Source organism: Pipra filicauda, unplaced genomic scaffold (genome assembly GCF_003945595.2).
Source record: "Pipra filicauda isolate LSUMZ 115617 unplaced genomic scaffold, ASM394559v2 scaffold124_size2119055_pilon, whole genome shotgun sequence".
Lineage (NCBI taxonomy): Eukaryota > Metazoa > Chordata > Aves > Passeriformes > Pipridae > Pipra > Pipra filicauda.
Genome location: NW_024103707.1, coordinates 733,477 through 798,135, shown reverse-complemented (window position 1 = coordinate 798,135; position 64,659 = coordinate 733,477). Strand labels below are relative to the sequence as shown.

Here is a 64,659-nt window from a genome sequence, read left to right as displayed (position 1 = left end):
GGTCAGTCTGTTCCATCTTCTTGCTCTCCCAGGGCAGCATCAACCCTAGCTCCCCGCAAAGCCAGATGACTTTCCAGTGTGGGTGTCTGGGAGGTACAGCACTAGCAGTGCATTGCAAGACCTCAGCTTCATGCATAAAGATGGAAATGTAAGAGTGCAGAACACAACAAATACTATTTTGCCTCGGAGAGATCCTAATGCTGAGTCCATTGAGTTACCATGTAATACCACCTAACCAGTTACAAGACATGGAAAACCAACCATCTGAAGAAAAGCCCAAATGATTCCCAGAGGGGAATCAACAGCTGCAGCACTGGCTCCACTCTGAACAACAGCAGACAGCTTTTATCCTTTGTGCTTCAAAAGAAAAGGGGGGATTTTTATGCTTTAAGTGACTAATCTGTAAGCAATGCTTTAAAAGGTAGTAAAGCCTACCACCAGGCAGTGTACACCCCAAAAAATCCACACACATAAAAGCTCTGCCACTAGGGCTCTCTTAATGTGCCGTGAGCGTTCCCAGTAAGCATTCATACATATGGGCAGCTAGGTCTGATTATTCAAATCCTGTTGCCTAGTATTAACTCTCAAATCTATATTTAAGCACCTAAGTAGGAATTACTACAGCTTTCCAAAGATCGTAAGCATCAAGAGCTCTTGTTAAGAGCTTGCCAGAGGACTGACCTCCTAATGGATCTGTTTAAACAATAACATTCACCTCGCTCCCAGCGCTGGGAAACTCAGTACTTTCATATACAGCTTATGCTCCTGAACCTCTTCCAGCAAGAGCCAAGCTTCTGAGTATCTTGTCTTTCCTATCAAAACACAGACTAGATGCAAATACATAGAGGCTATTTCTAGAATCCTGCACTGACTTCAAAGTTACTGTACCTTATTTTAGCAAAAGCTTGAATACAGCAGAACACAGGCTGTGTGCTATAGTTTGGTAGAAATTTGGGAAGAATGATATTTTTTAAGTAAAACATATCTGGGCATTGAACCAAAATCTATTTGAACCAAACTATCACAGTACCAAATACAGATATTTTGATGTAATTCTTACTCTCTCCATTCCACATCCAGAAAACCTCTAAAAATTTCTGCAGAACTTGAACCTTTCTGTTCTTACAGCCAGAAAGTCAAAAAAGTTGCTTCTCCTTTCCACACTCTGAGTCTTTCCTTTGCCAGACATGCAAACTAATGTCTTGGAGATGAGTGGATCACAGCAACAGTATTCCAACTCATAGAAAAAGGCCGACTCCCTATTTTTCATTCACTTTCTTGTAATTCTTATTTTTAACACAATTTGCATATGAAGCTAGTGATTTACCTTCCTTCTATAATGAATTCTATATACATCTTCCTTCCTGCTTGAGTTAAGAGGAAATGTGAGAAACAGACAGAAGTGCATTTTATAGGGCCAATAGTTGCTAACATGGTTGGAGAGAACAAGGAAGAACACAATATGCAAGACTGGAAATGTTCTGGAAAGTTAAGCAGCAAGATGGTCATTCAGAATCCCGGATTATGAGTGAGTAGCTCTGGATGGACAGAACTGAAGTAAAATATGTTGCAATGGCTTAATAGATGCAAAGGACCATACACATTTAATTAGAAGAAAGTATTATCTAGAAAATATGAAGTTGCTTCACCAGCATCAGAGAACTAGACAGAAACCAGCAGTGGCATCATGAGACAGCAAACTGTAGGCAACAACCCTCCTTGTCAGGAATGCCAAGTTCTCTTCCTAGCCCTGCAGATGCAGGAGATAAGTCTCAGCTCCAAACACTGCAATAATTGGTGAAACAGAATTTTATGTATCACTTGACATCCAGACCCATTTTTAAACAACAAATACCAATGGGAAGTTAGTCAAAAGCTTCGGAGTGGATGTATAGATGGCAAGAGAGATTTCATAGAATCACAGAATCATAGAATGTTTTGGGTTGAAAGGGACCTACCTTTGAGATCACCTAGTTCAAACCCTTCTGCCATGGACAGAGACACCTTCCACTAGACCAGGTTGCTCAAAGCCCCATCCAGTCTGGCCTTGAGCACTTCCAGGGATGGGACATCTCTTCTCTGGGCAAACTGTGACAGTGCCTCACCACCCTCACAGTAAAGAATTTCTTCCTAACATCTAATCTAAACTTGCCCTTTTACAGTTTAAAGCCATTGGCACCAGTCCCAATATCAACCACTCCCTTATTATTTTCTATAACTTACCAGTGTTATGCTGTTCACACATCTCATGAATACAACAGCCTTTCATTGAGCAGATGAATCAACAAGCATATAATTCAAATGACTTGGTCTTTACCAAAAACTTTAAAATGAACCAGTAAAGATAATTAGTGAAAGGAGGAAAGAAAGGATTAATACTATCCAAATATCAGTGTGGTTAATGAATTAGCAAAATGAACCCTTACTATCTCAGTAACAGTTTTTCAAAATTAGAGCTGTATCAGAAGTTTCAAAGACAACAATTTTAATAAACTAAATTTTAAATGCACATTCTACAAAAGCCTTACTTTTCAGTTCCTTCTTTTGTTGTCAGTAGTATCTACATATACATGGACACGCAATTAAGAAAGTATGACCTTTCAGTTTATTATTTAAAATACAACTTTCAGGTCACACGATTACTATGCACTGACGGTATTTCCATTACAACAAATCGTCATTCGCGACACAATGATTCTTCATTTCAAGGGTAAGCACTTTCCCAAGTCTCAAATCTCTTGAAGAAATTCCTTCTTTTCCTCAAAATACTTCTCAAACCACTCAATATGTTCAATCTTCTGCTTAACGCTGAGGTATGGGTTTTTTGAGAGCCCACAGATGACTAGTTCCATGAAGTGGCGAATAGGTCCTTCCTTGGGAAAGCCTTCGAGGTGTTTGTCCAGAAAGATATGTTCATGAAATTCAGCATCATCATCCATCCCTAGTAGAAAACACAAAAAAAGACAAAGTTATTTTCATAACATAACAGAACAAAGTAAAAAAATATATAGTTTGCAAATAATCTTAAATTAGTAAAATTAATGGTTCTGCTCACATTTATAGAATATGTAATATTTAAATCAACTTTCTGGCTGGTAATCTCACTAAAAGCTGACGTCAGAATAGGAGTAGGAATAATTATAGCCATAATCAATCTTCTTGCCAAAATCCGGTTTGTTCAACACCTGAAAATTTTGATTCACCAGTGGTAGGTGGTTGGGGGCACTTTCTTAATAAATTCTTAAAGAAAACACTGATTGCCTAAATTCTGCAGAGGATTAAAGAATACAAGCTAGCCTTGAGCAAATGAGGCAACCTCATACTGAACAGCTAACACACACTTACTTGCATGTCTGTTCCGAGTCACAGTTTTAACATCCTATTGCTATCAAATGGGCAGAGAAATTGTTTTTTCTGACATCTTCTGAATCTGTGAGTTTATGCTGATGTAAAAATGTTGTGTCGCTCACCAGCTGCTACTTTTAAGTCACGACCATCACCGAAGATGATATATTCAGAAGCACCCACAGAACAGGGGATAGGGGATTATTGGAGATCTCTAATCAAGCACAGCTCAGATCCTACACCAAATTTTTGTTCTCTGTCCTGTGAATTTCTTTTGCCATTGTTCATACCATGATGCTACAGACAAAGACTCAGAACACAAATTCCTACATGCAGAAAAAAGGCCGCTTTTGCCGTTCCCAATTTCAAGAAAAAAAATAATGAGGTAAACTGGTATTTGCAAAGAAAGATTTTTCTTCAGTTAGATATACATGAAAATTTTTATTTGATCCCCATTTGCTTGCACCTTTAAATAAAAATCTGGTATTAGAGAAAAACATTGTACCACTTTCAGATGACAAAAATGTGAAGTCTACACCAGAGACATAAGTGTACATGTTTTCCTAAATTAGCTAGTTTCATGGTTTTCTATACTATTTGACAAAATTAAATCATGAGTATTAAAATGGAGGTAATTAAGCCATGTTAGCTCTAGGCTTCCTCCTCTGTTAGAGCTTCTACAGTTTTAAAAGAGACAATGCACATCTCTGGGTTGGAGAAGTCTCTCAACTTGTTAAGTTCGTATTCTTTCCTGCTTTAAACTTTAGATACTGCAATATCTGAAGGAGCTGGGAAATACCTCCATTTTTCCCACAGATTTTTCCTAGAAATGTGTGAGTGTATCCATACCAGTTACATATCACATTTATCTCCCTTGTTCTTGGAAAAAGAAAGCACATTTCCTTCTTCAGAAGTTCTCTCCTTTTTCCTTTATGTTGAAAGTTAAAATAAAAAAACCAGGCAATGTCAGCTTCAGAAGGTGTATTTCTGCTGTGCTTGGAAACCTATGTCCTCTTACAGAAGCACAGTGATGATCCTGTTACCATGCCACCTGTGCTGACTTTCTCTCACCAAGGGAAGGTGGAATCTCACTGCATCTAGATGCTACTGGTTGCTTTCTCAAACTAACAACCTTTCCAGACTTCCATACTTTTGCTGGTCTCAGAAATCCAAGAAAACTAAACCAACAAACTCACTACTGAAAAAATCTGAGTAATGCTGACAGTAAAATCTGGCCTCCTGGATGCTCTTCTTTTGGGGATAGATAGAGGGTGTCAGGAGAGATTGTGTCTAATAAATAATTTCACCATTTTCCTCTCTAAACCAAAAGAAATTAAACTATTTATAGTCTAACAAAAATGCAGGTCAGAAGGAAATATAACATCATGTATTCTGATCTCCTTTTTGTTGAAGACATGATACACGGTTTGGGGAGGAAGTGTTAAATCCAAATATTTCAGTTAGACCACATATTTCAGTCCTCAAAAAAGTAAACAAAAGTGCGTGACAGAAAATGAGACCACAACTACCCAAAGCATCAGAGACTGAAACTTCTGGTGGGAACTGATCAGATGAGATATGCTTGCATGACTCCCCTCGCCCCACCCTCCCCCAGCAAACCCTGACTCCTGCTGCAAACCTGTCCCTCACCCTCTCTTGCGCTATCCTTAGAAACTTAATTTGAAATAACACGCATAGTAGGAAATCTAAAGTAGAGGATTTTCTTTTTCAACCTCAAAGCAAAAAGTCATCTACTCTCAATATCCTATTTCCAATCCCCAACATATTACAAAACAGAAAGTCTGAGGAATTTCTCTACCTACAACATTAATCCTTCCAAGACATGACCAACCTTGCCTTAAAGATGTCATCTCAAACACAGATGTCCACCCCTTACAAGGAGTGTTGCTGACATCCTACAAAGATGACTATTTTGATCCAGTGAAAAGATGTCCCTGTCCTTGGCAGGGGGTTTGGACTAGATGATCTCTAAAGGTCCCTTTCAGCACAAAGCATTCTATCCTTTTAGGATTTTTAGAATGAGACAAATCATGCTCTTCAGTAGGTCCCTAGAACAGATCCGGAATTACTAAAGCAACCGTGACACAATGGTTGTGTAACTTTGCCACTTCTCTTGGCAAGCTGATCCAATATTTCTCTTCTGGGAACAGCATCTCAGCAAAACAGACAGAACAGGACTTGGTGAACTTTTGCCTACAGAGAGACCTTCCTATCACTTGTGCAGTAACAATCTCTGGCCCACCAAAAGCATTTGCTCCTCATAATGAGGTGTTAAGGCAAAGTAGCACCTGTAACCTGCACTGTAATTTTTAGCTCCTCAGGTTTTGAGTCATCAATATGAACAGAAATAATAAAAGAGGCACGAATCAATGTTTTTCCCAACTTTTTGCCATGGCAATCATGGAGGAGAGTTAAAGCTACTAGAAACAGGAGAGGTAAGCAGAAAGAAGGAGGAATGAGAATGGTGTTATGCAAGCTGTAGTAATGGTTTGCTAATCTGGTAAAAATTAATCAGAGGCCAGAGAGATAGAGAGGAGGAAAAAAAAAGGTAATTTTCTGCCTAACGGTGATTTCAACTGCATCAGACAAGGGAAAGGACATGCAGGGAAGAGCAGACAACAGGGCACTAGGGGGTGTGGGGGGGAAGACTGCTGCTGGCCGCTGCAGCAAGCCAGTATGTCTAGCCACATCTTCAGATGTTCACATCAAAATCATTTTAAAAATCATGACCTTGTCGTGATGCCACAAAGCACAGCACAGTGCCTTGGTAAAGCACTCTAACGAGATCACCAGAAATGCTCTGGAGCCAAGAAAAAGAGGTATAAGCAGTCATCTTCCTTTTTATATTTAGTTTAAAACTTTAAAGGCTATCGTAATGCTAAAAGTTGAGTATATATGCTTCCTCAGCAGAAAATTTAATTGCACTTACATTTTTAAATCCACATGCCTGTGGCATAACAGAAAAATCACACCTTTCTTGATACAAGCTGAAGTAATGTCCTCCCATTGAGGGAAATGGCTGTTACAAAAATGCAAAATTGACAGCAATTGAAAGGGGCATCTTTCTTTTGCAGAGACACTGAAATTACAGTATGTTGATATAACTGGAGTGAGGTTCTCAAGCTTTTTAACCGTGCTTTGACATCCCTGACATGATTAATAGCCTGTGTCTGGCAGTTTGATAGGATGGAATTTACTGACTTGGTATTTCAACCTGAGAGGTGATAGATTTTGGAAAGCTCCACTGGAATTTTCCCCATGACTAGTCTTTGAGGACAAATCAATAAAGATTCTTGTTTAAGTATATGTAAAGACTCTTTGTCCGTCCACCACCCCATCCCAGACAGCGCAGCTCCAGCCACATTGCTGCAACAGAGAAACCACCGGCCACCAAAGACACTTTGTCAACGGCCGGCCCCAGACAGCAGGGTTCCAGCCACATTACAGCAACAGCAAAACCATCGGCCACAATGGTTTTAAGCTTGCAAAAACATGACTGGAGTATACTTGGATTTCTACATGATGGAACAGATCAATTCTGGGAGCAGTGATTAAATTCTGTGAAGAAACTGCCAAATAGGATAAGAATAAACACTAAGAAACAATGAACCACATTATTCAACTTGCAACTCAGTATAGCACAGATTTTCAAAGACTAGCTTCAGATACTAACCTGTTTTGCTCTCAGTGACTGAATCACTACAAAGCAGTTCTGTTTGATGTCTTTAAAGTCTTTAAAAAAACCCCAAACCCACAGCCAAGCTCTCCCTGAAGTTATGAAGTCCCCTTTCCTATACTGTAGACTTTGAGTAGTTGCTCTTGCTTCCTTTGCATTCATTCTCTCTCTCTGCTGGCTTAACTTCACATGAAGCTTTTTTATTTTTTTATGGTAATAGAAGAAAATAAAGTGCACAAAGATGCCTAATTAACATAGATGCCCAGAGTGAGCGAATATTGTGACTGTTTATTCTTATGAAACTGACAGAACAAAGGGGGCAAACAACTGTTTAACACTCAGCCTGGGCAGATATGGAACTGGCAGACAACAATTTGAGATCCAGCTAGACACTTGGCCAAGACCCGCACCAAAGAACACAATCAGCATTATAAAACACAAACAGTAGTTTTAAGATTCCCCAACTTCTGCCAGGAGCTTAATTTAAAGAAGTTGCATAGTAAAAGGTATTACATAATAGACTCGAATGGACTGTTGGTGTTGAAAGCATCAGGGAGGGAGAGAGTTCTCCCCTTTTTGGCAGCAGCCAGTCATCAGATCAGCCAAACCACCTGCAGGACTTCACCTGAAGAGTGCCAGAATGAGTTCATCTGAAGTATCTCTGATCTGGGACAGTCAGGGAGTTATATTTGTTTACTATCAAATGCATGACTCATAGCTGAAATGCTATGTTGAAACAGTCAAAGGTCAAATATGCTCTAATTTTTAAAAAAGATAAATTGAGACAGATAATAAAAGTTAACAGTGCACATACCAACTTCGTTGTCAATTGGGAACTCCCACAGTATTCCTTCTTTTGTCCACTGGATCATCTCCTCAAAACCATTTCGGGGAGGCTGTGCAGTTATTGCTGCAATCTCCTTTGCAAACTCCAGATCCCAAATTGTTGGTGAAGGTACTAAAAAATAAATTTTGTAGAGATCTGTCAGCAACCAAAGACTTTTCACTGGCTAAAACAAAGTCCTTTAACATTAATCTTTACAGAGACTAATTTTTTCTACTTCAGATGCCAGCATCACCTTTCTCAAATGAGAATTCTCTGTTGACATGAAAGCCCATTAAATTCTCAAATGTATGATGAAAATGTATTCTGAACTGCTACGGGACAGTTTATTTTTAAGCCTTCCACAGAGCAGGAATTTCATTTTTCCACAATCTGTTTTCCTTTTTGTCTTTCACAAAATTGTGGATATGACAAACTCTGAATTCGACTGGTGCACTCTGCTAAAAGAATCTTACTTCTACAGGAGTTTTCAGGTACTTCATAACGATACTCTCCTTCAGGGAAACAACTCAATCTACAAATGATGGCAATTCCTTCCCCAACACTCCCAAGTGTCTCAGTTTTTGTCTCCTGGGCTTGAGAAATTGTGATTTCCTATACTTTCACAAAGGAACAAACAGTTTCTTCAGGGATGCATCTTTCCTGATGCATATAATTATTTCATTTTTTTTTAATCAAAGTTTACTCATATGGCAGTAGTTACTCTTAAGGAGTTCCTGCCCCTCCACCCAGGAGAACTGGTCATGAGCCCAGACTGAGCCTCTTCGCTGAACTGAAGGGAACAATCTGTTACCACAGGACAGGGAGAAATCACTGGGAGTGCCTTGGGCTGCTGTCTCGTGAGCTGGCCTAAGTTGCACTCCCCTTTGGCTTTTTGCTTCCTCCGTTATCAATTCACCCTAATCTCCTTGGAACAGAGATCTTCATGTGAATTCAATTGTAAGAGTCCGCTTGAAGTGGATCAGGGCCAATCAGCTATTATTTTACTACTCACAAGTGTAAGTAGTTGAAGCCAAGATATAATTTCGTCTTTAGCTCAGCGGCTTACAACTCAAATGAATTAAAAAAAAAAATCTTCCTCCCCCACTTTAAGACAAAACAAAATGAAAGGGCAAACAGTAGTTTTACATACTGAAAAGTGTTTTCAGGTTTTTTTGTGTTAAATCAGAAGATATTAAAATTGTTCCTTAAGAGGGAAATTTCCAGAATTCTATTCCCTACCTGACTACTTTGATTTGAGGGCTGGAGGCAAGAATAAAATACAGCTAGAAGACAGCATGAGAAACCATACCAAAATGAAATTATTGTCCACATCTTTAAGAAACTAGTACATCTTCTAATAGAGGAAAGCAGAAACTCATTTTTTCAAGCTTGCAGTAAGGGTGATAAAGATTATATTTTCACCTCTGTGAAACAGAAAATAATACTGACATTTTATGTTAACAGCTATGAAGAATATTTTCAGGATGCCAATTTACTTTCCAGTTAACATGCAGGTTTTCAAAACCAATACTTAACAGGAAACTTGCTTTTCTGTCATGTATAAACAATATTTTAACTCATTATCTCCATTAATATGAGCCAAGACAATGAAAACAAATGAATCAAGGTATCAAGTACCACACCAGTATTTCCCAAGATTAACACAAAAAACATGTCATCAGGCTTAGTCAGTAAGCCAAGTAATCAGCTTCCTGGCTTAGAATATATTGTAGATTTCCTCAAGGCTACCTGGAACCAAACAAGGAAATACCACATAAAAAGCTGAAAGAAGTTTACTTCTTAATATCTAATTACAAATCCAATAAAGTCCACTCGCTCTCTTACACAATTGTGTACATTCCAGTTTTGTGTTTAAAAAAAAAGCGCATCTCAGCTTTTTATCTAGCAACTACTATAAGCCATTGTGTCTGCATTCTGCTCATGAGAAAAAGAAAGCTTAAGTTCTCACCATTTTACCTGAGTAAATTTGAATCAAGTCAAAAGCCAGCTTCTTCAACACCACACTTGTTAAGATGGCTAAAAACAAACACTGCACAATTTGTTTTTTTTTTTGTTTTTTTTTTTTTTTTATGTAAAATGGGGGGCCTCTGGTGGTCTAGTGGTTAGAGTGCCTGACTCTCACCTCTGCGACCCGGGTTCGATTCCCGGCCCCCTGGGCAGGTGGAGCTCGTCAGCCTTGGTAGGCAATCCACCTAAGAGAAGGTCACTCTAAACAAAACCTACATCCTGGGGACCTCACTGCCACTGTCCAAGCTTTGCTCGGCCCCGGCAGATGAACCTCAGGACTAAAGGGTGGGCTCAGTTCAGCGCACGCTGTGTCTCACCTAAAAAATCCACTGCGCAGGCTGGAAGGGTTAATGACCTTTCCCAAAAATCTTCGCTCGCGAAGACTGGCCATTATGTAAAATGGAGACTTTAAAGACATTGGCAGTCTTAAAAAAATTGAATTCCAGTATAGTAAGCAAAATTCAGAGGTAGCTGAATTCTGAAACCTCACAGCTGCTTGAAAATATGCAAACAGCACTATTTTACATTTTACTAAAGAAATTAAATAAACAAATTAATTTCTCCCTGCAGTTTCAAGTGTAAAAAAAAAGATAAAAGTACTCATCTAGAATCTGGCAAAAACTAAGAGTCCTACTCTTGAAACAAACAAATATGCATCATTTTCTAAGATATCAGAGAGGAGTACTATTTCTTCTGCCACTGCTGGCTTTACACAAAGTTCTAAGTCACCACAGTGGAATAAAGTCTTTTTTTGAAAGGGCCTCAGAATACTTGAGGGAAAACAGCATATTAAAGATCAATACTAACAATGCAGTTTCATTGTTCAGAAAGAAAAGGGAGAGAAGGAGTTCTTTACACGACTTGACCATATTCACACACTCTTAGCCAAACCCAGTCTGCAGTAAAGCTGAGCCTTCAGGCGTGAAAGCTATCCCTGTCACGCGTCATGAAGACTGTTCCTGCAGAGCTATGCCATTCATTGAACGTGAAGGTGGGTCATACCTGTTTTGTTGGGGTGTTTTTTATCTTACAGGACTTTTGGCATGTATAGTTGGTGGGTGAGGAATTGGTTGGGTGGTCGCATCCAGAGAGTAGTGATGAAGGGCTCAGTGTCTGGATGGGGATCAGTGACAAAGTGGTGTTGCTCACGAATCTGTAATGGGACTGGTATTGTTCAGTGTCTTCATCAACACCACGGACAGAGGGATCGAGTGCACCCTCAGCAAATTTGCACGTGACACCAAGCTGAGCAGTGTGGTTGACACACCTGAAGGATGGGATGCCATCCAGAGAGACCTGGACAAGCTCAAGAAGAGGTCCCACAGGAATCTCATGAGGTTCAATAAGGTCAAGTGCAAGGTGTTGCACCTGGGTCAGGGCAATCCCCAATATCACTACAGGCTGGGAGATCAAGGGACTGAGGGCAGCCCTGCCAAGAACAATTTAGGCATATTGGTGGATAAAAACTGGACATGAACCAGCCACATGCATTTACAGCCCAGAAAGCCAACTGGAATCGTAAAATGAAGTATGGCAAACAAGTTGAGAGAGGAGATTCTGCCCCTCTACTCTGCTCTCACGAGACCCCACCTGGAACATTCCATCCAGCTCTGGGGTCCTCAGAACAAGAAGGACATCAATCAACCTGTTAGAGCAGGTCCAGAGGAGGGCCATGAAGATGACTAAAAGGATGCGCTGAGAGAGCTGGGATGGTTTCTCATGGAGAAGAGAAGGCTCCAGGGTGACCTTATTACAATCCTTTCAGTATTTAAGGGGAACTTGTAAGGACAGAATTTTTAGTGGGCCTGTTGCAACAGGACAAGGGAGTAGTAGTTTTAAACTAAAAGAGGGTAGATTCAGAGTAGATAAAAAGGAAGAAATTTTTTCCAGTGAGGGTGGTAAAATACTGGAAATGGTTGTATAGAGGGCTGGTAGATGCCCCATCCCTGGAAACATTCAAGGTCAGGTTGGACGGGGCTCTGAGCAACCTGATCTAGTGGAAGACATATCTGCTCACTGCAGGGGTGTTTGAACTAGACGACCTTTAAAGGTCCCTTCCAACCCAAACTACTCTACGATTCTAAACATATATGAAGAGCTTTACAACACGTAAAGCAAGGTGTCGTTTGTCAGTCACTGACGGGATCTTTCAAGCTGCAACTGGAACACCAAACAAAAGAAGGCCACAGAGCAATCCAGTGTGTAATCTTGGTTTTATACTACCCTGCTTATGCTTAGCCACCTGTAGAGTTTGTTTTCCTGCAATCACAGCCTCACATTTCTTTGCAACTTGACAAATAAGCTGGAGCCAACAAACCCATTCTCCAGGCTGGCTTTACACTCACAGGAGTACGACTGACATTTGTGACAAAAAGCCGGTTATACCGTTCAAGTTCAGTAACAGAATGCTCTGATCACTACAGAAAACAATCTGTATGGAAGTTTTGCTTGGTAAAAATCAGAGTTACATTAAAGTAGTCATTTATCAGTCTGAAAGCAGAAAGTGAACAGGTCATAAGTCTCCTCACAGCAACGAATCTCTTGATATTCTAAAAATGCAGAACTTGGCCTCATTGGGTTTTTCATTATTGAATTTCCACTAACCTGTTTTCAGTGCGTGTTCTGGTTCTGTAGAAGCCTTAGTGAATATATTAAGTCTCTTTCCTACTTTGAGACTTCTATAAACAAAAAAGAAAACCGATATTTAGTATTTCACAACACCTCACAACATTGCCAGCTAGGAAATTAAAAAGCACAAAATATTTTCATGAACTAACAGATCTCTGGAGAAAAAAAAAAAAAGAGATAGTGCCTCTCACTAAATTCTCAGGCTTTAAACCAGAGGAAGTGTTTATGACTTTATTATTCATCTGTAACAGAGCCTCTCAAAACATTTCCATGCAAAAGAATGAGCATAAATCAAACGTTACATTTGTAGTTACTTTTTACTGGAGTATTTAGGAATCTGAAGAAAGGTAAACAGTATCAAACCACAGTACTTAAGTGATTTTACAAAGTTGCAACTATCTGAAGACTTGGGGTTTTTCCCTGTAAAAAATATTGCACAATTCAGGAACAGAAAAGGCAACAGCTAAATCAAATAATTCCTGCTTTATGACATAAATAGCCTTTTTGGAAGATTACAAAGCCACCTTCTCTGTCATATGGCAAACAGTCAGAGTATATCCCTATGATATGTTTTAAGTAGCTCTCTCTTCTGAATATAAAAATATTTCACTCTGACCATCTATTTTCAATCACATTTAACATTGGTATAAGTTTACACTAAAAAAAAAAAATTGGAAATACAAGAGTTCAAGAAGCAGTCAAAGTAAATTCTTATAAATGAAAACAAAGAAAAAACAATGTCTTTAGTTTAGAAACAATTATGCTTTTAATCATACTATCTTCCAGGTTTCCACTGAAATTCTAACAGTTACTACTTTTTGTTATTGCACATCCACTGTTACTCTTTCTGACCTTAAAATTCCACCTATCTGGATTTACTGGAGATTTCTAATGGCCTCAACTACTTCTGCAAACCTGCTCCTGTCATATTACATTTCAGTGATGAAACTACCCCAGATCTTTTTCAGCATAGAGCAATCTAGTTACAGAGCCTCAAAAGAATGTTGATTTAGGATTATATTTTCCTATCTCTGTGTAACTCCCACTCACATTGGCCAAAGATACAAGCATGACTTGGAAGAACGTTTATTTTAAAATTACAAGTTTAAATTACTATATGCAACATCACTCATTTCATTGAAACCTACTAACTCGACTTAAACTAAGATATTCTTCCTAATCCATCCTTTTCATACTGTCAATTGATATGTAAATCCAATAGATTTTCAGGTTCGCAGAAGGAAACCCAGGCCTGAAACTGGATAGTTTACTCATTATAGGGATTTTAAAAACAATTTCAAAGTACTGATCCTGAAGTTATATACCAAGTATAGTTTCATCACACAAAGAGGGCAAGACAGCTTCTCAGATATCATAAATTTAACAAATTTTTTCAAACATAAGTGAAATTCACTTTGCAGTATGTTATTAAATGAGAAGTTTAGCAAAGGTAAATAATATACACCATATGAGCATGTAAAAGTTCAGGTTTCCAGTTTAGACTTCTAGATCATATTATTTCTGTTCTTTCATACTTTGAAAAACTTTTAATCCAACACCTTAAATAAAGTATTTCTCACAGTCAGTGAAGAATTGCAGTATAATAATAAAATTACTTTCATGTGACTACTACCTCTGTCTGAGAATTATCCAAAGAATAAAAATATCTACAGAGGTATTGTTCATCTGATAATGAAGTCAGTTTCTTTGCTCCTCAAACCAGCAGCCTGTAGCTGAATGAAAAACCTGCGACAGAAATATCTAAGTCAGGAGGGTTTGGTCAAAACCTTTGTTCCGCTTCTTCTCCCTTCAACTTTCATTACAAAAAGCCCCTCTACCAGCTTTGCACCAGAACAGAAAACACTGCACACTTACAGCACTGAAGAGGCCCAAGAGATGCTTCCCTAACACACCACTGCTGAAACATTTCAACAGGCTGGTTAAGTTCTTCTAATGACTTCTAATGGCCATAAGCCACTTTGATGTTTTTGCATGATCTACACGGCCAATAGCTGTGTTCCAATTTGTTCCTTATGGGAAGTCACAATTCTCTGTTCATGATATACTGAAATAGATGTCTTAGATAACCAAAGAGAGCAGAATACTCTACATCTACTCACCCACAAACTTATGCTTTTTTTTCTCTTAGTTATCCAAAATCTGTCTTCAACACAATCTATCTAAACACAAATGATTCCCTCAACTTCCAGCCCCTAGCCCCAAGAAAAGGGGATTAATTTGTAAAGTAAATTAATGACAAGAGAAGTCAATATTACTAAAAACTGCTAGAGAAAGAATATACTGAGAAGGAATGGGATGATGAGCTGCCACTGAAAAATCAAAAGACTGCAGGTAAGAAAGCACAGCTTACAGGAGTAAACCAAAAATGTAAGAGCATTCCTTAATTCTTTAAGAAATAGACTGGCCACATAATACAAGATAACAGCAATAACAGCAAGATAAGGTTAAGGAGTTTACAATGTAAATTATAAAGTTAATTTCACGGACAATTATAATGTCACAGACAATAGAGAAATAAATTACAGAATGAATTATTAATTGCAATGAGGTGGTAAAATTAAATAAATAAACTTTATCATCTCTTAAAAACCCCAACAGAATGGATGAAACTTTTCTCAACGTGGAACATTATCAAAGTTTTCCAGTAGAGGAAAGCAAACCTTCAAAATTTCATTTCCCAAAAATTTAAGGAAGTGACATGAAAGTGTATTAGGCATAAGTGAGAAAAATTTAAACTAGTTAAAACAAACACAATTACATTTCAGCACCAAGTATTTTTAATTATCTAAAATGTAACATTAAAAAGCTGCACATTATTTGATTGTTGGTTAACATTAACTACTATGTTCTCATGGTTTATTTCAATGCTAACAGTACTTTCCTCGAAAAATAGTTAAGTGATTTCCTTAAGCTCTCACGTGTGGCAAGTAAATTTAAAATCTTATCCATTAGTAATTGCATGCTCCTTCTATTCAAGTGGAACACAACAAACATACCTTCTGGAGTCAAAAGACTGAGACAAAAATCTTTCAGGCCTTATTCTTTGACCATCATCATCCAACTCCAAGGAAATGCGACTGGATATCCTCACACCCCTCTGAGCTGGGGACTGCCTTTTGACTGTCATTTCTGAAATCACGTTGCTGAAATTAAAAACATGAAAAGTAAAACCTCAACAAATTGACAAAGCGAGGAAGTTCGTCATAGGAATTAACCAGAAACTCTACTCTCAATTGGTTTCATAAGCCTCTATGAGACAGACTTATACATTCCTCATAAAATACACCCATCTTTAAACCATCAAACACTCAACTTTACCTTTTCAACCATTTAGTTGTTACATGCTATATAGGAAAAGTGCTATTTTAACCTATTAAATCTACAATGAACACTTTCTTTGAAATTATTTAGTTTCCAACTTAAAAAAAATCATATATCTGCATACCAATATTTACAGAGTGTAGTAGATATGTTTTGCTTAAGCAAATGAGGAACTTCTCTGGATACAAGAAATAGGCTGAAACAGGGAGGTAAAAATCACCAGTTTTTTGGACAGGAACCAACACTGCCCAGGGACAGAGCTGTGCTGCTGCAGACCAAAAGGAAGCTTGACTTCACACATCAGCTGACATGGGCCAATCATGCCACCCTAATAAGTAGGTCACCTTTCCTGATCCACTGCAATCTGTTGCATTGCATAATCATATTACAGCATTAACAGACCACATCTTCCTTCGTAATTCTCTAGTCAAAATCATATGTGAAGAGTAAATGCTCCGATCTCTTCCAGCACCGTGTGCAGCTCATTCTGAACGCAAAGGGCAAAACACACCACCTTTCTGCCTCCCTTAACTGGCAAGTCTTTTGGTTGGTAAAGGCCAAGCTGGTAATTCTTCCTCACAGCTGTCCTCTCCACCCAACGGCTGCCAGTCACATGCAGGCATCCAAAATTGCAGCACTCAAGTTTTAAGACATAAACATGGTCTCAAAAAAGTAAAAATAGGCTGAGTCAAAAATATTGCACATCCATTTTATGACAATTTGAACGAAATTCAAACTATGCTTTTGGCAGTTTAATTCAAAGGAGATTTTACTGACGAGAAAGAAATACTTCTGGAAAATTGTAAAAGCTAATTGCCACAGCAACACAGCAGGATTTCTCTTCAGACTTAGATGTGGTTTCAAATGGCAGAACAAGAACAGCATAGCTCTTCTAGTACCTACTCTGAAAGGTACCTAAAGGCAAGTTTTAAAGAATTTCATTTTAATCTTAAATAAAAAACAATCTCAGATTAGTCACATATCTCACATTAGAAATCACTCTCTGAAGTGGCTACTGGCATTAGTAAGCTGGTGTTGGGCCAGAGGCTTGACACACTTAGGAGGGTCAAAGGGACATAATTTCTAAGGTCAGACACACACAGCCCAGCCCACTGGCTTGACTCGGCTGTGACCTAGAAGGCTGGAGCGTTCCCATGCTTCAGGGGAGGCAGGATTGCTCAGAGAACCTCTCCTTAATTTACTTGCAGTTTTGCACAGTAGGTTTGGACAGACTATACTACAAATCCATCAGAACATGCAGTCAATGGTATCATATTTCTCACTGGGAAATCCTAGTGTCACTCCATCACTGGCATATCAATGTTTCTGGCAGCAACACTCATCACTCTATCATTAAAAGTACCCCTGCATCATCAAAAGTACCCCTGTATTAACAAAAATAAAACTACAAAGATTCTTTTAATGCCTTTTGTAACAAGAAACGTCAATTTACAAAGTCACACTCCAACCCCAGTGTACCGACAGCGGTTAGATATTACATATTACCTCATGTCCCAACAAAACATTTTAAACCTACGTTCCTAGGTACTTCTGCCATTCAGAAATAGGAAGAAGTAGGACTTTTCTAACAACCACAGATTCTCTCTCCTTCCTGATTACCGGGCAATAATTATCATACTAAAAATGAAGACCTACAGAGCTTTGGATATATTTTAGTCAAAGCTCTGAACTACTTTTCCTCTTCTTCACCCAAAACAGGAGCTGAAATTTCAACTTGTAGGTTGAAACCGCAGATTTTATTTTGGTGTAGTGCTGTTGTGATTTCCATGGAGTGAAACTTTATCCCACATTGAGAAAAATAAATTCTGGTATCATTAATATTTTCCCCTCCTCGCAAACACACTGCCCTCATGCTGTCTACAAAACAAGGTGATGAGATGACTGCATACAACAGTGACCTCTGGAGGTCATACCACTATCCTGGTAAAAATATTTGGTACAAAAGATCTGGGAAACGTACAATTTATTACATATTATAAATCACAATAGCACTGTTTTTTACAGTTCAGCTCTATATGGTCTACTGCTTGTGAAAGTATCTCAATTTTAAATATTTTAAATAACTGAGGAATACATATTGGCTTTTAAAATGTGTCAGCATATTGAATGCTTAACCTTTATAGAAAAAAATTAAAAGTTAAATTGCCCGTATTCCCTTGTCAAAATAAAATTCAACACAAAATAATAATGTATAAACAAAAGTAAATGCTTTCTAATATATTAAAAGCATTTTAGTGTGCTGTGTGGATTGAGATATTGTGGAGTATAAATCATGCTGAATCAAGTCTGAGGGCTGCTGGGCTTTGTAAAATCAACGTTTTTAACACTAGTCAGAAACCTGAAAGTACTACATTGATCTAAAAGAAATGAAAGGTCACTACTAATACTGAAAGGTTACAATAACCAAATTTTCTGTCATGAAAATCAGCAGGAGTTGCTGGTCTTTCTTTAAAACTCATCCACCGATAAGAGTTGCAAACTGTTACTCAACTATTAAGGAAGAAAACTAAAACTTTTCAGCAAATAGTGGGGCAGGGCTGGGGGTGGGGAGTGTATTCCCTGGAGGAAACAAAATAGGTCACAAAGCTGCCTCAGGGAATAGAATTTGCCAACTCAAATCACACCAAGCCAGCCGTGACGTTCTGGTTGAGGAAAATGCATTTTTCTAACGGTAGCAATTCATCCACAAGCATGACATAAAATACTGTAATAACACATTTCAATCCACCCATCAACAGCATAGAGGCACTATATAGCTGCAGCTTTTAAATTTCTGAAGAATTTCAACTCACTTTCAAGAGAAAAAAACCCTTTTTGCTTAGACTACAAGCTCCTTAATCATCTTCTTTCTTTCACTGCAGCCAGAGCTGGGTCAGTGCTTCAGGAAAAGTGCAGTAGGTGACAAGACAGTGAGCCCTTGATGCCAGCAGTCAGACCAACCACACCTAGACAAGGGCATGTACACCTCAGGGAAGGGAGACAGCACATATGACGTTAGCCCCTGCACATATTAGCTCAGTGAGTATCCCAGCGGTCCTCCCCTAGGTACTCAAGTAGGTTCTAATTACATTTAAGTTGGCCACCCACAGCCAATGCCACTATGGAGATGTTTGTGTACTCTGCTCTTCTAAAAAGCACAGTGACAGAAAGGACACAAGCCCACTGGTAATTAACAGTTTAATGAACATATGCTTTATATAAATAGTCCTTATAACTGAAGAACAGGTATTTTGCTTAACAAAGTTATCACTGAGCACTGTATACCCCACACTCTGGGCAATCATTTAACTCAACCTGATTGCAAGCATCTGTCACGTTCTTCCTTAATTTCCACTCACTCTGAAGGCGGACATCAGCCACAAACATCATTAGCTTGTTGGCTGCTCTGTTTGCAGTACGTTGATAACCATACCGAGCAGATCCTTTACTGATCCCTATAAACAATAATACATGTAAACTACAAACAATAATAGATGGGTCAAACTTAGATCCTCATTTGGGACAAATTCATTTTCACAGAATAAATTAAAACTAAAATAAGCAGCTTGCACATTCACTTTCTGCTGAAGATGCAGTTTTCTGTTTGGTTCAGCATTTCACCTGGATTTAATGCCTTATTTTCTGAGTAGTTATCTGAATACTAGCTGAAAAAAACAGAATGAAAAACCTGTCTTCAGCCATCATCCAAAACAGCAATATGCACAACTGTGTCCGTTTCCAAACAAATGTTTCTCATCTGTTTGAAAGCCACACTGGAAACAGGGTTAAGCCAAGAGATGAGTTTCTTGGGTTGACTGGAAAGTTTTGAAAGGAAGGGTGGGACTATAAACAGAGCTGCTCTAGTTCATTTCTGCAGAGCTGTCATGAAAATTCACCAGTCCAGACAGAACGTCTGAAACGTCTACAAATCCATCCATTGTGTGAGAATTTTGGAAGCTTGTGACAAAAAAACCCCAAACAAACTCACAAAAGAGCTGTTATTTTGCTAGCCTGTCCAAGAAAGCAATGATCCTGGGCAGGAAAACAATTCTGTTTCTGCAAAACCATTTTAGAAAGACGTCGGCAAAATTTTAGAGCTTGGTATAACCAGACCAACGGTGTTACTAATATACACTAATCCCAAGGATACTCTATCCAAATGTATCTTTTAGGGCCATCTTTCCAACACAGAACCCAGTCACCTTCAGGATGACATTGCATAATTAGAATTTTGAACATAATTGAGAATAAAATTCAATAAACAGACCGTATGTTAATAGTTTCCCCCTTCTTCTGTTTATCTGTGGTTTCTTCATGTCTTCTTAGTTGTGCAAGTAGTTCCGATTCTGTCTGTTTCTTGTTGAGTGGAAGGGAAGATGCAACTGCAGAAGCAGCCTTCACCAGTTCCGGATTTAAAGGCTTTCCTCTGTAAGAGTCACAAGAGATACGAAATTAAAAAAAAAAAAAAGCCTTTAATATCTTTAAATTGTCATTTCTGTACTGCCATTTTATGTCTTAATAACTCGGAAGTTAGTCAGATATTTTCCCAAGGGGTGGTCACTGGGACAGGCAGGTTTGCCCTATATTGCACTAATCATCAAATGCTGAATGACTGTGACAAGCTCTTGTTTTCAAACCTGGGGAAATGGCAGCCCCATGCCACCGCACAGCCCCTCGGACATACAGCCTGAAAACCACTGGCAGCATAGACCTGTGGGGTAATAAATATTATGTAACACATTGTGGAGAGGAGCCAGTCCGAAGACCTGACAATCATGATGCCATTCTTAATTTTTTTTTTTCTTTTTTCTCAGTTTCATTGTATTTTATCCGAACAGTATTTTCCCTCTCCCATTAAAATAACTTTCCACGAGCAGATGCTAATGTTACCTTTCCAGAATCTCAGTGCAGAAGGTAGTATGTCATAGAAAGCAACTGGCATCTTTTGTCCAGAAGCTCTCCTGTGATTTACTCCAAGCTACATCTGTATACCACACTCCCTTACATGATTCTTTTCGATAGGTGGAAATGGCATTTGATAAGTTTATTTTGTCCTGAATAATGAAAAAAAATGAAAAAAGGATAAAACAGGGCAAGAAAAGTTTGTTACACTTTACCGTTGGATGCTTTCTGCAGTTCTCTGAGGACCTTCACTGTCTGGGCCTTCCAGCCTGTTCATGGCTTGCTTTTTGTTCTCACTGGCTTTTAACTCTTGGAGTTTCTTTCTGTAGCTCACTTCCACTTTCATATTACCAATAATGTCTAACAGCTTCTGCTTTGGTGTTTCTGCTGTACCCTTCTGCCTCTTTGATGCCCCCTCAGTGGTGCTGCCTTTGGAAGTGGTACATTCATCTTTCTCATCAGAAAGCACGCTGCTTGTGCTGAAGGGTTTCTGTACTTTGCTAGATGATATACAAAGTTAAAAAACAGAAGTTACAAATAGGGTCCAAGGCTGAATTTTGTTAGCCTACAAAAAAAAAACCCAAAACATCAATTACAACTGTCTAGGTTTAAGTGAGTGCATTCTGAGTATGTTGAGTATATGCCAAACATGTACCATTTGACTTTTGAGAAGGACTGGGACACCATTTCAAACTCTTGATTATTTACAGTTTCCTCATCACAAAAATCAAGTAAACAACTTTAAAACACTGTTTATTTGTGGAGAAAATAATCTATGAACTTAAAACTTTCAAAGTATTTCTGCATTAGGTAGTAGAGCAAGTTTGAATCTACTGCTACCTTATACTTAAATTTGTTGATAGTGAGAAAACTCAACAAAACTCTTAAAAATAAGTCAATAAAGACAACACTCCCAGCCATCTGAAAAAAGACTGTACACACACATGTAGCTTCACATGTTTTCACTCCTGTGGCACTACTACAGATCACATTCCACTACCCTGCAATATAGCAGCCAAGTGGGGAAATGGATTCTGCTGAAAGATAACACAGTAACAAACAAAAAATTATTTGGGTTATTTTTCCCTTTGAAATAGCTCCTCTACTTAGTTTACCACATCATTGCAAAGAAGCTGAAACTGACAGTGCAGGTGAAGATGTGAAGCCAGGAACAGCAGGGAGCTGATCAGGAGATTGCTGCAACACAGACACAACTGCATTCTCTAGAAAAGTTATCATAAAATTCAAAGAACTGTTCTTTTTAACATTCTAAAATGAAGTTTTTAAATCTCTAAATTCACAGCTGCAAAGAAAAAAAAATTAAAATTAAATATTTATTTTGATTCAAAATAAAACACCTCAGCAGATCATAAAACATTTCCACAAATCTGAAGGAATTGTGACATACCTCCCCACCTCACACACATCTGTCTTTGTGTAAAAAAAAGAAAATCTGCCAGTACCAGAAGGCATTACACTTCAGTCACTCTGTACTTCATAAACTGTCAGCATTAAACTCTAAATTTCAATGTTGAGTAGCAACAGGAAAATTTAAGGAAAGCTTCAGAACCTCATTACTGGGAAGAAGGTGGGAGCCCTGCTGTTTTACACTGCGTTGTTCTCCACAGGTATTTGCCAAGCTCATTTTTTTATTAATTCAGGTTGCATGCTCCTTAACACTACTTAACCATTCAGAATTTACAGAATCATAGAATGTTGAGGGGTTGGAAGGGACCTCAAAGATCATCTAGTCCCAAGCCCCCTGCCATGGACACCTCCCACCAGACCAGGTTGCTGAAGGCATTATCCAACCTGGCTTTGAACATTGCCAGGGTTGGGGCATCCACAGCTCCTCTGGGCAAGCTGTACCAGTGTCTCACCACTCTCACAGTAAAGAATTCCTTCCTAATAGCTAACCCAAATTTCCTTTCTTTCAATTTGTATCCATGTTCTATCACTACCGTTCCTGAGTGCCTCTTTGGCTTTCCTGTAGCCCCCTTCAGACACTCCATGCAACCTTCTCCAGGCTGAACAGCCCCAACTTTCTCAGCCTAATCCTTGCTTACAAAAATTCAAAAAAAACCCCGGAAAACACAGCAAGACTGCAAGCCTTAGACATTTAAAACCAGCAGTGCACTGCAGCTTGCATCGCTATATTTCACCTACCCTCTGTTTTGCCTCCTGCTGGGAAGCTCGGCCTGAGAAAGCAAATACAGCTACCAAGGAGCCTGAGCTGTTTTGTGCATGAGGCCATCACAGCATCGGAGCTTGTGCAAAAATATCGAGGAGCTTTGAAACTAAAAAAAAATAAATAAATAAACGTACAACTGACCTGCCATTAAAAACACTTAAAAATCTGATAGTAAAAATGAAAACGAACTCCCAAATGTTGCTCTTAGCCGGTGTTTTGGGCATGTACAACAAAGCCCAGCAGGCAGCACCGCTCTGCTGACCCACACGGTGCAGAGTTATGGCCAGGTCACACATGCGGATCGCTCACACCACTCCACGATGGGAAGGACGGCAAGGAAAGCAACGTGAGACACACAGCCCATGCCATTCCCTTCCACTGACCCCAATCCCCAGTCCCTGCTGGTGTCACTGGCTCCCAGCCCCGGCGGCACAGGCGGACCCCGGCCCTCAGAAGGCCGCGCTTTGGGATACGGCCCGGCCACCGCCGGCACACACACACACTCCCGCCCCGCCAGGTGAGGATGTAGGGGAGCGAGGGTACCTGTGAGGGCTGCAGTGCAGCCGCGGTGCCGCCGCCGCCGCCCCGAGGAGCCGCGACGCGAAGCCACCGCCGCCCCAGACACGTACACGGCCCCACATCGTGCCCGCGCTCCGCGCCCGCGCTCCCCGCCGCCGCCGGCCGGGAACAGAAGCCGCGCCGCGCGTTCCGCGCAGCAGCGTTCCGCCTGGCTCCGGCCGGGATCTGCTCCTCCGCCAAACAAACCCATCCAGGCCACCGACAGTCTCTCAGAGGTCTTTGTGCCAGGATTTGTAGGCGCGTTTGAAGAGCATTGCCAGCAGGTCGAGAGAGGTGATCCTGCCCCTCTACTCAGCCCTGGTGAGGCAACATCTGGAGTGCTGTGTCTGGTTCTGGGCTCCTCAGTACAAGAGAGACATGGAGCTCCTGGAGCAGGTCCAGCAGAAACAAAGATGCTACAGTCCGGAGCATCTCTTTTACGAGGAAAGATGGAGGGAGCTGGACCTGTTCAGCCTTGAGAAGAGGTGACTGAGAGTGGACCTCATCAATGTCTATCAGTATCTAAAGGGTGGGTGCCAAGAGGATGGAGCCAGGCTCTTCTCAGTGGTGCCAAGCAGTAGGACAAGAGGCAACAGGCAGAAACTGATGCAGAGGAAGTTCCACCTGAACATGAGGAAAAACTTCTTTCCTGTATGTGTGACCACACACTGGAGCAGATTGCCCAGAGAGGTTATGGAGTTTCCAAGAACCATCTGGATGCAATCCTGTGCAATGTGCTCTAGGATGACCCTGCTTGAGCTGGAAGGTTGGACCAGACGATCCACTGTGGTCCCTTCCAACCTGACTGATTCTGTGATTCTGTGAAACCAAGACTTGGGGTGACCCTTCTGAAGGATTTAATGGTAGGAGATCCCCAAAGTCTTGGGGAAAGCTGCAGCTCTCATGGCTGAGCAAGAGCAGATAAGTGCAAGGGTTTCTGCTGGGGCCAAAGCACTTACCTTTAACAATTTTGTGGAGGGGAAAAAAAGAGCTGTGTTTACGAAGTTCATGTGTCTCATTGGGTTGTTCCTGTTTTTTCCATCGCTAAATAATCACTAAATTGGCTCCAAATTAAGATACCAATCCTGCCCCAGTGGTTCACCTATGTTGGTTTTCTAAGAGTGAAGTACATATTTTTTTTATATTTAAGAAATGGATTTAATAGATTTAATAGATTTACATTCCCATAAGAGTTGATTTTTGGGGGGTTTTTTTAGAGTCTTGTCTGCAGTACAGGTGAGGACAAACAAAATAAGTAGCAGTATCCAGAACTGTGCTGGCAGAGTATCTGAAGACCAAAGTTACCTCTCTGAATGACAGATGATATTGTATTTCAGAGCATAAATTGCTTTAAGAAACGTAAAAGTAAATTCCTTTACAGACAGCTAATTCAAGTGTCTCTCACCTCTCTCTAAAGTTTGTGGTACTGAAAATATTAAGTATAAAACATAGATTTCAGCCCATACAGCACTTTCGGTGTGTGGCTGGTTCACAGTGATTTTTCAGCATACAGCCATTTTCCAAGGAAGGTCAGGTGTCCAAGGAGTGTGATATACAAAAGCCCTAAATTCACACTTTGCATCACAACCCTCCTTTGCTGTGAGCTGCTGCCTGGTAGTATCACATTGCCCCAGCTGAGACAATGTACCAAGGCAATTCCCAGATTGGTTCATATTCAGTAACTAACTTTCTATAAGTCCATTGCACACCTCAACCATGAGTTATTTTTTTAAAAAATGGATAGAAGTGTTAAAAAGTTGTCCAAGAAACATACCATTTTCAGCTCTGCATGTCGGTTTTATGGATTGCTGTTTTGGCATGAGATTCAAAGGGTAAGTATTTGCAGCTGGCTAATAAACAGGAAGAAAATGCTCAGGGTACAGCATAACTCCATGGCAAGTGGTAGTTATGAAGAATATTAAGCAAAACAGAAAAAAAATATTTTTTGAAAACAGAACCTGGAAGTACAATTCTTACAGTACAAAGAAAAATTCTGCCAAAGACCTGTAGCAACAACATGAGCTTTTTATTTTCACCTCAAACTTGCATTATCCCTCATCTCTCTGCTTCCAGACCAGTCAGGTCTTCAATCTCCACACTTACTAGGAAGATGACACAGTCCAAGAAGTTCTGGAATCCCGAAGGGAATGGGACTATCTATGCTAGTAATGAATTTGATGCAATGAAAACATACCAGCAGACTGAAATGTCTAGCGCTGAGGCTGCTCACCTCCAACTCAGGGAATCTGTTTTGCATTAGGTTAGGGCCAAACATCCTTCTGAAACATGGTTCAAAAGTGGCCCCTAAACCTTCACTTCATTAGTAGAACCTACCCTGGAAAAGGCCAACACTGTCCTCTCACTTGCAGTTGACTGTGGTACATCAGTACACAAAACATTCTCACCTGTGTACCTGCAGAGTGCATCTTACTTTTCCCCCGTGTACAACCCCCACGTGGTACTGTCCTGCATGACCTACCTCTCCAAACAGTCTGAATAACATGCACTGCAAGGAGCTGGGTGAGTTTTGATGGTCTTGTTTCTGCAGCTCTGGCTGCTATTCTGGAACAATACTTGCCAAGAACTGACATTCATCTTCTTGGGCAATGAGGATTTCTGTATGGATTAGGAAAGGCAAACTGGCTTACAGGGAGCAAATGGTTTATCTGTCATCAGCTAGAGATGGTGAAGGACCCAGAAGATAGACTTGGACTGGTGGTATCCCACAGGATGGAAAGAAACACGTTGCAAGGAAACCCTTTCCTCTACTGCATCAGACAAGTTTCCATGGCATCTTCTTACAGCTTTTCATCTCCCAGAAGTTATGCATCTGTCCACTGCCAAAATACTCTCCTGAAGAGAAGTTGTGCCCCTCCATCGCACAGCGGATCATCCCAAAGTCAATCACACATACCTCAAGCCAGATCCCTTTAGTCCCAGAAACCACTTTTACATTCCTGCAAAGGACCTGCAAGCCAAGCTCTCTGCACACATCCCATTTCTGACATGTTTAAATCCTTTGAGGTGAAGCATGAAGTTAAACTCCTTAAATAAACAGATTGACATCTCATCTTAGGAGAGTGTCTCAGTAATTATGGCAGTTCTGCTATGGTTCCCCTGTACACACAAACTGCTGTTATTTCAGGGTACACAATTCCTAAATAAATCCCTCTTTAAAACCCAGAAGTCCTCCATGCCAGCCCAGTGCAGGGACAAAAGTATAGTTTGGCTGAGTAGCCACGGGTGCAGGCAGCAGAAATAGCCACGTGGTGGCAATATGCTCATTGTAGTGCTGCATTCCATGGCTACAAAATCTCCCACGCAATTATTTCAAGTGCTGTCACCATCTCCATCTCTTGTACAGAGTCCAAACAAGAGCAGATGGGTCCTGGTGGTCTGCCCGAGGAATGTGGTTATGAAGAAGCATCCTGAAATACGCAAGGCCTGATGTTTTAGCTGGCAAATGGCAATGGCAGGCAGCACGTGGTTTAATGACATATTAATCACAAGTTTCACTGCATTGGGAGTTAGATGGTTTTCACTGACTGGATCTTCCAACAATGCTGCCATCCTGCTGAAAAGGAAATCACCACACAGATCAAAATTCTTTGCAACTAAACAGTAATCTCTTTAATATTGCCGGTTATTTGAGCTGTGCAACTAAATCACAATCACTAACTGGTTACCACAGACCCAGCAATTTTTTTTTACATTAAAGAAATAAAATAATTTATAATTCAATTTCTAAAGCCATTTATAACCTAGCTTGTTGTTCCTTCACAATTGCCACACCTTGAATACTGAATCCAGCTCTGGGGTCACGAGCACAGGAAGGATATCAACCTGTTGGGAGCAAGTCCTGAGGAGGCTCACCAAGTTGGTTAGAGGGCAGAAGCACTTCTCCTACGAGGAGAGTCTGAGAGAATTGGGATATTCAGAATGGAAAAGAGGAGGCTTCAGGGTGACCCAATTGTGACCTTCCAGTACCTGAAGGGAGCCTAACAGAGAGACAGAAAGCAACTATTTAAAAAAGCATGTAGTGACAGGACAAGGGGGAATGGCTTCAAACTGAAAGACAGAAAGTTTAGATTAGATTTTAGGAAGAAATTCTTTACTCTGAGAGTGATGAGGCACTGGAACAAATTGCCAAAAGGAGCTGTGGATACCCCATCCCTAAGAGTGTTCAAAGCCAAGCTGGCTGGAACTCTGATCAACTACGTCTAGTGAAAGGTATCTGCCCACAGCGGGGGAGTTAGAACTAGATAATCCTTAAAGTCCCTTCCACCCCAGGCCATTCTATGATTCTATGATAAACCATTTAAAATAAATATTTCAAGAAAATAACCATATAGAAAAATCAAATCTGAACTCTACAATTAATTAAAAGTGATGGGGAAAAATAAATACTTAACTTTATGGTATTTATAATGCTTTTGCCTTGGTTTGGGCTTTGAAAGTAGGAGCCATCAGATTTATTTGGTGGAAAAAAAATGGATCTAAGCTCAAATATGTAGGTCTGGGTATCCAATCCACACAAACATGCGTGCAGCTCAACAGGGATTACAGGCATACAGTGTTTCCCAAGTATGACTGACCACTGATATACATGATGTACTGCTTTCAACCGGGCATTGTTTCTGACAAGCCTTATTGCAAGCACTTCAGTTAACTGCAAATCAAAAGGGAAAAAAAAAGTGCTCTGTAGTTTCAGCTGAGGAAAGTGATATTAGCACTCACCACAGTGGTTTAGGCCACTATATATGCGACAGGATCATTAAAGTGACAGCTTAGGAGAGTGTCTCCGGAGTCATAACACAAACCGCTGTTATTCCAGAGTACGCAATTCCTAAATAAATCCTTCTTTATAACAAAATTTAAAAGAAAACCCAACCACCCAACCAAAAAAAAAAGAAAAAAAATACTATGGTTGTAATTCATAGATTCGGCTGCATCCTGCTCAATGAGCTTAAACACCGCCCAGCCCCAGCTTAAACACAGCCCAGCCCCGCCGCCCCCCCCGCCACTACCCCGGCCCGCGCATTTCCCGGGCCACGGCGGGGCCGCGCCGCCTCCATCGCCGCCTCCATATATATATATCTATGGGGAGGGCAGCGGCGGCGGGACCGTTCTAGTGGGGGGACGGCGGTTCTGGTGAGTGGCGGTGCCGGGCGGGGGCAGCGGGTCGGCCGGGCTGGGAGTCCCCCCGGCTCGGGAGCCGGGCGGGCAGGCCTGGGATGCGCGGCGGGCGCGGGGTGGGGCCCCTCGGGAAGCGGCGGCGCGTGCGGCCGCCCGGGAGAGGCGCTGGGCCGGGGTCGGGCGGGCTCTGCTCCCCCGGGCCTCCGCAGAACGCAGGCCAGGGCGTCCTGCTCCGAATGGGCGGGTGTTGGCGGAACGGGAATCCTGAGCCTTCCTCCCCGAAGGAGCCTGAGCTGCGGTGTGGCCCCTGCCCGGCCCGCCCGCAGCGGCCGCGAGCACGTGTGACAGCCCGGCGCGGTGAGCCCCGGTACCGCCCCGCTCTGCTGCGGCGGGGTGCCGGCCTGCTGAGACCTTGGGGAGCGGAGTCACGGCCTGCCCGTGCGGGCTACGGCAAGAAGCAGGACTGCCTTCTGGGTTTAGCTACTCAGTGTTTGGAGAAGGCATCAGCAGGGAGAAACATCTAGGGCTGCGGGCGGAGGACCCAGCAGGACCTGTTACACTAACTAATGCTTCTGTTTTGAGGTTTGAGGCTTGGGTTCGATTTGGAAATAACAGAGCAGTTGTTGCCTTGCTTTATCTACAAGCAGCTTTTAATCTTTTAGTGTTATTACAAATAAGAAAAAAATAGGTATGTACATATATAATACTGGTTTAGTTTTGACTAAGGCTTAAATTTGATGAAAGTGACACTGTGATGATATGGATCAGGCAGCTAGACTTCCTTTGCTCTTAAAGTCCATGTTTTTATAGGCATATTTTTTTTCCTTCTGCTGCCAAGTTTTCTGTGGGTGATTTGGCATGTGCTCCCTTTAGGGACTGGCACAAGTCGATAAGCACTCAGCACGATGAAAGCAGTGTATATTTTACTGAACACAAGCAGTTGTTGCTCTCTAGTAATTCCCTTCATTCAAAGTCTGTCTCACTGATCTGTTGTTCTTTTCCTCTAAATTAGGTGCAAAACTGTGGAGTGCTGTGTGAGCACTAATGAGGTATATGGGATAACAAAGTGCAATTTGGCCTTGGAGTCTCCATTGTGAAATAACACCTAGCATGCTATGGTGTCAGTAGCAAAACAGTTCAAATCTGGAGCCACAATTTGAAAACTGAATGTGTTAGTGCCATTTATTACAAGAGTAATTATTTATTTTGTTTTAAATCCATTATGTTTAGATTTATGCAGCACATCTGAAACAGATTGGATGGGTAAAGTCACTGAGTAACAGTATTTGGCCTACTGGAGTATTTTTTAAGGTTCAGGAATAGTAAATCTTTTTAGAGACAGGTTTTCTTAAAGCCTTGCTTGTATTCAAGTATCTGTGCTTCTTGTACAACGGCTGTGTTTTATACAGTATGATTTTTTTATTATCCTTTCAGTGTAGCCTACTGGAAATTGTTTCCCATTCGTATTACCCCAAAATATATTTTGAGAAGTAACAGGCTTCAAAAGAAGTACTACGGTAGGTAAAAGAGTGAAAACTGTTCTGTTTACTGATATACTGTGCTTGAAGCCAGGCTTAAAAGTCAATGAGGTGCTGATTCACGTGTATATTTGTGTGGTAAATTTTAAGACTCCTGCAGCTTTTTGACAGCACTACCAGCCAAGTGTCTCACTCAGCAGCATGGTTCTGAAACAGCTGGAGCTCTTTTGTCCCAGATATATAAGCTTAACTGCTTGCCCAGTGTACCTTGCTGCAAATTTGAAATTTGAATTCATTTGAATGCTTTATTTCAAAGTGTCACCTTTGTATTTCTGCTTTCCAGCTGCCTTACTGAGAGATGAGTTGCAATTCTTATTTATAATATGCTGGTGTGTGGAACTTGCACTGGGAACATGACAGCCAGACACAATTCAAGATGTTCATGTTCATTTCCATTCTACTCATCTTTTGAGAACCACTTAATGTACTTGTATCATCATGGATAGTTTTCTTACCTGCTCTTCACCATGAGGAGAGGAGATTCTCTGGTTTTTTTTATAGGTGAGGAGCTGAGACAGGGGTGAAATATTCCTGCCAGCTAGCCTTAGACACCTGATGTGAGACTATGCTTCTATAATCAATATAAAGGTAATGCTCAGCACTGTTCCCTGGATGTACTCTTTGCTTTCATTTGAGATATCCAGGGAAATTAGAAGCTGGAAAGTCCAAGAAAGATGAAGCTAGGTGTAATACTCCAGGAGACATGCTTAATGCAGCAAAATTGGTCAAAATACAAATATGCTAAGTCTCACTCCTGGGCACAAGAATTTCTGGCTCTAAATGGAAGAGTGGATGTGAAAGCATTCCTGTGATGCTTTTGCCTGTCAAGTTATTGTAAATTGTGTATCTTTCTCTTCCCTCAGGAGACAACTATCTCCATACCTACGAGGAAACAGGAGACTTTGCTCTGAAGTAACCGGTAAACAAGTGTGAAGCATGAGGATTAACTCTGCTATTCAGGCTGCTATTGACCTCACAGCAGGAGCTGCAGGTAATGCTGGAGAGAGCTTAATTGCACAAAACTTCTGAGAGACAGTTTTAATGCCTTTAACAAATGTAAAAGCAGTGTCCTTTTACTATAAAAAGCCTCACCTTCTGCACTTTAAGGATACAGAGGTGAAGCAGTGACCTTAGCCAGTGTTGTAACTATATCACTCTTGCTCTTCCCCAGTGAAACCCCTGCCACGCAGTGAAGGCATAACCCCTTATTTCATCTTCTGTAAGGAGGTTTAAATTCTCCTGTTTACATGAGTTCAAGAATCAAGCAGAGTTTTGGAATGAAGTCAGTGCCTGAGTGATTGAGGTGCTGCTTTTGTCACAGGAACCCTCTCTAATTGAAAGAGACAAGAAGCTATCTGACGGGGTTACTGGCTCAGACAACATCCTCTAAATGCTGTGGAGCTCAGTAGTAGAACTGATGATGAATTCACTTAACTGACTTCCCTTTCAGTCTAGTCTGTGCCATAAAGTTTTACTGGACTAGTTATGTGGAAATGGTTGTATTGTCTCGCTGATATTGCCATGTTGGTAATGTCTGTGTCTGAGGGATGTGGCTTTTAATTCTGCCAGGGAAAAGGGGTCTTTTTTGACATTTCTTAGCCAACAGTGTTTATACAGAAAAGGTGGAAGATTTGTCTGATTTACTGTTGTAACAAGTTGGACAATTTTATGGATTTTTTTTCTTTCCCATACAATGACTATTACAGTCAGTCCTTTTATGACTCTGTTAATGCTGTGAATATGTCAGTATTAATGGTGTTGTGTTCACTAGTAGTTATTTGGGGTCGTTTGTCAGAGTGGAGGTTAACAGTGCAATGAGAAAGCAAAGGGTGACAGATAGCACGAGTCCAGTGTGGCAGTCTCTGCACTCTTTAGAAAATGTATCTAAGTAAGCAAACAGCTTGTTCCTCCAGCAAATTCATAACCTGATTTTACCTTCCTCTCCAGATACTAGTCTTGACTACCTGTTAAGTAACGACACACTGGGGCAAGTAAATTCTGAACAAGAAAAAATAAGTCATTTAACTCTCTGTGGGTCATAGTCCTTTGCCTAGGATCTAAGCAACGTCTGATTACTTCCTTGATTCAGTAGGACTCTTTTCTCATTATTGCCATGTTGTTATAGAACCACACTTGTCTAAATGTTCAAACAGATTTGGCTTTTTTTGTTTTCTTGTTTGTTTTTGGTTTGTAGTTGGGTTTTTTATGACTCTTTACTGCTGGCTGGAAGAATTATTTTTTTCTTTACTATTTTAGATAATAGCTAGGACCCTTGGTCTTTATCTTGAGGCTTACAAAGTTCTTTGCTGTAGTTCACTAGGCTTTTTGTACCACCTCCGATGACAGTCTTTTTGGAACAACCATTCTCTGTCAACTCCCAATTTTTCAGCTTTACATTTCCAAGACCATTCCTGGTTTTCCTGGGTAGTAGCCATTATTTTATTACAGAAACCTAGCATTTGCCCTGTAAATTAATATCTACCTTCCATGCAAATACCATTGGCTGAGCCTTTCCAGCTCTGCTTTTCATTCGAAGCTTACATGGATGTTACTGGTCTGATCCAGCTACTTTTCTCCTTGGTTATCCTTGCATAACAGGAAACTCTTTGTGCTTCCTTGCATGATTTGCTCTGAAGCTTTTAACCATCTGGTTGAGAATGAGGTTTTATGGCAGCTAGACTTGAATTTCTCCAAAAAGCCTGAAGTACCTCTTTGCAGAGGAGCAAGAATGTAACACAAATGTGTTTGCAAAGAGTAAAACAGATTGTAAATAACATTCCTTAAACAAACACTTGCTTACTCTTCTCCCCACATAAAAGACACAGAACTAATCTTAATTGGATTCACACATTTGTTTCCATTTCAGTTACTTTGTTATCTCCATTTACAGATAATTTAAGGTATATGCATGTCAACCTTGCTTTGGTTAAAGATGAACTTCTGTTTTAGGATGGTTCTCTCTTTCTAAAAAAAGCAAAGCCATAAAGCCTATATAAGGCACACGTATCATGTGCTTCCTGGCAGGTGTCTGCTTCTAATAGATTGCTATCACTGTACACTGTTTCTTACTGAAAAAGTGTAACATTAGCTCTTTCTGCAGGCTACAGAATTGAGTTAGATCTTGTGGAGGGACACTGCACTGTGAGCGAAATGGTTACTGATGACGTTAATGGAAATATCTCACAAGTCTTCAGGGTATTGACCTTGCAGTTCAGTTTGGAAAAGATATCATGTTGAGAAACTTTGCCCTTTTGTCCTTTTTCAGCTTATACTCAACACTTTCTTCCAGTATGTGGAAATAAATGTACTTAAGAGCCATCTGGAGTTTTGAAGTAAAGGGTTTGAGTCTTTGGTTATCAACTTATTATATATGATCAGTTTAGCACTCTCAGCAGTGTTCCTTCTGCCCTGGAGGAAAAACTTGATTACTAATCTTTCAGGAGGTTTTTGTGTTTTTTATTATTGGAATGTAAAATCAGATGGTTTCTCAATCACATCATAAATAAGCAAAGGAAAATGCTACTCAACTCATTGACACAAGTGACTTGATTGCAGAACAATACTTCTAATTCAGCACAAGTTTATACACGTGAGCTGATTCATTTAGATGCTTGCTTTTCATGAGGTAAAGAAATGTTTAATGATAATCGTGTTATTACTGCCCCTTCGCCTGATTTTTATTTCTTAGGGTAACTAAATTCACCACTGACAATTGATACTATTGTGCTAAAATCAGTGCACTTTTCCTACAGAGAATTAAATTTATCTTTGCTTTTTGTGTGATTTTGCTAATACTGGTGCTTGAGTATAGATGTCAAAGTTGTGATAACCTTCAGCCACCCTCTTAACTTCCACTGCTTGCTTAGGTGGGACAGCATGCGTGGTGACTGGCCAGCCCTTTGACACTGCAAAGGTGAAGATGCAGACGTTCCCCAACATGTACAAAGGACTTGTTGACTGTTTTGTGAAAACCTATAAGCAAGTGGGGTTTCGAGGCTTCTACAAGGGAACCACACCAGCACTTCTAGCCAACATTGCAGAGAACTCTGTTCTGTTCATGTGCTATGGATTTTGCCAACAAATTGTGAGAAGAATTGTTGGAGTTGACAGGAAAACAAAGCTCAGGTTAGTAATAAAAATCTGTTTTAAAATAAATAAATAAAAAATCATGCCATTGCTACTTGCCAATACTGTGTTGTCAGGGTGCAAGTGATGTTCCACGCCTTTCTCTGCCAGTATAAAGTGGAATATAGACCTTTATGTGATGATATGGTGTCTAAATATAATAGAGCCACCTACTAACCAGTCACTATAGCTGGCTGGTTTAGATAATCACAACTTAACTGGAGTATTCAAGACCTGGAACATTTTTATCAATGGAACTGAGCATTGCAACACCTTGATGTCTAGGTTGTTCTGATTTTGAAGGGGAGCTACTGTTTCTTCTTACAGGGAGGCATACTAAAGGGAAAGGACAGTTTTCTAATACTGCCTTGTTTTTAAAAATTATTTATTTAAGTTTCAAAAGCTTGAATGTAATGGTGGTTAGATGAAAGGTCTCATTTTGAACAGTGTATTGTCTACTACACTGGCAAAAAGTGATTGCCTAAAGAATAAGAAAGAAGTGTTTAATACTTACTGAGTCTTCTGCCAAGTTTGTTCTTAGTTCAGAGGGTTTCTTGATTCTGGTTTGATCCAGTCACTGACTTTGGATCTTTTGAAGACTTGTTCAGTCTCCTCTTGAATTCGTCTAATTACCTTGCCTCTGAAGTACACTTTGGCAGGGAGCCCTGCAGACGATAGTTATTAACTCCGTAACTGTTGATCCTTAGCCACTGGGATTTTGTAGATCTCTATCCATTGCTCCATGCCCCTCTTCCCCACCTGAATCTTTTCTTATATGGGAGAATTGCAGCCCTCCTAATCAATGAGCACTCTGAAGCTGTTCCTTTAGCTTTCATCGCTGTCTTTCTCTGAAACTCCTGTAATTCTAATGTGTCTGGGGATTTAGCTTATGAGACCAGAGTTGTGCAGAGTATTCGAGATGTGAACAGGTTGTGGATTTATGCACTGGCACAATGATTATGATCTTCTAGCTAGGATGGCTGTTCTCCAGATGCATCACTTTAGAGCTGTCAGTGGCCCAGCAGTCTCAGTGTGCCTTACTGCATTTCTTAAGGTATGTCTTCTGTGCAGCACTAAGATTAGCTGCACCTTCTCCATCCTTGTGCTATGCCACAGGGTGCAAAAGACTTCTCTTACTGTCCTAACTCCATTCATTCAAAGGGTAATGCAAGGCTAACCACATTCAGCTTTGTATTAATAGCTTTGTTCTGCCTCTGTCATATGTGTCTCCAGTGGAAGTAGCAGGCCATGACTCTGCATTTGAGATCTCTGACATGATACGGGTAGCTTCCTAAGTGCAAGACAATTAATCTAAAAGTGACATTAAGTGAGGTGTTCTCCTGTCACACTAAGACATGCTGTATCTTAAAACTGAGACCTTCTATGAGGGGAATATGAAGTGAAGAAACAAATCATATTATCTCTACTTGCGTTATTTTTCACTGTTTTCTGACAGTTAAGACCCTTCAGCTGAGACAAGACTGTTTTCACCTTTCCTTATTGCTTTCTTAAATCAGAGGGTTTCTGCTTGCTGAGCTTACAGATTCCTTACCGTTTCCCATTCACTAAAATGTTGGCAGTAGGCCTACCAGCATGTTTCACTTCTTAACCTTCTTTTATGATCATCCTGGGAGGTAGACCACAGATGTGCAGAGGTCCTAGGATCATCTCATGTGACTGAGACAGCATGTTTATGCTGTGTGCAATGGAGGTAGTGCAGGAAACTTTGAACCGTACATTGGTGTACTACTGTCCTTGGAGTCAGATACAGAATGGAAATGTAATTTGAGTATGTAACAATAGCAAGTGCATTTGGCATCTGATCCTTCTTTCCTTGGTCAGATAATGGTGCTTTTCAGATCCAGGGTGGCTGCTTAATGTCTTGTTGATTCAAGATCAAATAGCGTGAGTGTACAGCTGTCACTGCTATATCTGATTATGTCATGAGCTTTGCTTCATGTCACAACTTCAGTTTCGTGATGCTTCTGCAAGGTGAAAAATTGTAGCTTTAATCTCTGATACTATAGATGTATCAAACTGCTGGACACAGGGCAAACATCTCCCTTATATGGAAAGAATTTCTGTGCTGCAATGAGGTTGGTCTCAGCTGTGCCGACTCCCCAGGTTCTGAAAGAAGAGAGAAGCTCCACTTCTATGCTACTGTGCAGCTCCTGTCTGTTTAAAATGCATCATAAATCAGTATGACCCTCAAATACCAGCCTTTTGAGTCCCGGCAGTTTAGCAACCCCAGAATTTGTGGTATGTGTAAAATCACCACAAAGTAAGCTCTAGTTTTGGAATACTGTGAGTCATTGCAGATGACAGTGCTGTCTTGTTCAGTGTTGTAGTTTATGTTTGTCTGTGCTATCTCTGATTCACATTGTTGCATTCATGGTAATACATCCATAGAAAGATTACAGTGATCCATTGTGCCTTGCTTTCAGTTTTCTAGCATCTTTCACTGAAATCCTGTATTAATACTGGTAAAGTGAATTTGAAAACACTGACATCTATCTATATGAGGTGATTGTTGCTCCTGTTCTCTTTGAGGAAGTAACTAGTACCCAAAAGTTGCCCAGTAAAACAAGTCTATGGAAATCTTTATAAAAGCTAAAAAGGGGAATATTTGATGGTGTTTATTGTGCTGCAATCACTGAAGTACAGCAAAAAGGGTAGAGGTTGCAATATATCTTCCTGGGTGTCAAAAGGATGTCTTTGTGTTGCAAAGAAGATAGGATGAGCTAGTTTTTTCCTCTCTCTAGTTCAAGTAACTGCCCTTTTCCCTCGAGACTCTTTCTACCAGGATTGCCAGTTTTTCTTGAGGATATTTAGAGTAGAGGTTCAGGAAGCTGATTGGTGGTGTGGTGGCTCCACTGCATTAAAGGTCATTGCCCAAATACCTTCTTCAGTTTCTTTCTTGCAGTGATCTGCAGAATGCTGCTGCAGGCTCCTTCGCCTCTGCCTTTGCCACCCTTGTCCTCTGCCCCACAGAGCTGGTGAAGTGCCGGCTACAGGCCATGTATGAAATGCAGTTGTCAGGAAAGATAATCCAGGGACACAAGTAAGTATACACCCTGCCCAGTATCTCTGAAACCATTTTATGTGTATTATTACTTCAAATTCTGTATTGGCTCAGTGTCACATTTGTAGTTCCTTGCTAATCAGAGCAGAGTTGTGGCTGGAAGGGTCACAGCCTGCAGGCCTTTTGGGTACTAGTAAAGCTGGATGCCAGTGAAGGGCTCCTAGCAGAATCTTGTTCTAAGTCTTACTTTAATTCTGGTGTTTACACAACAGGTCTAGCCCTTAATTGTCACTGTAGTTGCCTTTGTTCTGTAACCTCTCATTATCTGACTATTAAGCATCACTAACTGGATCAACCTCTCTATTAGTACAGTTTGGTCAGTAGTGAAGGGTGTTATTCAAAAGGATGGCCCCCTTGGATTTTACCGTGGCCTGTCAAGCACTTTGCTGCGGGAAGTCCCAGGCTATTTCTTCTTCTTTGGAGGGTATGAACTGAGCCGGACGTTCTTTGCCTCTGGGAGATCAAAAGATGATTTAGGTATGGTGACTCTTTTTCCAGGTGCGTTTTAGCATGTTGTTGTGGGGGACATAAGGGAGGGCTTATCTTCCATGAAGATACACTAACGATGCACAGCAGTTGTACAATACATGTAAAATGAAGGAAACTGGGAATAGTAAATATGGAGGTCTGCATTTTGTGCATATATAGTAATGAATTATTGAAGTGACTGCTTTCTAATGAAGCGGGATGTATTATAAATGGAAAATGAAAACAGTGAGCTAACAGTACAAAACTGCTGAAATATCTGACCGTACAGTGTAACACAACTCTGAACTATTTCATTTCAGCAGCCATTTAGAGTGATTTTGAAGTATTTATCTGTATTCTCTTGAACAGCATGCTCAAGTGTATGCTGAAATGTATGCTGACCATTAGATGTAATTATAATGATAGTAAGAGAACACTGAGATTGAAAATTAGACGTGAAAAAATGTGGCAATGCCAGAATAAAGATTGCCTATGTCCTGTTGAAAGACTGAACAGTAATACTTTGTCTTGCTGGGAGTCAGGATTTCAGCTGCATGCATTCTGGACTGGTTTGTTACAAAATGTTTATAAACATCTGATCTGAAATACAAAATCAGGGTACATCACAAAAAAATGACTGATCACAAAATAACTCACTCTACTGTACCAAAGAAATCTCTGTATAGGTGATTAGTAACACTGTATGACATAACTCTAAACCATTTCACAATTAGCCTTGGAAAGTGGTTACAAGTGTTAAAGCAGTAAATTTAGTTAATACAGACAAGACAGAATTCTGAGTTATGGTTTTTTAGCATGGCAAATAATCTAAGAGGCACTCTTTACAACCTTTGAGCGTCTAGTTAAACTTGTAATTTACCAGTGGTTTAAAATTAACTTAAAGGCTTGGGAGGGAGAAGAAACCGCTCTTTTGTCATAAGCAGGTTGCTCTGTTCTCTTTGACTTTTGTAGATGAAATAATGTTATATTTGTGCCGGTGAATATTGTGGTGTGTATAAAAGGTTATTTGTTAACTTTAGGTCCTGTTCCTTTGCTACTAAGTGGAGGTTTTGGAGGCAGCTGTCTGTGGATTTCTGTGTATCCTGTGGACTGTGTCAAATCTAGAATTCAGGTTCTTTCAATGGCTGGAAAACAGGCAGGCTTTATGGGAACATTTGTAACTGTTGTGAGAACTGAAGGTAAGTATGCAAGCAGAACAGCTGAATTTTATAGGGCTACAGACTGAAATCTATCTCTTCAACACTTGAAATTGCATAAGAAATCTAGTCCAGTGACAATGTGTTAGAGATAGACAATAACTGTTTCTAGCAAACACAAATATTAATGCTTCATCTAGTCTGGAAAGCTTGGAATCTAGGAATTGAGACCTACTGCATCTGCCCTGCTTCTTGGTTTAGGAGACTATTCACTTAAAGCTAACAAAAGCTCAGGAGGTATTAAAAGTAGATAAAGGAATGAGGTCCATTACCTATGACCAAACCTAGGTTACATGAAGATTGAAGGAACTGGGTAAGTTCCATGCAGAATTTTTCTTCACCTCTAGAAGTTAATATATGGCTGATCATTGATTTATCAAACAGCCCTGTCCAGCCTGGCATGGAGACATCTACCTCAGCATCTCATCTCTGGAAAAGGCCTGGGTCAGGCATTTTGGAAGATGGTCTAAGAATGTACATGGCAGCAAATATGAATCCTGGCCCCAGTGCTAGGGAAGATACTCCTCAGAACTTAAATTTTACTTGGGGCACAGCTCCAACATAGTCCTGCTGTTTTTTCTGTCTCCTTGCCAGCTGTGGTATATCTGCTGTGAAGCGTATCTCAGGTGACCAAGACCTTGTCATACCTGAAATAAGCTTCTAACATAAGCACTTACATGGCTAAACTCATGTTACAATGCTAGATGCTCCTATATCAATATCCAGTAACACTGTGTTAGCAGCTACACCACTGAGTTCAGGTCTGTGTTCATGCTCCTCTAAGCAGAAGCTTGCTTCAGTATCCCTCAAAGGTGGTTGATGCAGACAGCCAATGTATTAAATGACTAACTGGCTCTGATTTCATTTCCAGGTGTACTTGCCTTGTATTCTGGACTAACGCCAACTATGATCCGTGCGTTTGTGGCCAACGGGGCACTGTTCCTTGCCTATGAGTACAGCCGGAAACTTATGATGAAACAAATAGATTCTTACTGATACCTTCCAGCAGATAAAGAACAAACGATTATTATAAATAAATGATCAAAAATATGTAGATCACATGATGGTCTGAGGAGGGCCAAATCAGTGACCTAATTTTAGGAACTCATCTCCAGTCTAGGATTTGTAATCTTTCAAAATCAGGTGATTTTTATAGAGCTGTGTACATACTGCCTGAATTGCACAAGCAGAACTATCTCCATCTTGCAGATTCTGCACTAGGTACATTGCATGTCATAATTGTATTTCCTGACCTGTAATGGTGCTAAAAAGACTTATTAACCTGTGGGGTTTAATGTAACATGAAACAGTAGGCTATGATTTGCCTACAGCAAAGCACTGGTTTTACATCTCTGCTGTCATAGTGACCTTTACCAGTTGTTGCTGGTGTGTGACTCAAAAATAACATGAGTCTTGTCTAATCATGCTGATTATGGATGACTTGGACATAAACCTCAACTAGACCACTGTCCTTCTCCAGCTCCCAGCTGCTCCGTGACTTGCCAAGGTCTTGGCAGATGGTGTCTGACTTACATACTCTGTCCTTCTGAATGGGCTTATAAAAGTAGGAAGTGTTCACCCCCTACTAACTTGTACAAATGATATGCATGCGTTTTTGATAAAAGAAACCCAGTAACAATGATAAGGAATCTATGCAGCATTTTATTGTTTTCTAAATCCTTTCAAGAAGTGGTAGAATATGCTAAGCACTGTTTAACATACGGGACAGTGCTGGAAATAGCTGCTGGCTCTGAACACAGAATTGTAAGTTTGTGCAGGCTCCTGTTTGGGCCGCCTTGTCATGAACGAGTCCATGTGCTGGAAGGACAGGAAGCTGAAGAGGAGCAGAGAGCTAGAACTGTTCTTAAAGACACCTGGCACTATGGTCTCTTGTATAGCACACTCTTACTTGTGCTGAGTCCTGCCCCTTGCTGTGCCTCTTCAGCCGAGTGGAAAAAGCTCATGTGACTGGATAGCTTGTATCACCTTCAGGCCTGGAGGGCATGCCTGCTTAGTCATGTTCCTTGATTAACTGTGTAGTTAGTGTTACCCAAAATAATGCAGTGACACCTATTTCCAGATGCCACTTTTGTTCTTGAGGTAGACCATTCTTTGTACAAGCATGCTCTGCCTTGTAAGAAGCAGCTACTGTCTTATCCCGGAATAAGTCCAAGCAGGTCTCAGGTCAGCACAAGCTTGGGCCTGGAGTTGTTCAGCGATGCTGTGTGCTGTAAGTGCAGCCCAGCAGTGGTGGTGGGGGGGGGGGGGGCACAGACAGAGCCCTTTGACTCTCTGATAGCATCACAGCTACACAGAGAGTAGCATCTTCTCACAGCAACCAGCTTTGTTAGAGCTGGAACAGCCTCATTTTGCATGTTACAGCTTCCCTTTCAGATCCCAGAAACAGGAAGAAGCTTTAAGCATAGATGAAATCATCTCAATACCTGCTGCCTCTTGCAGTGGAGCCAGGGTGCACCTAAGCTGGCTAATTTCTTACATTGTCACAGTCTCTGATGGAAAATGGTTGCTGCAGTTCCACAAACTCTTCTTCTTCATCTCCCTTTCATATACCATCAGAAAAGGCAGTTAAAGCAGGGCAGGGCTGAAGAATCTTCAGTGTCTATTGCACCACTTTACCTTGATTGAATAATACACTAGGAGCAGCAATACTCTGGAGTGCCAGTACTTTAAAGGGAATTTATACCAAATGTTTAAATAATTCAGGTAGGAGGGTGAGACTTGAAGAGTTGTTAGACTTCTCCTTTTCAAAGTTGTCTAGCTAAGAGAAATAGTATATTTGTACATGGTTCTAATAGCTACAAAAAGGTGAGGACTGACTCCACAGCAGTGGAATACTTCAATCTATTTCTTAGATTTGTCTTTGCTTTCATTTTTTAAAGCTCATGGTTGCAGTTTTTAATATAGCAGTTGAAGCTTCAAGAGAAGCAGGATATTTAAAACTGAACCTACAGCAAGAAGCTGGTGACATTTTTGAGTTTACCTTCTGAAGTTGATGTAAGCAGGAATTTTTCCATTCACAGCTGCTTAAGCTGTACATGTGTATCAGTTGTTCAGCTAAGAACTTCATAATGGTATAGGAATTCATGGGAATAAAGTTTTATTTGATTTACTGAGTACCTCATGATTGTTTATGCAACACCATTTAACAAGCTTATCTAGCTGAGAAACAAAGAGAGATTGGAGTCAACATCACCACCTCTCTAGAATTAAAGGAAAAGACTTTTTACAACCAATGAATGTATAAAGCCCTTAAAACCAAAGGGAAAGGGGCAGCTAGAGCAAGGTGCTGTGAAACAACTGCTAATTTTATATCTTCTACTATGGAAAATGAAGCCCATGGTTCAGCGCTTGGCCTGTTGCTTCTTTAGTACCAAAGACAGTTCTAGCATTAAGGTTCACCTCAACTTCTAAGTTTTTACATTACCATGATATAGGCTATAAGGTTTCCGTCAGAAGAATACCAGGAGTCAGCATAAGTCACAAATTCACATATGTAAGGGATGAGTGTCCACTACCCTGAACTCAGTGAAGGTCAGTGCAACAGGGAATGCAGGACCTGTTGTTACCATCTCCTGAGCAGTGGTGCTTGGATGGCCCAAGAGAAATGTAGTATATCCCTTAAACAGCTATTTTGTTTCTCATTCTTGCTTACACAATAGTTTTTACTTAACTGCATGTGCTTCAGCTAGAAAAATCTGACTTACTGTTACAACCTTTGCTGCTGCTACCTGAGAAAACAGGCTTACTCCATAAGCAGGAAGAGGTGTCACCTTAATTGCCCTGCCAACTGCTAGAAAGGGCATCAGCTAGCAGAAAGGGCATCCTAGGACAGCGGTATCCAATTGCCTGAGCTAAGCCAAAATGAACTTGATCATCAGCCACTTCTAGCTGTAATAAAAGGGCGTCCTCTTCCAGCTCTAAGCACATTCATAGGGACACTGAGACCTTACATGCCTGCTTGCCCTGTTGCCCTCTAGTGCTGCAGCTGGGATCTCACAACTGCGTAACTGGGTATTTCTTCCTTTTCTCAAGCCAGAGATGCAGGGGTTGTATTAACCTTGCCAGCACCTCTTAACCTTGAGGGGCAATTAACTCCAGAGCAACACCACAGATTGGGGAACAGCATTGCAGAAGTTGAACATAAGCCAGCACACCCTTGCAGGCTGCTAGAGCTGGCTCTGGAGCCAGCAGGTAAGGCAGTTATGACAATCTGCTCATACCTCTCACATCAGTCAGAGCAGACACAGAATGCCACATCCAATTTCTTGTTCTCCAGTACAAGAAAGGCTGTGACAGACTACAGCAAGTTAAGCAGAGGGCAGTGAGAACAGATGGTGGAGAAAACAGAGTTTGTTCACCCATAATAAAAGGCTGAAGAGTCTACAGTTACCTCATTCATGGGAGGGGATAGAGCCAGGCTCTTTGCAGAGGCTTACAGGGCAGGACAAGATGCAACAGGTACAACTCAGAATCAGGGAAATTCCAACCAGGAAGAAACAGTAGTTACAAGATTAAGTACTGTGTGAAAAATGCTATCTGTGGAGATACACAGAACTAAACTAGATTGGGTGATCCAGCTCTATCTGGGCCTGTTTTACACAGGAGCTTGGACTACATGTACTTAAGTGACCCAGGCTCACTCTATCCTGCACCTAGGCCTGCAAACAAGTGATGGGACTCCGTTGGTCATTCAAGACAGGCTTTAGCCTCCACACTTGAAGTACAGTGCTGATAGAAACAGCTTCCAAGAGCCCGGCTCCTAAGTCCTAGATAATTACACAATAGCAAAAGTTCAGTCCACACGAGTACTTCATACCACTATCCCCAAGTGAGCACATGGAAGGTACGTGACCTCTGCTTACCCCATTAACTGTAAAGCTACATCACTTCCCTTCCACTCTTGGTTCCTAACAATTTAAAGACTAAGGAAGCAACAGAATCAAGAAGCTAACACCTGAACATATTTCACATTGAGGAAGATATAGTCTCCATAGAAGAGCTGCACTGCTGAGAACATCTGGAAGCAGAATAAAGTCTCCTGGAAGTTGTGAATTACAGGTCTTAGTACAGCTCAAGAGGGGTCAGTGAGCATTTGCACTATTAGCTCAAATGGGCAGGTGCACAGATCAAACCCACCACATGCAGATATTAAGGCAAGCCTCACTAAGTGATCCCAGGCAGCTGTCATGCTCCTGAGCTGATGAGACACAAACTTAAGTCTTGGGGCACGTGGCCATCGCAGCCCTTTGTGGGGAGGTACAGCAGTAGAAAAGCAGCTGTGCAGTCTCCAACCCCCACAGGCAGCTCCCAGGACACATGTTGCTCAAACCCCTACACCAATGACTCCTGATGAAGAGCAGTTTAATACCAAGGCTTCTACTCAAGCAGCAGTAATCTGACATAGGAAGACTAATATTTCTCCCTCAAAATTCCCATATTCTACTGATCTGTGGAAAACCCTGGTGCTGAGGGAGATGTGTCAGATTTTTTCAGTCTCATGCAGATTGCTGGTCTTCACCCACCCTTGGGTTAATGATATTGCATAAAGACCAGCAATTAGCTTAGATTACTGAAACAGGAATTACCTGTATGCAGAGATACCTAAACTCCTAAGGATGATGTGACAGTTAGCTGATACTAAATAACTTTTCAGAGTATTATTTTCCTGCACAACAGAACTTCATGTAACTTTATTTGAGAAGTTGTATCTACACAGATATACATTAAGTACATGAAAATTAGACTGCATCACTTTATACTGAAACAGCAAGACATTCTCCAGGAAAGAGTTTTACATGTTTCCCTTCTTTCAGATTTCCCTTATGAATCAATAAAGTTCACCTCCACAGCAAATGTCTCGCTATAGACTTTCCAAGTTTTAGACTTGTGAGGGTTATCCAGCTCATTCCTGGGAAGGTAAAGTCTGAAAGACAAAATTCGGTAGTATATCTTAACAACCTAAGACATGCTTTTCCATTCAGCCATCCGCAGAAGTTTCAAGCTCAGCCCTGGAATATGAAATATAGCCCCAGATCTTGAATTGAAACACACATCAGCCATGCCTGCACAACAATTTGCATCTGAAATAGTCTGAGAAACAAAGTCAACCTGATGGGTTTTTGGGTTGGTTCCACATCCACCCCTCCCAGAGCCCCACAATGCAAGACTGTTAGAGTAAAATTAATGTTGCATTCAGCTCAAGGTCTCCCGATAGGTTGCGAGTGTCACTAATTTAGTAATTGATCTTCCTAAAGCTAAGGATTCAATTCAGTGCTCAACTTCATCGGGTACATTCTCCAATTTTAATGTTTACTAAATTCACGTCTAGTTATCATTTAAAAGCACTTGCACATCAGCTATAGCTGAATTAGAGATATAGAAATAGAAGTACTGCCTTAAGAGCTGTTTCACTTCTGATCAGACCTAGTTCACTTCAGGTCTACCAGAATTCTCTGGGCAGGAAGGGAGAAATGAAGGCCTGGTGGGGCATCCTCCCTAGTTCTGGAGTAAACAAAGCACTTCAGCAAAACTCTCAAAATGGCAATGTTTCAGGGCTGTCGGACAGTAGGCATACATTTCTCCTGGCACTGGCTTGGTCTAACGAGTGTCTGCACCTAGACAGCAAGGTGCATTGCTGGTTCAGCATATTAAGTTTACAGTTACAAACAGACCAGAGGCTACCTCTCCTCATACTCTGACAGGATCAGTTCAGTAAAAATTGTTTCCTTTCTATTCCAGTCATGGAGAACACAGTAATTTTATTTCCTATGTCAAGTTCACTGTTCCTCTGCCTAAATATGTCAAAGCAGGTTAGACAGAAGATAAGGATCTCCTGTCTCGCATTTCTACATCACTCCCCAAGCAAGACAGACAAGTCCAACTTTCACTGGCTGGAGCTTTCCCAGGAGTTCTAGTCTCAGCAAGCAAAACCACAGTAATTTCTAACTTTATCAAAAACATGAGAAGCCATAAGAGAGCCTTTCTTTGGATCCCAAGCATCAGTACTTCCAAGTGTGGTCTTAATGTTTGCCTGCTAAGCTACTGAGTGAGTTCCAGCCTTTTAGGCAGTCGTACAATAGAAGATGGCAGATTTGAATAGTTACCATTAGATTTTTGACTTAAAATTCATTAACAATGCTTAGAGCACTGAGGAAATAGTCCAGTGGCTTAAGATAAAAACCTCACATATGTTTAAAATACTTAGCACAGTGCAAGAAGCTGCCTGCTCATAAGTTACAGCTGAGGGTCAAAGACCAGTACCAACTTGGAAGTTAAGACAGCTGGCTCATCAAGCCTATCTCAGCTTTACTATGTTTATGAACTTTCAGCTCAGTTCAGACACCAGAAGTTAAGATCTGGAGACAGTTACAATGATCATTTACCTGTTATTTTCAATAAAGGAAGTGTTGAACCAGAAGAAGAATGGGCAGTCATCATAGCCTTTTGGGAGATCCTAAACACAAAGGATTAAGGACTTGTTAAGGATTAAGTGCCAGAATCAGTACACTTGAAGATTCCAATATCACACACAGATCACTATTTTCACTGCAATTATTTCAGTACTAGGTCACTCAATACAATGAGGTAAGAGCCTCATGTTAGAAGCAGGTACTCAACTAAGACGTCTTGATCACACTGCTGTATGAACAGCCAGATGACTCCCCTGCTTGCCTAGGCTGAAGTAGCACCACTTGCTGCATCCCTCAGTGCACAGTGAGACCACCCTACACAGCAGGAGTCACTGGGGAAAAACAGGTTCTGCCCCACACCACCCAGCCAGCCAGGACCCAGCTGCAGTGTGCACTGCAGCCTCTCCCCAAACCCAAGTGAAGGTCTTCACACTGTTATACTTACAGAATCTGATTCAAATCTGACTTTCACATCACCACTTATAACAGGGCAGTCTTCCAAGCCAATGACTACAGAGTCACTTTCAGAATCAAAGAAGAGCTAGGTAACAGAATAAAGTTTTTTTTATGAGAAGTTACTGCAGAGAGACAAGGAACCAATTCATGACAATACCTAGCTATTCATTCATGGTATACAAACACAACAGCAGTGCTAGAATAATAGCCAACAGTTTAAGCTACTCAGGACAGAGTGAGCTATTTGTATTTAAGTGACTCCTAGGGAAATCTTCACTATCTTACCACTACTTTTCCTAGGACTTAGCAAACCTTAGCTTTTTCATCCTCTCAGAATTTACCTCATCCGTTTAGTTAGATAGTTTTATGTCAAGTATTCAACTTCTGTACAAAGACACTTTTGACCTGTAAGTCAGCTTCCAGCTTCTGTGACTCAAATGACGAGATTTCACAGTACTCACCTTGCAGTTTTGTTGACTGGCACATACACATTCTAGTACAACCTGCTTCCTTGTTATTATCTGCACCTTCATATCAGTTCCATTGCCCTTCCCAACTCCTAGGAAGAAAGCATTGCATTATACTAGAGCACCCATATTAGCTGGAAACATAAAAATGGTCATGAAAACCAAGTGCAATCCCATTCAAAAGTGCCTTCTTTCCAGACTGCCTTGCGAAAGACTTTAGAGAACTCAAATGCTAAAGGTAAATCAGGATTCCGTAGTTGAAAATTGTATACTGAAGTAGCAGTGAATCCCACTAGTGGAACAGGCTAATGTAAAGATTACCTGTACACATGTACAGAAACAGGCATGTATATAAAGCTGAGAAACATTAGTGGATCCAGTTCCACATGTGGAGTTAGTCAAACTTGAAGTGATTCTCTTTCCAAAACAGAGCAGGTTGTATGTGAGCCATCATTTGACCAGACACACAGAAAGCAAAACAAAGAGCAACTGACTCCAAAATACTTTTCACTGTATTCTGTGTCATTTAAATTCTCAAATCCAAGTAAATCTACGTTCCTATCATGGGCTTAGCAGGAGAGACAGTAGATATCAGCTGCCTGTAATAGGAAACAATTATCAGATAGAGGAATGCCCAAATTCAAGAGTTCTTACCATGTATAGTGTGGATTTTGAGGTTTTTTATTTTGAGTTGTCTCTCTGGTGGGAGTTTCAAGTTATACTTGTTTTTCAGGATCTCATAATACCCAACATACCTACTCTGTAAACACAAAAAAAAAACCAGGCACATTATGCAGCTCCTGTACCCAACACAGATTAATTCTAGGCAGAAGTAGGATTTAAATATGTCTTCCAGTCTAAGTTTTTAGCTCTCCAAAGCCCAAAAATAAGAAAACCATTTGTTATCCTTCCCCTCCCCAGTTCAAACAATCCTCTAGGCAAATTTAACACCTACATTTTTAATCAGCATTTAAATTCCATGTTTTGAGAAATTCTGTACTTTTTAGTTCAGCAAGAAGTGAGGAGCTTTTATATTGTAGTTTTAAGAGGCTGAATGTTTAAACATACAAGATACTTCCATTTTACTGAAGTACATTCTGAAGGACAGTTGTACTTCTATCTTATACCATCAACTAAAGTACCTCTGTCACCAGATTTACTTCACACCCCTCCATCACACAGTACGGTGAATTAATATGAGCAAAGCCCCATGGTCTGAGATAAAAAAACCTGTGTGGTATTTCCCAGTGAATACAGTCTGTAGAGAATGTATTCCTCCACCCAGCCACATCTGTGCCATGGCCCCATCGCAGGCTAGGCTGCAGGCTTCTGCACATCCTTGATAAACAGCCCAATTGTCTTACAGTGTCATGCTCCTGTGAGGGTGCCCAGACATGTTGTGGAGTCTCCATCTGTGCAGATATTCTAGACCTGACCAGACACATCCATAGGCAACCTTTTCCAGCTCACCCTACTTGAACAGTGGGGTTGGACTGAAAGCTTTTCTAATCTCAAGAATTCTGTTATCTTAGATACTATACTTCAGATTTGATGTTATTAGGAAGAGAAAGGCATAAGGGGAGAGGGAAAGATGCAATGCAACTCTATCAGTTGTTAGCCTTCCAACTCTTATAGAAAGAGTAAAGAAAGAGTACAGAAAGTTAAGGAAGTAGTAGAAACCTACAACTCTGAAACAAGGCAGTGGATGTGGGGCAGCACAAGCACTCGCAAGGTTAGTATTGGTTTGGCTACTGTCACTGAACCTGCTCAAGCTTACCTGGGATGGAGTTTCAACTCCTTGAAACTTAGTACTTGTGCTTCTATCAGTTCTTCTCTCCCCAAAGTAGTCCAAGCTTTCCTACACAAGAAAAAAATTTCAAGGGTTAAGATATCCATCCCACCACTATTCCCCTTCCTGAAAAGTGGATTTTAAACTAGAACTACACTACTCAAGTCCAATATGGGAATGCAAGTGAAAATATGCAACAGTTGTTTTGGTACCTTCTAAAGGAGACTTTTAACTAGAATAAGAAAGTACTAATTCGGAAGTCAGATACATTAAATCTGTAACCCATGAAAGAGTGAGGGAGAGCAATGACTTCTAAGCAATTTCTTTAGAACCCTCTATATTTCTCAAGTGGTCTGTGGCAGACAAAGCCAAACATTAGTTCAGATCTTCACAAACCAGACTCTGAGGAAAACAAGTGATTAAATGAATACAGTCTGCCCAGACTACCTTGAGTGACCTGGGCCTTCTGCATCCCAAGTCTCCAGACTGATATACCAGACCTGGTATACTAAAGCAGCATAAGCACCTGTCCTGGCTGCGGCTTGCTGATCTTTCTGCCTTTCCCCAGAAGGGCTTTCTGCTGGCTGTCAAGACAAGTTAAGTCTTGATGCCTCACACTACTTGGAGGGAGACTGGGGAAAAAAATTGTTTAAGACCACTTAAAAACAGTGACACTATCATTAGTAGAGTTTGTTCAGAAGTCACTTACAGTTTACATTGTTGCTCAAGGCACTAGTCTATTACGCCTCCAATAAGAGTGCTTCAAGTTGGTATCCTGTTAAATGCTACTTTCCCAGTTCTTGCTGATCAAGAATAGACTGCATCAGAATTTACATAGTAGCAAGATTTGCAAGAACTTTTATTAAAACAGATTTTTCACTGAATCTTTTTTTTAGTATAGAATTTTCTGCAGACTATTACTGCATTTCACCAATTCAGTAGATTCTAAGGAGCATTTTGTATACTAAACAAAAATAAACAGCTTTTACCTTTGCACTTTCAAACTGGTCACTGTCTATTAGCCAGGTACAGACCATTGTTCCAGTCCTGCCTGTATTAGAAGTATGAGACAAGTTAAATTAGAGCAGTTCAAAAGTATTTGGGATTTGTGAAGGTGAAGTCATCTCCTGTGATCTCATCTATTTCAAGAGTTGTGACAGTCAAGTAGCTGTATTTCAGAGAATAATGAGTTAAAGACAAGATACTACAGTTTGTTAACTTGTTCCTTGAAAGCAGTCCCCACGTTTCTTTGTAATATTACTAGAGACACTAAGGATACTGGTCAGTATCTACATTCTCCATTCAGAAGGGGATAGAGGATAGCACTCTACTAAACAAGGCTATAAACTAGCATTTCCCAATGCTAGAAGTCCCAGAGTTGTTTCTCTGCCCCAACTATTTTCCCACAACCATACTAAGAAGCCATCAAGTCTGCTAGCATGAAAATCCTGTATAGTTTCAGTTTTTAATTTAAAATCTCAGAGGTCAAGTCACCCTCCCTACATTTGTTCTTCAAGCTGTAGCTTCAACATTCAGTTTTGCAAAACCTTTTAAAACAGAGCTTCACCTTGGGGCAACTTTTTTTAATGTTAAGGAACTACCTGTTCCTTAACAAGTATTTGCTTAACAGATAGTAATAGCAGGTGCTTGGCATGTGTTTGCAGGGAAGTTTGGCTTACTTGCAGTTATTTATGCATTTCAACAGCTCCCACACTACTACTGGTTGCAGATAGCACCTGCAAGTTAGCTCATATAAGGTAGCTTTGACTACCTTTTTTCCATAAGACTTCATCACCTAATACAGTGTGCATCTTAAGATCCAGCAGCACCCAGAACATTCTAGGGGGGTAAGGTTACAGAGGAGATCATCTTGAGTGCCATCACATAACACATACAGGACAACCAGGGGATCAGGCCCAGCCAGCATGGGTTTATGAAGGGCAGGTCCTGCTTGACCAATATGATCTCCTTCTATGAGAAGATGACCTGCTTAATAGATGAAGGAAAGACTGTAGATGTTACCTACTTGGATGTTAGTAAAGCCTTTGACACCATTTCCCACTGCATTCTCCTGCAAAAACTGGCTGCTCATGGCTCAGACAAATGCACTCTTCAGTGGGTGGAAAAACTGGTTGGATAATCAGGCCCAGGGAGTGGTGGTGAACGGAGTTACATCCAGTGGTGGTCGGTCACCACTGGTGTCTGCAGGCCTCAGTACTGGGGCCAGTTCTGTTTAATATCTTACCAATGATCTGGAAAAGGGGATTGAGTGCATCCTATGGGTTCTGTAATACTAAACACAGTATTATACTGTTGCTAGTCAGTGTCTGCAGAATTTGTTAAGTTACACTGTAACCCCATCTCACAGTATGGTTTAGGGCCATACTTACACCAAAGAAGCTATAATAACAATGAAGTGCAATTTGTAGCATACACAGATTACACATGAGAAATTCTACCTTTGCCTCCTTTACAATGAATTGCTATGATGTTCTTTTCATCTTGACTCATCCATTCACGAACACTGCCAGTGAATTTCAGCATGTCCCTAAACAAGAGGAAAATTAGTGCATCAACGTAAACACCTACACAGAACTATTGCAATGTAGTTCTTGACAAGACTCACTGTAGTGCTGGGACATTGTGGTCATCAATAAATATCCTTTCCACCCTGTAGTGAAAGTACTTGGGGTCATAGCCTTTCTCACCTACAAGAAAAGAACTGAAGTTATGCCAGGAAGGGGAAGAGGATTGCAACAAAGAAAGTGGTTTATGACACACAACCGCTGGTTTGAGCGCATACTAATTTCTAAAGGACAGTTGTGTAAATAGAAAGATCAAAATGAAAAAAACCTGTAGGGTAATTTGGCTACAGCCATGATTGTTTAGCTTCTAGTTTAACACTTCTCACTTAAATTTTATCTCCAGGTGCAGAGGGTCATTCCTTTCCAGAGAGATTACTTGGGATCTGAAAGTTAGTGTTCTGATGTAGTGTCAGGGTCAACCACAGCAACAACCTGCAGGCAAAGTGGTAAAAAGCCACTAACACCGCATCCCCCATCTGACCTCCCCTATCCATCTCTCTGCTGGCCAGATGACAGTTTTACTTTTTAATGACTTCCAGTATCACTGCTTCTAGAACATACTTTGCTTCCACCTCTGACACACTGCTATGAAGCAGGAACCTCAAATTATGAAGAATTTTTTTTAGCCACTTCTAAACAGAATAGCTTTTAACTATTCTCCACCTCATTCTTCTAAGCCTTCATTAGAAGATTCTCCAACGTTACCTCAAGTTTTAGCCCAGGTTTAGTTTTCAACTTTTATTTTTAATAAGAGCTTCGGAACACTGAAGCAATTTTTCAGCATGAACAAGGAATTCAAAACTGCAAGACATCCAGTATCTCCTTTGCAAGCTTCAGTACAATATTAGATTAGCTTTGCAAGCTCTGGTACAGTCAATAGCCACATTCAAGACAGAATGTAGTCAGAGACAGATATGCACTTTTTGATTGGATATACATTTTTTGAGATCTGCTATTGGCAGCAGAATACCTTGAAGAGATGCATTTCTCTTTACCAATATTTCAATGTAGTCAGCAGCTAAACATACTTACTGCAGAGATTGTAGACTTTATAGTGGTCTGGATGTTTGGTGTCCAAGAATCTTGCAACTTCCTAAGCAATAACAAGATAAGAGTTCAGAGTAGTTAGTGCTCTACTCCTTATTTCCACTGCCACCTCAACCCCCCACATGGGATCAGCAACTGCATTCATGAACAGCCCCTGGACTGTTCAAAGCAAGCCTTTCCAACTCAGGTTCTTGTCTGGAACAAAAGCACTACTGCAACTATCTTCCTTACCCTATGTATGTTTCTACAAAATCAGGTAGCATCTCTGAAAAGGACATTATGCAGACCTTTTAAACAACTTTTAGCTGAATAGATCTTATCACTATTACTAGCCTGGGACAGAACTGCCTTAATTCTCCAAAGCATTCCCAAGGAATGGGAGCATCGGAATACCAATGTGTCCACACTGAGATACATCCCACTAGGCTTAGCTGAGGCACTACAACACAAACAGCACAGTGGAGACCATCAGTCAGTCATTCCAACCATCCACGCCAGCAGAACTAGGACTGACACGATCTAGCCCACATGTAAATTAGAGGGAACCTATAAAAGAAACGAGTTTCAGAAAGACTGAACTTGGTAGATGAGATTTTTACCTTTATGGGGTTCCTGTAGAAAGACTGCTTCCCAGAAGATGGAAATGACATCGCAATGATTCGATCTGTGGAGAAGACAGCAATCAGCAGTAACAGCAGAAAGCTCCCCTACACGTAAGAACTACGTGATTGAGCAACATCCTTATAAAATGTCTTATTCCTACCCTAATTACAAGAACAACCTACCCATTTCTGAGAGGCTTTCCTTTACATTTAGCATAACTAGAGCAAGACAAATAGTGCTTCACAAAGCATCAGACACCATTAATGTCAGTCTGCACAGAATCAGAAGCAAAAATACTCTAAGTCAATAGTTTCTCAGCTCTGATTCCCTAGGCCTCAGGAGATTTTCTGTCATTACATACAACATGTACAACTCTCTTCCAGAGGGCTAAGTCTTGAGAACAGTGCCAGAGTCATGAATCCATATTTCAAAATCCCACAAAAAAGGAGTAGGCCTGGTTTGACTTCATACATAAGTTTCCTTAGTCTAAAACATTGGCTGTATGTCACATCAAACTCTCATTAAGTGAAGAACAAGGCTTAGCAGGATTAACATGCTGCAAAGTGACATTCGTTTATACAAACCAGTAATATAAGTGAGATCCAGATCAAAGCCATCTTTCATATAACGCCTTTTGTTTTCAGAGACCTGACAAAAAAAAAAAAAAAAAGGGAGACTTAGTCTGCCACAGGAATGCCAAAGATCACTGAATATTGCCAGTTACCAGGAAAAAAAATCAGCCATTGACTAGACTCAGAAGTTAAGCCAGAGCAGCAGAACCTCATTTTGCTATAGCAAAATGTGCAGCATCAGCTGAGAGTAACATAGCTTTTAGGTAGAAGCTCTGGACAGAATTTTTACCCTGAAGTATCAAAGTTTATTCTAGTAAAAAGAACACTGCAAATTCTTCACAGACTGCAGCATGCATCTGTCATTGTTATTTGAGTGTTTGGAGGCTGAAGGAAGAAAGAATAAAGGTAAGGGCAGCATAACTAAAATGGGTTATTGCTGAGCAATAGGATATTCTTGAAGCTTAAAGTACCACTTTAATGTCCCTGACGAAAATAAGAGGTATTTACAGTGGATAGGGCTTCAACAGTAAGGTTGTTTTGTTTTCACCCAAAATAAAGCATCAGAAGCATTCAAACTCCTACCTTCGCCCACAAGAGGGGAAACAGTCTACGTACCACACAAGCTAGAAATTGCCAGTTGAGACACATGGTGGTGTTGCAATCACTTTGATATGCCAGCCTTCCAGGTCAATTTTCTGCTTACTTGAGCAAAGTTAAGAATTACTAGCTCTGCTGAAGTCGGAGACAAAGCTCCGGTAGCCTGTCAGGGAAACTGAACAGACGTGCTGCTTGGGCAATACTATCAATAGCAGAGCAATAGGCTGTGGCCAGTCTTGCTATTTACCATCGATGGGTGCCTGGAGAAAGAGCTAGAGTTGGAAACAGCAGTGATAGCCTAGATATATTAAGAGGCAAACCTACCATTCTCCTGGTCACCACTTCAAGTTGCTTCTTTTGTGAAGCCAGGCGAAATATTCTTATCAAGATGACAATTCTCAGAACTCGGAGGAAAGTAACCATTCTAGATGCCAGATTCACCATGAAAGGAAATGAAGAGAAATAAACTTAGAGGCAAAGGATAAAGCTATTTAAAAGCTGTTTCAGAGACAGTTTAAAGCTGTGTTTCATATATTGAATTAGGACTCCTCAGGCTGATTTTGGAGAAAGTACTATGCTTGAAGAATACCACGGTTCTATTGTTAAGGGTTTCGGGGAGTACATGTTCTGAACAGCTAACAGGACTAGGAAATCCCCTACTTGCTAAAACAGACTTCCGCAGGCACCTCTGGCCAGCAAGCAACTAATTCCATTAACATTACTTATCATAACAAAATTCTTGTTCCTCGAAGCTTATTCTCAACTCTACATTTAAGTGTATGTACCCACCTGAAAAATTACTGAAAAGAGCAGCTAGACAGTCTATTTACATCATGACTTGATTAAGAAATCTGAGAAAAGATCATATATCCTGTGTTTAATCATTCAGCAACTTAAACACTTGGTTTGGTTTGAGGAACTTTGAACTGCTGTTGAACTTTGAAGCAGGCAAGACGCTTAGGTGAGTGGTTCTACCAAAACGACTGAACAGGGGCAGTTGCTTTCCCACACCCCTAGGGACTAGGGCAAACTAACATTAATTTCATTCCTTAAGGAGGTATGTGAGCAAATACCTTTAAGTAGCACACACACATATTTTAGGTTTTGATACACTTGTAAGAATCCTGGTGAATACCAACAGTAAGGGAGACAAACCTCGAGCTGAAGACACAGTCTGCTCTACACTGATGTGGAGCTTTAAGTCAGCAAGACCAGGTTGCCCTGGACACCTGGAGGAAAGTTTCAGTTTTCCCCTGAGCATCTTCCTAACTCAGCATCACCCTCCTCTGTTGAAAACAGAATTTCCTTGGAGCTAGCAGCAAATTACATGAACTAACACCAGGGTGAAAACTCCACAGTCCCTCTCCCCAGCCTGAACCAAAACTCTAAGAAGCAACTCTTCAAGATAAAAGCAGTTTGCATTCTGCCCTTCAGGAAGTCAGCCACTTAACAATTAGATCCCAGACTGATACCCAGCTTTCATTCCTCAATGTCCTTTTATAGGTTATACTTAAAGGAAAGAGTTAACTCATCCCAACACACACTCAGCTAGACCAGATTAGAAATAGAAACCATACTTCTCTGTCAGGGCATGTTATCTCTATGGACTGTCACTGAAGTGTCACTTGTCATATATTAGTTCTCACCCATATAAAAGCTGCTCAAATTCTAATTATTCTAAAATGCATCAGATGCTTTAAGACTACTGTTTGCTTCTTGAGGAAGGGCTATGAGGAAAGAAAAGTTATAAACCCCACTTAGGCTACTGGGAATTAGCTGGATTACGTAGACACTACTGGAGTGTTAAGTGGGAAGACCACCTCATCTCCAAATTTGGGATTTGGTCAAATTTGAGGTATCATCTAGTGTCAGGTAGTAATATTTTTGTCAGAAAAGGATTTAAGAACCTTTAATAAGAGAAGCCTTACAGAGAGCCTTAAGAATTGAACAGGTGAGACGATAGACCTCAGCTGAGTGTCTTCTGAGAGCATCAGCGTGAACTCCTCTTTATGCAGTCAAAAGCCTATTCTAAATTCCCATCAACTTCAGCAAGTCAGAATACAAGGAACTTGCACACACCAATCTATAACCAGATGGGGCAGTGCAGGATCAGGCCTACTACTACCACGGCCTAGTAAAGATAGCAACGCACATTACCCTGTCACATGCTCTTTCTCCTACCTCTAACTGGATGCTGCCATAAGATGAAAGCTGCTTTAGAAAAATGTGGTCATAGAAATGGGAATTAATCATTAAAAACTCAGATGAATGTTTAAGACAACCTAGAAAGAAAAAGGCTTTATGACTGAGGCTGCAAAAGCTATTCTTTGACAGTTTTACTTTTGAAACCTGAAGTTATCCAGCATTTGAAGAGACAACTAGTACTTACAGATGTTTGTCCAACACTGGATTCTTCAATAACTAAACTTTGAGTTGGTTTCTTCTGGAATAATGTTCCCCCCTTATGCCAATTAGTCAGTTGAATATGGGGGGTGTTTGGGGTTTTTTTTGTTGTTGTTGTTTGTTTTTTTTTTTTTTAAAGAGCTCAACTTCTTTCCCTGGCTGATGCAAGCAAGTTTCACTAAATCAAACTTTGTGCAAATAAACTAATCTTAAAGGTGTAGTTCTGTCTCCGTCAGGAATGGATTCCTCTCACAGGTTATCTGATTCAAGCTACAGAAATCAGAAGGAAATAAGACTTGAATTAGCTTATGCACATAAACAGCATGTTTTCTCTCCCTAGGATATGGCTGAAAAATCCAACATATGTTACCATAAGGATTTTCAGAAAGCAAAGTGAAGGAAACCAGACAGTTTGGCAACTCTTTCTATTTCAAGACCCATTAGATGGAGATCCTCCCTCAGTTGTCTGTTTCATTTCCTATTATAATCCAACTTTTCTTTCTGGCCTTCAGACCCTCTCTATCAGGGCTGCTGAACACCCTTCCCCAAAAATTACTTGAGTCAGAGCATTTTATGGCCTCACTACTCACTTTTAGTTACCCCACCTGATATGTTCATATCACCTCTGCCTATGAGACAGAGACAGCTGACAATATAACTGTGGACCAAAGTTACATGTGTCTATCCTTCATTAGTACCATGAAATACTATCAGTCATATTTGTGATCTAGTATGCACATGTCTAGCTTAGAGGTGCCCAAGAAAATTATTAGAAGATTATCAAGAAAAGAGCTCACACTTACCAGTTACCATACCATTCTTACCTTGGTATCTGATCTGCTGCAGCAAGGTCTGAGAAGGAGTACATCATATTAATTAACAGAGTGCCCACCACTATGAATGCATCCAAAATATTCAGCTTGGACAAGAAATAGTTCCTGAAGCTGAAACCAAGGAGAGTTTTAGACAGGTGTCCAAAGACTGAAATACATCTTCAGGAAGAGAATCATCTATACAGAGCTACTGCTAGAGAGAAGCTCTCCTGAACTAGTTCTTAGCACTAAGCACTGAAGTTTCACTAAAAGTAATCTTACACCTGATTTACATATGTAAGATACGGCAAAGCTGATGTAGTTTCCAATCACTCACTTATACCGAAAGCACTTACAGATTATTCTATAGAAGGGTAACAGCCAATATACACAGCCAAGAAAAGATTTCGCTATTGTCTTTGACCAGAAAATTTGCCTACAAGGCATCCATGTTCATAGCTCTAGCCTGAAATTTTGCTTCTTTCCTAGCCTGAGGATTTGCCATTCTGACTTAATTTCTGCCCATGTCTTACCCTTCAACAAACACCCTCAGAAGAACATCGATGAGAAAGAAGAGTGCTATTGCCAGGGAAACGCCTTCAAGAATCTCTCTAACACCCTTCTTTTTCTCACTGATAGCCAGATCCACAATAACGATTGTAATGTCCACAATGATAAGTACTACTCCAAATACTCTGCAAAGAGAAAAATACAAGTCAACTTGAGAGGTAGGAATGAACTGCTGACGTTTATCAACTGAATAGCACAATCTCAGATTTTTTCTTAAGCTGTTCCAGCAAGAGTTTGTCCTCTTACATAGGTTGAGGCCTGCTTAATTAGCAGCTGAAGGATTCCAATTGCATTTTTAAGTGACCTGCACAGAAAGCATCATCCATGTGGAACTCTACATTTACCTCAGACACAGCTCTACTTATTACCTTATAACTCTGCAGCTACCTAGAAATAGTAAAAACCCAAATGCTTTAAGGCACACAAATGTCAGTGCTTTCATCTTACTCAATTTCCTTCCCACTTGTGACTTAATGCAGTCCCTTAAAAATAACTGTCTTTAATAGCTTACCTTGTTCCAGCACACAGACTGTATACAGCTGATCAATTGTTTGCTCAAAGGCTGCCAGCCTAGAATAAGCTGTTATAGGCATTCTATCCCAGTCAATGCCATTTACAGTTCTGACTTTCAGCTCTCCTTGGAGAATTAAGTCATATCTGCTTAAGACTTATTTTTCAAACCCAGTACTTGTCTCAAGTCACCCTTTCTGGGGGTGACAGGGCATTCAGTACTTTTCAGAAAAGCAGGCTGGAGTTACTGTTGTAACTCTCCAAGTTCTTACACCAGAAATGAGGACTATTTTTACATTGCCCATATACCATTACAAGCATGAGCTTTTACCTGAATCCAAATGACATCACAAACGGGGAAATTCTTCTCCTAATTGCACTGAAAGACAAGAGAACTGACATCAAGACAAGTGACATTTTGCTACAGGTATTAGCCACAAGAGCACTGTTATACCCTTTTGTTCACGTTCTTTTGGTTTTAGTATTCTGTACAGTAGCGGTTTCTTTAAGAGGAGATTATTCAGTTGCAATCACGAAGCATATAGGTTAAGAGAATACTTGATAACAATGCTTTCACCACTTGTTAGAGTATTAATCAGTTTACAGACCCTAGAAGCACAGCAGTACGCACTTATCTGTAACATTATACAGTGTCACAATTCCAGTGACACTAGAATTCTGGCTTAATAAGCTATCAGAAGTGGGCTTATAAAATAACTATTGGTCAAGAGGAAAACTGGAGGCTAAACATCTCTTAAGGGATCTTTTGTGATACATTAGGTCATTATATCAGATCATTTTTTTTCCTAGGTTCGGAAAAAGCTGCACTTGTTAATAGCTCCTGTGCTCTTGGAATAGAGGAATACAAATCCCACTTCTACCTTTAAAAGGAAATATCAGTTTGTCTTTCAGGTTGAAAACCCGAGTGCCTTTTAAGTAAGTTTCTGAAGTCAAATTCTTCCAGTTGTGAGAGTTATCTTCAATCACAGCTCCCATTTTCAGGTACAGTAGATTTTGTTGCCTCTTTGGTTTGCTTTAAGCCCTCTGGTTTAGAGACAGGCCTTTATGTAACTCTCTCATTGACGTGAAGTCTCTTCAGGTTACACTGAGAATTAAGGTAGAAGTTCTTGGTGCAGAACCTGGACACCCCCAGTTCTGAGAGTTTAAAAAACAGATTGCCAGTCTGCTAAGTAATCCCAAGATTACTTAACTACTGTAAGCACCAAGTCTTGTCTTAGACACTTAAGAAAACACCTTTTCCAAGCATATTATTAATAGTAGGACTTACCATAAGTACTAGCATACTGACGAAAAGTACTGGTAGATTTCTTTTGCACTTTTACAAGAAGGTTTTGTCTGCTCAATAATGCACATTGCACCCCAGTGATCCTGTCTAAGATACTTGTTTCCTCTAGAATAACTTCAGCATTGCATTTCACTTGGTACATCTCAATAACTCAGTTTAAGACACAGCTAGATACCTTTGAAGTTCTGAGGCAGCATCTTGCTGGGGTTACTGAATTCACCCACACTCTTCATTATTACGTTCTTATTTTAAATTAAGGTGCAAGGTCTAAGCAGCAAACATCTACATCCTCAAGCAGGAAGGCAATACTTGTAGTAGCCACTTTTCTTACAAGAAGTCAAGGATGTTATAATATGTCTTGTCCTAGAAGCAGCTTAGCATATAGAAGGTTTTCCTTGCATTTATGAATGTCAAATACCTAAGGAAACACTGCCATAATTACACTAACTGTTTGTTGGTCTCTGTCCAGTCAACTCAGAATGCAACTGAAGTAGGTACAACAAGACTCCAGCTTCCACAGCCTATGGACAAGTACCTCTAGTAGGTACACTACAGACTGAAATATATATACATACAACTCCAATTTTGCCTGCCAACATGTTAAACCCATTGAAGAAAACATGGCACATTTGCTTACATATTTACCTTAAAGCTTTTGTGAAATACATTAGTAAATGTCAACTCCCGAAATCTAGAAAAACATGTCACATAGAATAAGTAAGATAACAGCCTTAGTCTTGCTGTTCTTGAGCTGCAGGAACAGAGAAACAAGTCCATTGACTTGTAACTGACTTGACAAAGTTTGCTATAAGAGTCAGTAACATGGTGATATGAGCTAAACACTGTTAAAAAATAACTACTTCAGGAACAGAGTTAACTACAAGAAAGTTTAGACAATTTAGTCTTGATGAGGGTCATGAGGCTTATTGTTTATTCCAGATACTCATTCACCTCATTTTCTCACCAGCACTTATTCTTCTGTGCTCCCACAAATTCATTCCTTTGCAAAAATTTAATCAATGCAGTTTGGACTACCCATTCTCCATAATATGACAAATTTGGGTTCTTGGGTTGGGCTTTCATCTCCACGGTCATAAAGAAGCTTCCTCAACTTACTTGTCTTAACTACGTACTAGAACGAATATCAATATCAAGCATTTTACTGGGTTTATCTTTACTTCAGCAAGGCATCTGCCTTCTTATTTTGGCTCTGCAGATTCCACCTTTGCAGGTAAGCAAGTAATTTAGTATATCATTAGCTTACTTGGAACAGCTGTCAGGTTCGTTATCCTCATCACGACCATCATCAATCTTTACTGTGGGCTCTTCTACTGTCGGAGAGCTGGTAAAGGAATAACACAAGTCACACAGTGATACAGACGTCAGCTCAATATATTGCTACTATTTGTTGTTCCAGAAAAAAAGAATTAACTGTCACCTGGGCAGTGAGCAACAGCCTGAGTCAGAGTATAGGCCTAGTACCAGGGGAAGAAAGACTTTCCCTGTATTGACACAGCAGAATCCTTTGGCTTGTAGTGACCTATTTCCCATTAGCAATCCATCTCTCAAAAGTTTTCCCTTTTTCCCCCCAGAAGAGACAGATGTGTTCAGCAGTAGGATAAAGGGCTTTAAAGCAGGGCATTCAAGAGCCCACTAAGGACTTAACAGTCCAGGCTCTAGAAGTGCCGGAAATGTACATATGAAATGGCTTCAGAGAGTCCAAGTGACACTAATGCTATTACAGTAAACTTCTTGTTCAGAGAATGAATGTTTTCACCAGGAAAAGCCATAGCACAAAGATGTTTTTGTACAGAGCAGGATACCAAACCGGAAACTGGAAGACGAGAGTAGCAGCTGAGCTAGTGCTAGAACAGCATATTTTCAGGGTAGTGGCTGCTTGCCATAACTTCCTTAAAAGGGTCTCTTTAGATCAAGGTTTTGTTTTTTGAAGGTCACATGACAACTTCAGAGAAAAAGTGTAACATCCAAATCCAGAAGTTTGTATTTCAGCCTTTTCCACAGAAATACTGTGGTGCATAATAGGACAGACATAGTGTTTGCTGAGGCTCTGCCTCTGGCATCACTGCTTCTTGGGCAGGAACAGCTACACACACATATTCAATACTGATATTTCCACACTGTTCTGAGGCAGCCTAGCATATCTGAAGCATTAGTGTGGATTCAAGTATTCTTCATCCTCCACTGCCTCTGCAGTCTGGGCTAACCACCTTTCAAGAAGGAAGTTTAATGATGCTTTTCCTACAGTTTCAGCAGCCAGCACTAGTGTTTTGCCACCTGCACTCAGTATAACCCTCAACAGAGGAATGATTCTACCACAACAATTTCAGTATTTATGCCTTATTTTTTAGCTCCAGTATCTCCAGACACCAGTGTCCTCATTTTGCTCCTAGAGCTGAAGTAAAGCTCTAGTGATGTGTAGCTGTTCAGGTTTGCTTCCCAGCTATTCCTATGGAATATCCACTTGGGCATTTACACTTATTGAACAGCAGAAATGCTTCACTTATTAAAGCACGTTACTGCTGTTGCTACAGCAATTTTGCTGCAGGTCACTTGCTTATACTTGTGGACACATGAAATGCACTAAATGCCACCTTCTTATCCTCTACTGTGAATAAAATAAGCCACAATAAGAATGAGAAACAGAAGTGTTTTGAGTTAGGAAGACATTCTTTCCCACAACAACAAAATAAAAGCCAAGTCCAAGTACAGTGTTTCCATTGTGCTCTCACACAAGAATTCAGTTCTAGATAATGCTTTCCTCAGAGGGAGTTTGTTTTGCTGATCATTCTACATCTACTTCTCCAAGCCAGAACAAGCTCTCTGCCACAAGCTACTACAGTTAGCCCTTGACTACTGGGGCAGGAGAGAAGAAAAGGAGGACATAGTAGAAATTATTTTCTTCACACACATACTCTCTCTATAGAGCATAAGCTTTTCTGACTGCTCACAGGTAAAGGCAACTTCAGACTTGAGGCTTTTAAAGAGAGCAGAGCAAGAGCATCTTGCTCTACAAGAAACCTTGACAATCTCTGGTAAGTCTCTTGACACACTGGATGCTAAAAAAGAGCAGACTTTACTGCCATGAGCTTATTATACCAAGGGTGGATATTCATTAGCCACTTATTAACTACTTACAAGAAGTCAATCACAGCAGCATATTTTTCTCAAAGATATCCTTCCTCTCAGACAACAGCATTGGCAATGGGGGGGAAGATAAAAAGGCTATATGAATTTCAAACACTGCATCATTATTCCCTTTGTTATATTTGAAGCACTAAGAAACTAGAGACAGGGGACCACACATTGAATATTGGCATATTCAATCCCAAACCCCCACACTGGCACAGTTCATTTCACTCACCCGGATGCTTCTGTCGGCTCTGCCCCTTGTTCATACCTCACAGCTGTCATTTTGCCTGTTGTTGCCCCACTGCTCTTAAAAGAAGAACACCTAGTTAGAGAGACAAGTACAAGAAACAGTGAACATCAGCATCCTATAGGAGCCTCACACTTGCGTAACCAGCAGTGAGGCTTCAGTCTAATTTTCAATTATTTCCTCCCTACAGTTGACAAAGCTCAACCTTTAACTGCAAGAGTAGAGTCAGTGCACCCAGCACTGTGGTGAAGGTTTTCTGACCATACGAAATACGCCACAATGATAACAGCATCTTTACCTCACGACTAAACATTTCCCCCAGCTTCAAGCTCTGAGCCCCAGCTAGCACCTCTGGGATGGCTGCAGGCCCAGGCTGCTCCAGCGAGCGCAGGCTGAACCCGAGGAGCGGGTCCAGGAGCTCCCTCCCTGCTCACACAGACCCCTCCGGAGCTCTGTCCCCCTACCGCCCCCACTTCACCTCAGCGCGGCCGCCGGGCTCAAAGTCGAGCCCGGACACCCGCCCCCGGCGCCCCGCGGACTCAGCGGAAAGTTGCGTTAAGCTTCCTGAGGGCTGTACCCCGGCCCTCCCGCCTCCCGGCCGGGCCGCCACCCCGCTCACCCACCGAGCCGAGGCCGAGCCGCGGAGCAGGAGCACGCCCCGGGCTCCCCGGGCCGCGGGTAAACGTCCCGGCGGCGCCGCTCGGCTGCACCTGGGCCGGACCGGGCGGGCCCACCTGCTGCCATGGCAACGGCCCCGCCGCCACCGCCCCCGCGCCGCCCGCGCCGCGCCCGCCGGTGGGCAGCGGGGCCCTCCAGGGCGTCCCCCCCTCGGGGGCGTTCGCGGGCGACACCAACTTGGGTGGGAGCGTTGGTCTGGTGGGAGGCACGAAGGCTCTGCAGAGGGATCTGGACAGGCCGGGTCGATGGGCCGAGGCCAGTTGCATGAGGTTCAACAGGAACGCTACAGGTTGGGGAAGAGTGGCTGGAAAGCAGCCCAGCAGAAAAGGACCTGTGGGTGCTGGTCGACGGTGG

General features: G+C 40.9%; 3 protein-coding genes across 8 annotated transcripts; 1 reads left to right on the top strand and 2 right to left on the bottom strand.

Annotated features, from left to right (window-relative positions):
- Nucleotides 1–2,468: 2,468 nt before the first annotated feature.
- MRPS31 (mitochondrial ribosomal protein S31) lies at nucleotides 2,469–23,622 on the bottom strand. The gene is made up of 7 exons (XM_027723176.2): nucleotides 23,503–23,622; nucleotides 20,984–21,268; nucleotides 20,134–20,292; nucleotides 15,542–15,688; nucleotides 12,501–12,574; nucleotides 7,857–8,000; nucleotides 2,469–2,941 (listed from the first exon to the last, which is right to left on the bottom strand). Exons 1-7 carry the CDS (start codon nucleotides 23,598–23,600, stop codon nucleotides 2,730–2,732), a joined length of 1,119 nt encoding a protein of 372 aa, XP_027578977.1. The 5' UTR covers nucleotides 23,601–23,622; the 3' UTR covers nucleotides 2,469–2,729.
- A 4,942-nt stretch (nucleotides 23,623–28,564) lies between these two features.
- Nucleotides 28,565–42,213, top strand: SLC25A15 (solute carrier family 25 member 15). 4 transcript variants are annotated; one of them, XM_039389260.1, is made up of 10 exons: nucleotides 28,859–29,010; nucleotides 29,236–29,341; nucleotides 30,088–30,170; nucleotides 30,693–30,779; nucleotides 31,055–31,182; nucleotides 34,058–34,316; nucleotides 37,240–37,377; nucleotides 37,706–37,875; nucleotides 38,907–39,065; nucleotides 39,955–42,213. In XM_039389260.1, exons 5-10 carry the CDS (start codon nucleotides 31,128–31,130, stop codon nucleotides 40,077–40,079), a joined length of 906 nt encoding a protein of 301 aa, XP_039245194.1. In that variant the 5' UTR covers nucleotides 28,859–29,010; nucleotides 29,236–29,341; nucleotides 30,088–30,170; nucleotides 30,693–30,779; nucleotides 31,055–31,127; the 3' UTR covers nucleotides 40,080–42,213. The 4 variants fall into 4 exon arrangements, with proteins under 4 accessions (XP_039245190.1, XP_039245194.1, XP_039245187.1 ...); XM_039389256.1 differs by lacking the exons at nucleotides 28,859–29,010; nucleotides 30,693–30,779 and adding an exon at nucleotides 28,565–28,668; XM_039389253.1 differs by lacking the exon at nucleotides 30,693–30,779 and having other exon boundaries at nucleotides 28,860–29,010.
- Nucleotides 42,214–44,764: 2,551 nt separating this feature from the next.
- Nucleotides 44,765–64,324, bottom strand: LOC113989013 (phosphatidylinositol 3,4,5-trisphosphate 3-phosphatase TPTE2-like). Of its 3 annotated transcripts, none has more exons than XM_027723180.2 (19): nucleotides 64,251–64,324; nucleotides 63,613–63,702; nucleotides 61,495–61,572; nucleotides 59,256–59,303; nucleotides 58,378–58,539; nucleotides 57,857–57,976; nucleotides 54,954–55,053; nucleotides 54,045–54,108; nucleotides 53,457–53,521; nucleotides 52,843–52,903; nucleotides 51,852–51,933; nucleotides 51,685–51,773; nucleotides 50,215–50,276; nucleotides 49,214–49,294; nucleotides 48,091–48,196; nucleotides 47,431–47,528; nucleotides 46,959–47,054; nucleotides 46,487–46,557; nucleotides 44,765–45,027 (listed from the first exon to the last, which is right to left on the bottom strand). In XM_027723180.2, exons 2-19 carry the CDS (start codon nucleotides 63,660–63,662, stop codon nucleotides 44,925–44,927), a joined length of 1,536 nt encoding a protein of 511 aa, XP_027578981.1. In that variant the 5' UTR covers nucleotides 63,663–63,702; nucleotides 64,251–64,324; the 3' UTR covers nucleotides 44,765–44,924. The 3 variants fall into 3 exon arrangements, with proteins under 3 accessions (XP_027578981.1, XP_039245184.1, XP_027578979.1); XM_039389250.1 differs by having other exon boundaries at nucleotides 63,613–63,686; nucleotides 64,251–64,292; XM_027723178.2 differs by lacking the exon at nucleotides 64,251–64,324 and adding an exon at nucleotides 63,926–64,037.
- Between the last annotated feature and the right edge of the window lie 335 nt (nucleotides 64,325–64,659).

Coding starts and splice junctions, on each gene's coding strand:
- SLC25A15 (XM_039389256.1), top strand. CDS start 31,128: ATGAGGATTAACTCTGCTATTCAGGCTGCTATTGACCTCACAGCAGGA. Junction 31,183..34,057: donor CCTCACAGCAGGAGCTGCAG/GTAATGCTGGAG, acceptor CTGCTTGCTTAG/GTGGGACAGCATGCGTGGTG. Junction 39,066..39,954: donor AACTGTTGTGAGAACTGAAG/GTAAGTATGCAA, acceptor TTTCATTTCCAG/GTGTACTTGCCTTGTATTCT.
- MRPS31 (XM_027723176.2), bottom strand. CDS start 23,600: ATGTGGGGCCGTGTACGTGTCTGGGGCGGCGGTGGCTTCGCGTCGCGG. Junction 21,269..23,502: donor CTGCACTGCAGCCCTCACAG/GTACCCTCGCTC, acceptor TATATCATCTAG/CAAAGTACAGAAACCCTTCA. Junction 20,293..20,983: donor ACTGCAGAAAGCATCCAACG/GTAAAGTGTAAC, acceptor TGACTCTTACAG/AGGAAAGCCTTTAAATCCGG.
- LOC113989013 (XM_027723180.2), bottom strand. CDS start 63,662: ATGACAGCTGTGAGGTATGAACAAGGGGCAGAGCCGACAGAAGCATCC. Junction 57,977..58,377: donor CTGAGGGTGTTTGTTGAAGG/GTAAGACATGGG, acceptor CCTTGGTTTCAG/CTTCAGGAACTATTTCTTGT. Junction 47,055..47,430: donor CCAGTCAACAAAACTGCAAG/GTGAGTACTGTG, acceptor TCTGTTACCTAG/CTCTTCTTTGATTCTGAAAG.